Source organism: Gallinula chloropus (genome assembly GCF_964237585.1).
Source record: "Gallinula chloropus genome assembly, chromosome: 8".
NCBI lineage: Eukaryota > Metazoa > Chordata > Aves > Gruiformes > Rallidae > Gallinula > Gallinula chloropus.
Window position 1 is genome coordinate 22,150,670 of NC_140093.1, and position 66,939 is coordinate 22,217,608.

The window sequence follows — 66,939 nt, forward strand, 5'->3', positions numbered from 1 at the left end:
AATAAGCCTTCTCTGAACCATTTAACAAAGTCTCTGCAGCATCCAACCCTTGAATAGGGGAATGGATCCCGAATACCAAAGAGCGCTTTAATTAATTTGTCTAATTAATTGAGGGGAAGGGAAGTTATTTCTTCTCTGCAAATCGTTTCATGTTAGCGGCAGCAAATGTCAGCTGAATTACACGGGTGACGCAGCCCTGGCTCCTGCTGAACAGGAGGTTATCTGGGTGGTGTTTTAGCGGTACATGAAATTCGATGTCCGCGACCATGCGGGGCCAGCCGCCCGCCCGGCTCTATAATTACTCGTGCTGCTTTTGTGGAGTCATTCATTACCAGCCCCTTCTTATCTTGTCATACCTCCGTGTCATTAGCGGTGTTTGAATGCATTAGTGACCAAAGACAGGTTCAGCAGGCGGCGATTAGGGTGGCGGGGCCGCCGAGCCGCCTGAGTGGTGTTTGAAATGGTGGGGTTGTTCTCCTCCTTCCTAGCGGGACGGGAGAGCGAGGCGTCGGCAGCATCAGCAGCCCAGCCCGCGCTGCTCCGGAGGGAGGGAGGGAGGGAGATGCTTCCCTCTTTTATCATGGCACGATCGCTTTCACAATTAACCTCCTATTAACTGGGCTCCGGAGCCGCCGTGTCCATTGAGACGGGACACGCGGTGTCGTGGCTGCAAAGGTTTGTTTATATGAGCAAGGCACTGGGGAAAGAAGCAGCACCCTCCCCATCCCACCCTGCACACCTCCCTGGCTCCTTAAAAGCTGCTTCTGCCCATATATATATATTCCCATATACATATATATAGTCATTTACCTGACAAGAAAGATAGAGCAAATGTCAAAAAAGTCAGGTAAATTACTTATCTCACATATATATATATGTGTGTGAGATATATATATATGGGAATATATATATGGGAATATATATACACACTGCAATGCATCTCTAAGTACAGAGGTGCTCACTGCCTCGCCATACAGGTTTGCAGTATCTACGCAGCCAGTCTTGCTCTGCTGGGACCCCAAGCCTGTCAGGGAAAGGATTAATGGGGCTGAGCCACAGGCCCTGGAAAGCCTCTGCAGGGGGGTTTCCCGCTGCTCCCCAGCTTCCCATCCCCAGCTGTCAGCCTCGTCTGGGGGACATCATCTCATTGCCACCGAGGGCATCAAGTCGTCCTCATATAGAGCATCACCTCATCCTCATCTAGGGCATCACATCATCCTCACCTAGGGCATCACCTCTCTCCTCTGAACCCAGTGCCAGCCCCTGATTCCTCAGGCCCATATGTGCACCTCTAATGCATCTCTAATGCACATATGAACCACATCTCAAATCTTCCCCCAACACCCCCAATATTGATCTTCCAAAGGGGAACCAAGCACTGAAAACCTATTTCCACTCATAACCTATGAATTCAGCTCCTTTATTAAAAAGTCTGCCCGTGTCCTCCCGGGGTCAGGCATTATGGGGGAGATATAAATGTGACCGTCTGCGTTGCAGATGCAATTAATTGCTGGCTAAATTAGTACCACATAGCCACTCGTGCATACAGACATCTAGGTAGGGACAGATATCCCAAGCTCTTAAAATATCTCAGGCATCATAGATGTCCAATAAAGGCAACTTTTATATGCACAAGATTCCTGAACTCAGGCAACACATCTGTTGCACTTTCTCTTCCTGTAAAACAGCAGTGGATTTTATTCTTCTGCAGAAACACACCATTTTTGATGGGAATAAGGGAAAGTTGTGCTGGATGTGGTCGTGCAGATCTACCCTAGTATTCACCTGAGGAGTTGGGCACTTCCAAGAAGGTTTTGGATGACTATGCCACGTGGTGGTAGTTTGTCTGAAGTTGCTGGCATGGCTTCTGTGCCCTGCTGTGTTTCAAAAGCTGGGGTACTACGTCCTTTGATTGCTTTAAATTTATTTGCCCCTAATTTCGTCTTGTGAGCTCTCTTCCTCATCACCTGGTGGTTACTGGGCAGGACAGAAACTAAGCTTTCTCATGTTTTCCTTTGTTTCTTTGCCACATGTGAGGCTGCTCCAGTTTTCTTCCCTTTAGAGCAGTCCCAAGCACTTGCACTCATGGAAATGTTCCCAGGTGCTCTGTCTTTGCTGTCCCTTCCCAGGGCTGTGAAAGAGGGGACAGATCATCTTCCCCCACCCCAGGGTGGAGAAAAAACTGGCACAGCGAATTGCTGGCACTTCTGGCAAGTCCTCAGTATGAATCACAGTGATTGTGGCACAGAACATTCACAACCACTGGAGAAAAAAAAGCCAAATACAGGCACCTGCAGACCATCTTTGTAGCCTCCACCCTGTGCAAGTCTTTGGGCACCGTTTGATAAGAAAAATAGGGGTAAAATGTACCCTGGTTTTACCAGGAAGAGATGTGTTCAGTCACACACACCTTTCTTGGTGAGATAAGTCATTTACCTAGCAAGAAAGATGGAGTAAACGTTATGAGTCCACACCTCCATGTCACATTAAATTGGTGCCACAGAAGAGCTTGGTTAACCCATTGAGGATTGAGGTGTCTGTTGGGATGAAGACCTTCACCAGAAGGATGTGGCTGGGCTGGAGGAGAAGGAAAACCTTCACCATGATGACATTGGTCTGGAGGAGCAGGAAGATCTGCACCAGAAGGACTTGGCTGGGCTGGAGAAGGGAAATGTCACATTGTGAGTGCTGAGTAAATCAGGTGAGAAAGTTCATGAAAGACCAACACCATGACCTCAAGGTAAGCATGGGCCACCAGCCTGGTAGGGCCAAGAGGGGAAGCAAGCAGGATTCCAGGTGGCTCCCCAGGGACAGGTCCAACCATGTTGCAGGTTGCAGGACCTACCTCCATTCAGCTGTGGCAAGTCCCACACAGCTAGGCATCGCTTTCAAGAGATGTAATCATCTCAGACCAGCTGCCCATAGTGGAGGAGAAGGAGGCACAAAGATTTGCACATTGGCAGGAGCCCAGGCAGACCATGCTGTCTGTGCAACCCCATGAGGAGATTCACAGAGTCACAGATTGTAGGGGTTGGAAGGGACCTCCAGAGCCCATGGGGTCCAACCCCCTGCCAAAGCAGGTCCCTAGGACAGGTCACACAGGTCGGTATCCAGACGGGGCTGGAATCTCTCCAGAGAAGGAGAGTCCACACCCCCTGGGCAGCCTGTCCCAGGGCTCCCTCACCCTCACTGGGAAGAAGTTCTCCCCCAGATTGGTGTGGAGCTCCCTGTGCTCCAACTTGAGGCCATCGCCCCTTGCTCTGTCCCCACAGACACTGAGAAGAGGCTGCCCATGTGCCCCTGTGTCCCACCCTTCAGATATTGATAACCATTGATCAGATCCCCTCTCAGTCTTCTTTTCTCTAAGAAAGGAGGAGCATCCAAGAGGCAATTTGCTTTGAAAAGGCATTTCTGGGTTTGTATTTTCTGTGATGAGAAGAATGATGTTCTCCAGCAGCCATGCACACACGTGTGTGTGTGTGGGAGCACGAGAGGGGGGAGGAAAGCAGCCTTGGGGGGGGCTGGATTGGTCTTGTCAAATTTATGGAGGGGATTACATCGCGTGGCTGCCTGTGCACATAGCGCCTTCTTCCCCTGAACTCCAACTCAAATCCCTGCAGTAGGAATCACATGCCCCTTCCTGGCTCCCACTGCAAATGAAATCAAACACTCTGACAATTAGTACAATCGTCATGTCAAGGGAGCAGCCTCCAGATACAGTAAACACACTGTACACCAGGCAAACGTTTGATATATCTGAAAAAATCTTTCCAGTCAAGATATTTTACACTCAGCTGCATTGATTTCCCATCAATTCTTTTATATCAGGGTATGTAATCCCACTCCAGCAAACCCCACAATAAATACCAGGAGTGATCCATCCAAGCAGCACGCAGCAGGCATTTTGCAGTAACTCAGTCCATAGGCTCATCATAAATAAATCAAAACTGAAAACAAAAGCCAGCTCATAAATCCCATGTATAACCTCCACCCTTACGGAGAGGTAACGTACAGGGGGAGAGCAGAGCCGGGCGGCGCGGGGCGATGCTGCCGGGGAAGCCGCACATCTGGCAGCCTGGAGCTCTCCTTGCTTAGCTGAGAATTTGCTTTTCTCCTTTAATTAAATTTTGCAAACGTATTACAGCGTCTCATCTGTCAGGCCTAATACCCAGAGACCACATTAGCCTACGTATTACCTGGTTCCTGTCTCCTGAAAACTTTGATAAGAGCAGGCAGGAATAGCTCGGAAAAGCCGCGTAATCACCCCGCGCCCTAAGCCTGGCTTTATGGGGATGGGCAGGGGGAGCTGCCCAGGAACGGGGGGGCTGGGAATTAAAAACACAGAGTGAGGCTCTGAGGAGTGGCAGGGAGCAAGGGAAGGGGTGGGGAAGGGGAAAGGGATAGGGAAAGGAAAGGGGAAAGGGGAAAAGGGAAAGGAAAGGAAAGGAAAGGAAAGGAAAGGAAAGGAAAGGAAAGGAAAGGAAAGGAAAGGAAAGGAAAGGAAAGGAAAGGAAAGGAAAGGAAAGGAAAGGAAAGGAAAGGAAAGGAAAGGAAAGGAAAGGAAAGGAAAGGAAAGGAAAGGAAAGGAAAGGAAAGGAAAGGAAAGGAAAGGAAAGGAAAGGAAAGGAAAGGAAAGGAAAGGAAAGGAAAGGAGAAAGGGGAAAGGAAAGAAGAAAGGAAAGAGGAAAGAAGAGGAAAGGAAAAAGGAAAGGAAAGACAGGGAAATGCCCACACTGGGGTGAGTGGAGACCAGCAGCTGCTTGGTTTTCATTTTGCTTAGAAAGGGTAATTTATTAATTGGGATTGATACTCAACAAACCCTGCAGGTGAGATGCTGTTGCTGCAGCTGCTGAGCCCCATCCCTGTGGCATCACATCCCTGTCCCCATGCCAGGGATACTGGCTGGCAGCACTCCTCCAGGCTCCCGAGCCAACATGATCCCCATATCTTAGCATGAGGTTTCTTCTGGAGAGGAGCAGAAATACAGGATGAGAGTGAAACTGTCTGCAAAAACAGCTAAGGTATTTCCAGGGAGAAACTTTTCTGACATTGCTCTAGCTTCAATGAATGGCACCCGTGTATCTAAGGGCTGAGCTGGGTCCATGTGTGCCAGCATCAGTGAAGGTCAGGCTTAGGGGACTGAGGGAAGAGTTTCTTTTTTCTGAGAGGATGCTTAACAGGTACTATATCACAATCTCTCACACTTTTGCTAATACTTCACATTCAGGTGTATAAATACACATCAGTAAGATTAGAAGAAACACTGGATTTCATTAGCAGTGGTGGGACCTGATCAACACATCGTGTTTTATCGCAGCTCCTGGAAGGGCTGTTTTGCAGTATGATTAGTACCCCAGCCTCTTCCCTGCTGACGGGCTCATGGCTCATTTCCTTGGGGCTCCCCACCTGACCTGACACCCCGGGGTGTGTGTGCAGTCACACAGCACCCCCACTCCACCAGGAAGGACAATTTCCATTCATTGCTACTTTCAATACAGCAGTAATTTAACTCTGAGTTCTCCACCTGGCTGCCTAATTAGTGCTGCAGTGGTTTATTTTGGCTGGGTCAGTGTAAAGTCCCCATACGTGGTGTTTTGTGTCACCTCCTGTAGTGTTTAAGCCGTTTTAGGTGCATCCCTGTAGCTGATACTGGAGCCCCCAGTTTCCTGCTGCTGTCCCTGGGAGCTGCTTTTTGCAACGGCTTTTTTAGGTGATTTAAAGTTAGTGAGACAAACAGCCTTCCTGCTAAATTTAACAGAAGGGTGCGTACTTAAAATGGGGTTAAAGCAATTTCAAGCAGAGGGATTTCTTCAATCTGCCTGTAGGGAAAATAAAAAATAACTAAAAAAAATCAATCCTGACTTAATTGGAGACCGTAACCAACTTCCACGTTTGGAGGAGCAGTGAGGAGCACAGGATGCACAGGAGGCTGTGGAGCTGGCAGCCTGATAACCTTGTTGCTTATCAAACAATTTAATTTGAATTAGTAAAAGCCCACGTGTCTGTGCCCCGTGCAGCAACTGTGGTGCTGCATGAATTTGGTGGTGGGGGGTGTGTGTGTCTGTGTCTGTGTGTGTATTATTTCAGGGGCTCTGAATACGACCAGCAATGCTTACAACCCCTTGCAAGGCTCCCTAAAACCCCGTGGGAGTGTGGGAGATTATCAGGATGGGATCAGTGCTCGTGCATCTCCTCTGTGCTGTGTTTATTGTGCAGCTGCTGCTGTGGTGCCTGTGGGAAGCAGGTACCAGATCGCTGGTCACCAGATCACAGCCACTCTCAACAAGCATCTTCCCCCAGGCCTAGCTGACACCTCAGGGAGTTTCTGAGCAGGGGGCTGCACCCTGAGCCATATGCCAAGAGCCAGGACCCTGGGCTGGTGATGGAGCCACAAACCCCCTCCAAAGGTCTGCAGCTCCCTCCCCAGCTCCGTGACAAGGGCACGGGCAGGATGGGGAATTACTTTCTCCTCTGCTTTTGGGAAAATCAAATCATTTTCTTTCTCTGTTCTCCAGAACGTGGGAAGTTTCTTGCTAAGTGTTTTATCCACGCCTGCGAGGAGGGAGGCTTAATCCTCTTTGCATCCTCCAGAAGTTACTGCGGCGGGGCGGCAGCAGCGGGGCTGCTGGGCACGGGTGCAGACAGCTGATGGTGGGGTTATTTCTGGTGGGTTTATTTCTGGTGGGTTTATTTCTGGTGGGTTTATTTCCTCAGACAAATAAAGCCAAACAGAGATTACAGGTATATCAGGTGAAAAAACCTAAGTGTGAGAGGCAAAACTTTCCAGCTCATTATATCCACGCTCCCAGACGTTCTGTTTCAGTTTGTGGAGCAAGAAATGGGACAAGGTTTCTCCTTTTCTCTGGAGGAGAGCAGGGCCAGCAGCGCTGCAGCCCGGCTTTTCTCTGGTAATGAGGAGCAGCGGCACCGCGCCGTGTCCATCAAACTGCTGGTTTTGAAATGAAACTCACAATATAAGTGCAAAAAACCAACAGGCCTGGAAAAAGAAGGGAAAAAAAAAAAAAGAAAAGAGAGAATAAAATTGATATTAGTGCTGGAAATTCAACTTTCTGCTTTTCCTCCTATACCAGAATTTAATAAACCCCCGTCCGGTCCCAGCGCCACTGAAAGCCCCAAGCCAGCATCCTCACGGGCGACCAGGCTGCTCAGATGCCACATCAAGTTTTTATTAAACCCAGTTCTAGGGAAAAAAACATTTTTCTGTGAAATGGAGGAACCAAACAGGAGGCACAGAAGCTACAGGCAAAACCCCTCCAGAGATGACTGGCTTTTCTTAACAAGTCACATCCACTTATGTGCAGCACCGAAGGAAAGAGAAGTGAGCTGCACAGACCGGCAGTGGCAGCAGCTGGACCTCAGGAGAAGCATCACTGCCTGGCTGTGGTGGTGGGATCAGGGTAGGGCTGGGAAAAGTCACTGAAAACCAGAGTCTACTCCAATGGGGTGGATGTCAGTGATGCCAAAATTCAGCTTTAAATACAAGCGCCCCCCGCCCCGGCTTCTTCTTCCTCTTTTGGGGAATTCAATTGTGGGGTTTTTTAGTTTGTGATTTCACAGAATCACCAGGTTGGAAAAGCCCTTTAAGATCATCAAGTCCAACCATTCCTGTCCTGTGCTAAACCAGATCCCTGAGCACCTCATCTACCTGTCTGTTAAACACACCCAGGGGTGGGGACTCAGCCCCCTCCCTGGGCAGCCTGTGCCACAGCCCCACAACTCTGCCAGGGAAGAACCTTTCCCTCCCATCTGAGCTGACCCTGCCCTGGGGCAGCTTGAGCCCATTTCCTCTTGTCCCATCTCCTGTCCCCTGGCTGAAGAGACCATCACCCACCTCTCTGCACCCTCCTGTCAGGGCAGGGGAGGTGGGGAGAAGGTCTCCCCTCAGCCTCCTCTTCTCCAGGCTGAACACCCCCAGCTCCCTCAACTGCTCCTCAGAGGATTTGCCCTCCAGCCCCTTCCCCAGCCTGGTTGCCCTTCTCTGGACTCACTCCAGGACCTCAACGTCCTTCTTATGGTGAGGAGCCCACAACTGGACCCAGCACTCGAGGTGCAGCCTCACCAATGCGGGTGTTTATGAGGGTTTGATGAGAGATGCTGCGTTCTCCTGCAGCCAGCAGCAGTCCTGCCAGGATGTGCCAGGCGGAGGGTGAGGGGCTGCTGCTGCAGAATCCCCCTCAGGCCCTGGAGCAGACCTCTGGGAAGAGGAGCCCAGCAGAAGGGTCTCTTTGCAGGATGCAGACGTGCAGCACATCACCCCATGGAGGGCTGGGAGCAGCATCTGCGCTGGCTGTTCAGTTCATCCTGTGTTCACATGTCAGACCGTGAAGGAGCAGAGGATGCTGAAGCCCAGGGGCAGGTTGCACATGCTGTTTGTTCTTCCCCACTGCCAAACACACAGGCACAGTCAGCATTAATACAGTGGCACATCCTCAAAGCGTGGTCCAGATGAGGGACCCCTGGGGGGGTGGGGTTTGGGTTTGGGCTGAGTTAAGGTTCAAGTTTGGTTTGGAGAGGGCTCCAGTTGCATTGGGTTTGGGTGTGGCTGTGGGTTGGGTTTGATTTTGGATTAATGTTGGGTTTGGTTGGGGTTGGGGTAGGATTTGGGTGGGGTTGAGACTAGGTTTGTGTTTTGGGTTGGGGTTTCAGTTGGGTTTTGGGTTGGGTTGGGGTTAGATTTGAGTTTTGGGATGGGGTTGGGGTTAGATTTGGGTTTTGGGATGGGGTTGTGGTTAGGTTTTGAGTTGGTTTCAGGTTTGTATTTGGGTTGGTTTCAGGTTTGGGTTCAGGTTTGGGTTTGGTCCAGGCTTGGTTTTGGGTTTCTGTTCATGTTCATGTTTTGCTTTGAGTTTGGGTCCAGATCCCAGTTTAAGCCTGCATTTGGGAGATGGGTCCAGGGCCCTCCCCAGGCCCCCAGAGCTGCCCTGAGCTACGGAGGATCTGAAGCACACAGCAGCGTTGAGGAGCAGGCTGCACTAGCCGAGGGGCTGCGAATCCAAAATCTTATTAGGATGAAAGGTGTTTGCTATCAGAGCAGAACTTTCCCAGGGCACTTCTGAAGCAGTGCCTGTAGGAAGATGAGTTTTCTAAATGACTTTTCTAACTTCTTTTTTGGCTCACATTGGTAATTGGTTCATTTCCAGGTACTAGCAAGAATGTAAATATGGAATGAATCAACTTTTTCCACATTTTCTTTAGCAGCTCTTTTATGAAGACCAGATTTTCCACAGAGGAAATTAAAAAGTACATAAAACTGAGAAACCATGGTGTTGTTGAGAACAGCATCAGCTTTCAATGTCACTTTATAACTGGCAGCACATACTGTATTCGAATGGCATTAATATAAAGTACAAAGTTTGTTTCAATTAGCTTCGTTTTTCTTTCAGAAAAGGAATTATCATAAATCCTTGAAATAACATTTGTCCAAAGGAGATGTGTATCATTACTTTAGAAATCTTTTATGTCTGTTTTTAAATTACACTTCCTTGTAAAAACGACTCTACACTGATTTAATAAATACACTTGATTTGTGTATATTGCTTAAATTAAAAAAAGACTCTACATAACTCCCATTTCCTGTACAAGACTGTCAAAAGGGGGGTTTCTGCAGTAAATTCAGGGAGAAGGCTCTTGCCATGTTGTTCCATGTATGGGCGTGTGAGCGAAGGAGGAGGAAGGGGCTGCAGCAGCATTTGGTTCCTGTTTCTTTCTGGGCGGAATTCTTTTGAACAACCTCAACAATAATCCTCCTTCGTGGTGTGTCTGTAAACATCTGAGGCCCTGGGAGCCTTGGGGAGGGTGATGGAAGCAGGCAGAATGGATGGTGAGGGTGGATGGGATGCCATCCCAGACCCTCGCTTGGACCCTGGAGGGTCCGTCTGCTTCATCTTGGGACTGGGCTGGAAGAGACCTGCACCATAGGAACATCATATATGTCTGTGTGTATATATATATATACATATACATATATTTTTATTCATGTACACACAATGCACTCTTCCTTCACGCTGCTGCTCATGCACTCTCCTGAACATACCCATGTAATGAACTTGTTTGCACCCCATCCTGTGATGCTCCACATGCAGGTGCTCCCATCACAAGATGCCCTGTGGTCACTCTGGGTGCAGGACCTGTCCTTGCCTGGGGCTGCCTCCTACCCCAGCACCCACCAAAGGGGTGATTGCAAATAGACCCCAGATTCCCCACACCAGAAAAGCCCCAGGGAAGCGCTGGGACAGGAGCTTAGGGCATAAGCCGGGGCGGGGGGGAGGTCAGGGCTCAGCATTGCCACTCCCCTGTTTTATCAAGTCACTTTTGAACATCACAAAGCAAGTGAGTGATACGAAAATCCAGGTAACTCTTGTACACCCATAAAGGCAGCACATTCACAGGGGATGCTCCATAAATGCTCAGTGCCTTGCATGACAGTCAGCCTGCACCTACAAAGGCATCTCATCTCGTGACCGTTTTCACTGAAATCCATGCTAATCCTGGCAGCTTATTTACATTAGTATCTAAAAATATTTGTCCTCTCCTTGCCAGCCTGACACACACCTTGGCTCTCCCTGTCTCAACAACAAAGGTTTCCTGAACCAGACAAGCTGCATGATGGTTAATATGTAGGGCTCATCGTTGCATCACGCAATGCAAATCGCAGGACATGCTGCTTCATCGGCTGAGCCGTGTTTTAATGTCACTGTCACATTAAATATTTGTTGTTTCAAGTCAGCAAATGACGGAGTCATAAAGCGTGGTGATAGCCAGCATCTTAAGTGTTTTTGATGCCTAATGTGGATGGTGATATTGAAAATAAACCACAAGTGTTTAGCGGTAATTATATGCAAGCTATGGCAGCGGGTTTATCCTACACGTGCTGAGCTGTGATCCACAGCTGTAATAACAAGCTGGGGAAATGGATTGCCAGGATGAGTGAGTACAAAGTTGGGAAGGTGGATTAAATTTTGCTTGGCACTGGTTTGGGTCATTCGAGGGCAGTTCTGGGGGTTTTAGGTCTTGTAAAAGGATTAAGGGGCAAAAGGCTCCTAACAGGGAAGGTTAAAAACGCGTCCTCTGAGAATGGTGCCCATCATATCTAAAGTACCTTTCCATGGTCTTGTTGCACATTAAACAAGTACAGGTACTAATTTTCAGTGCTGAGGAGAGAAAACATAAAATGTGTGTGTGTGTGTGTGGTGGGGAGTCGGTCATGCAGTGGTTGTGTTGGTGACAGCACCGGAGGCTCCCCGCTCCTCGCTGTGGCTTCGAAGGGGATGCATGCCGGGCTGATGGAGAGCATGGTTTTAATTAAAATATCACAAAGGTCTGTACACGCAGCTGACAACAGATATAATTTATCTTGGCAGCTTTCCCCACATCAGGAGTGTCATCTTTGGAGTAACAGCAATAACAGTAATAAAAATCATCCCTGACTACAATGTGAGGCAAGTTCTCACCGGTCCCCTGCCCGTGCCAGCTCGCTGGGTCACTGTCAGCTGGTGCCAGGGGCTGTGATCACCCTTTCCTGGGAAGGGAAGGCAGGAAAGGTCATCACTGGGAAAGCTGGAGGAGCAGCGCCCAAACCCAGCAACTTCAGGGTGTGATGAGGTTGGTCCTCACCAGCACAACACAGCTCCAACACAGGGCCAGGCTGGTCCCACTGCTGGGCAGGAGCATTTGGAGATGGAGCTCCCAGCGAGGCTGAACGTGGGGCTGGGGACCAGCCTTGTGGCCCGCCAGGCTGGATCCTCCCCCGGAGTCCACGCTGGGGGACGGGATGCACTGAACAAAGTCATTTTGCACCAGATGGAGAAATCGTTTTGCCGTTGCCAGCAGGTGGACACCGAGAGCAGAGATGGTTTCGGTCACCACACCAACCAACCGAACAATGATGCAGCTGAGTGGCTGTGCTGGATCTGCTCCAAAGCCAGCCTTCCTTCCCTTCCCCAAATTACATTTCCCATCCTGCTTTTACATGCTATTCAAATGAAGTCTTGTCTGCAAAGTGTTGTGTGCACCTTGACAAACCAACAGCAGACAGAGACCCCTCCTCCCAACCAAAACCTGACAGCTCTGAGCTGGCTGTGCTTCTGCCAACGTGCCTGTAGTGATCTCCAAGTGCCCGAATTTGGTTGTGCGACTCGGTTTGGGTTTGAGGAGGAGTGTGAGGTGGTGCAAAGAGCACCCATTTCTTGCTGGGGGACATGTGTGAACCCACCAATGTGTGATCGCCAGGGGGGCTCAAACCAATAATTAGATATGCAAAGTAATTTAGGGTGATTTAGTGAGTGCTTATCGACCCATCGGGTCTGTAGAACACAACCACTGGGTTTTGTTTTCCCTTCCTTTCCTACAGAAGTTAAACACTTCCCTTTGTTAGTGCCTCTGGAATGTTTTAGAATTAAAATGCTGATTGACCTTCCAGATTTCACTTCCTGGGGGAGCAGGGGGATGGACCCCGCGGGGCACACGGGCTGTGTTTCACACCGGCTCTTCCACAAACACCCCAGCGACTCAGGGCTGCGCCAGCTCCAGCCCATCGCCACCTCCTCCCCGCGCAAGCTCCAGCCCCTGATAGCGATTATCATGCAAACCGGCACCTCGCAGCCTCGTTAATGCCTTTCAAACCTGAAGTTCCTTGAAGTTCTGAGGATTTTAAAACACCCATGCCCCATTAGCAGCGCGATTCCCCGCCACACAGATGCACCTTACGTACTTGAACGTGCTGGAAACAACAGCCAGCCCGTGTCGGGAGTGTTTACACGGCTGTTGTGAAAACCGCCGCCGCGCTAATATATGCCTGTTCCTTAAATTCTGTTAGCAGTTGTAAGACAGTCGGATCCCACCCATGGGAGCGTGTGCCCTCATGAAACACAATTACAATGAGAATATCTCATTATCTCATTGGCTTTAGCTTACTCTTCTGTTACCATGGTTTCAAATACACAGAGGAGCCTGAAACTAAGAGCGCTGCTAACAAAGAACATCTCCTTGTACAATGACATCAGATCGTGTTAGACAGAATAGACTTAATTAAATACCCCCTGACATAGGGCAAAATATTGAAGTTGTGGATACTTTTAAAAATGGCATCTCCTGGGTGTTGTGCGTGGCTGGGAAGCTCTGCCAAGGACCAAGCCAAGCCAGTGGTTCCTGATGGTACCGAGGAGCAGCAAACATCCAGACGTAGTTATGGTGATAAAACTGTTTGTAAAATTATCTCCCTCTCTGCCCCAAGCCCTCTCCCACCTCTCCACGCTCCCTCCCCTCCGCCTGACCGTGGCTACTGTCCCGATCTCTGTGTGTGATGCTGGGCGATGCTTTGAGTGATGCTCCATGAAGGGTGTCAGGATGTGGGTACAATCGACCCAGCTGGGCTCTGTGCTGCCCCAGCCCTATGCTCATTTTGACCTTTTCCCCCTCATTTTTGCACCAGCAGCAATTCAGTCCCTGGGGAAAGGCAGAGATGCATGGTGCTCGGACCCCCCGGCCGGCTGGTCCCACCACCCATGTGGCTCAGCTTTGGGTTTCCAGCAGCAGCATTAAAAATTCCACAAATCATTTATTTACCCTGGAGTATATCCCGTGACATAATGTGACAATAATGACATCCCTAGTGGTGTTAATTGATTTTGTCCTAGTAGAGAGGGTAATTTGGCGTCCACGGCAGCCTCTAGATCATGGACTTACTGATTGTCTTCCTAGGTAATATTACTGTTAATGAAGAGAAAACATGCTTTCCTCTTTAAAAGACAGTATGCTAATTATGACAGACAATAGAGAGTCAGGGGTCATTTATTATTTTTAAACAGAGACTTAATGCTAAATGACTGGCACAGAAGTGCAAAGCGACTGTAAATTAATAAGTGCAATTCCAGGCTCATAAAACCCAATGTTGCTATTAAATAAAAAGGAGAGCATTCATGAAATATTCTCACCATCTGAATACTTGAAGGTGTGAATAATTAACAGCCAGAAGTTAACATCCACTAGCTTGTAAAAGGTCTGATTAAAAGCGGTGTTCATCATCCGCTGAACCATCACAGCTCATTGGGTCAACATCTCCTAATTAATGATTTCTTATTAGAGAGATAAAACGTAGTTTCTTGGGATAATTATTTTTTAAAAGGAAGGACTGTTTTGAATGTAATGTGTGGAATAATTAAGCCTCGTTTAATGGGGATGAGGCTGACGGGGTTTCTAAGGGAGGTGTCGGTGTGGGCACTGGTGGCCGCCGCATGACACCGCTGGTCGTTAGCAAGGTCCCCGGGCAGATGGTTCATCTGAGGTCTCCTATTCAGAGCTGACCTTTGCTGAAACCTGACCCAAGAAGTCCTTATGTTCAGCTTTCCTGGAAAATACCCCTGGGCAGCACCCAAGCTAGCAACCAGCTCGAGGCGATGCTGCAGCAGTCCCTTACCTGGGCTCCCTCTTTGGGTCACACAACCCTGGACTGTGGACACCCTTTCTCTTCAGTTCCCAGTTTACATCCCAACTTTCTGATGACAGGATCTGGTGGACGTAACATGGCACGTGTCTTCCACCATGGACCAACATGGGGAGCTGTATAACACTGTGCATTTTTGGAGCAGTGTGGAAAGGTGCTGGTGAGGAGACCTCATCGCGAGGCAGAGGCAGGGATGAACCAAATGGATGGTGAGGAGATGTAAAGGGGAGGTCCTATGGTGTGTAGCCATCCTCTGGTTCCACTTATTTAAGTTGTCATCACAAAATCGTGTCCTTCTAGAGACTCTCTTGGAAACACAATCATGATTGTTAGGTTAGAGCAGGAGGAGAGACGTGGCCATCTAGATTCCAGCAGAAACCGAACGCTTACAGACTTGTCTCTTTTGCTATATGCATGTAATTTCAATTGGTATTAATAAAGTATCAGCTGAATTCAGTGGGAGGGAGCTGACCTTTATTGCTCTTGGTTGGAAAACTTTAAAAAATTCATTATAGGCCATCACTGGAGGTGTCACTCTAACCTTCATCCTACTGTTCCCATCTCATCTTGGCTTCGTTTCATGTGCCGAACCGTAGCTCACCTGGTGCTGCCCGCTCCAGACCTTGCAGAGTCAGGGGTCCAGCTGCCCCACGTTCACAGGGACGTTCACAGGACTGACCTTTTAGCTGAAGTAGTTTGAAAACCAGAACGTCCTTATTTTCTGTTTTAACTTTAGAAGACCTCCCCGGGCACCATTTCACAGCTTTTCTTCATAGGAATGAAGGGCACTTTTTTTGATCCATTTTAGCCTTAATAGCTAAATAAAAAACTTCAAAAAATTATTTAATAATAAATTTGTATATTTATTTATGTCCAGAAACTGGGATTATATTTTTTTTGCCAGCTACAAGATTCACAACAGTGTGAAAAATTGGCACCACTTAAACTTCAGGATCACCACTGAGGTTTTCTCCACTTCTACTCTTGGTGCAGCTACATTAATATAAATAATTAATTAATTTGGTTTTTTTTTCCAAAATAATTTTGTTAGTGGCTTTAGGAATGTGTTTAGTATTTAGGATGTATGTTGAAGGATAGCAGTTGTAACGCTGCGCAACGTACACATATAGAAATAGAAATACCTCATTTTTGTACATATATAGATATAGAAATACCTAATATTTTTTTTAAATGAAGAAAATATCCCTGGAAGGGTGAAGATGGTACCCCATAAATTATAAGCATCGGCCCCTGGGTTAGTGTGAGCTGTGCCAGTCTGCATGCTGAAGAAATACTGGTTTAGTGGATTGAAATAGTGTTGAAGAAATACTGGTTTAGTGGATTGAAAGTCCTCATGGGCTGGGTAAATAGGACCTTCATAGAAAGGGATGACTACGTCCTATTTAACTCCCTCCCAGGGTTATAGGGCAATTGTAATCCTATAAATACCTAACTTGGGGAGATAGATTGAGACTGGTGCCGACAATTCTGCTCCACCCCTGAAAGGGGAAACATCTCCAGGGTTGTAAAGGTGCTGTGGGGGGCAACCAAAAAGAGCCTCTGTTTTGGGACATGAATTATGAAGGAAGCTGGAGACACCCACGTCTGGTTAATCTAACAAAAGGGAGAGTAAAAGGGTAACCTCTGAGAGATACACGGTGTCCTGGAAGGGAGGGAATTAATGTGGATGAGATGTCAAAGGCAGTTAATAATTTAAAAAGCACAGGTAATGGGCTGGCAGGATTTTCTGGAGATAGATCAGCCGATATGGGCACAGCAGGAGCGGCCTGGGGTTAACATGGCTTTGCTTCCTCTTTTGATTGGAAGCAGTGCTGGGAGTGGAGATGGATGCCCAACACCAGTGCTCCCAGGCCTGTATCATGTCCGTTCTTCCCAGTGCCAGGGGTTTTCCCCATCATCTCCATTGATGCACGTGGCTTGGTGGCTTCACTCGACGTGTCGGCTCTGAGGGAGGTCATTGCTGAGAGACAGAAATAGCACCACTCTGCCAAATGCCCAATGAGCTGGTGTCCATTGGGTTGGGAAAGCAAATGGGAGCGGGGTGAGCTGCTGCATGTGTGGCCACGGAAGCCTGGACACTGTGACCTCGAGGAGATCCACCTTGCTGGACCAGGAGAGGAAAGCCAAGAGAACTTCACCAGGGGAGCATGAGTATTTCTGATTTTCACAGTACCTTCAAACCAGCCGGTGTCACCCACGATACTGCAACAAGATCTCAGTGGAAAATTAATTGTGACAGACCTGGTAACTCAGGTCTGAACCCTCCAGGGCAAGGGGGCTGCTGGTTTTATCGTGGTCGTGGTGCCACATAAACAACAACAAAGAACTCTGAGGACAGCACAGTCCCTGAGGTTTGGGGGTTTTGTTTTTAATTTGCTTGTTAAACATGGATTTCTAAGCGATGACCTGCATTAAAAGCATCTCCTGGTGCTCATTTGCATTTAAAGAAGAGCAGTTCAAGCTCTTAAAACTCCAAAATCTGCATGAAGTGGGGGCCAAAGAACCAATATTTACACTAGGTCCATTTTGGTGACTAAACGGCATTTTAGCCCTTGTTATAATGAGGGAGCACTGCTCACACTGCTGGGCTGTTTTTGACTTGCTCTAATGATCCAGAGGTGTGGCTATGCTTTAATGATACGCTTTAATAATTTATCAATAGAGTTTGTAAGTGCTAATTTGCACTTTTAGGTGCATATTCTCCTTTTGAAGCTGCCGTACAACCCCCCATTAATGTTAATAGGGATTGTGCTCACATTAAAAGGAGATTATACCCCTTAGGTGTTTAACATCTGACTTCTCTAGGTCTTAAATTGCATCGCTGAATGTCACTTCTTTCATTTGGGAGGATGGCTTTTTTGTTGTGCCGTCACCACAGGAGTGCAAAGGCAACGACGAGGTGGGGGAAAAACAACTTGGGAAGTAGTAAGTCAGTGCACCAGCCTTGACTTCTTAGTCTCAGGCTTAAATCTAATGCCAGCTCAAGGTGAAGTGAGGCTGGTGGTAGATCAGATCCATTTAGGAGTTGGCCACCAAAGGGGATGGGATAATTCGCCATGGTCGCCATGTGGCCACGGGAGCTACCGAGATGTATGCAGGAGGGCAATGCGGGCTCAGGAAAAAGTGAAAGCACAATAAATCTGGGCTCCTCAACATAAGAAGGACATGGAGGTCCTGGAGCGAGTCCAGAGAAGGGCAACCAGGCTGGGGAAGGGGCTGGAGGGCAAATCCTCTGAGGAGCAGCTGAGGGAGCTGGGGGTGTTCAGCCTGGAGAAGAGGAGGCTGAGCGGAGACCTTCTCCCCACCTCCCCTGCCCTGACAGGAGGGTGCAGAGAGGTGGGCGATGGTCTCTTCAGCCAGGGGACAGGAGATGGGACAAGGGGCAATGGGCTCAAGCTGTGCCAGGGCAGGGTCAGCTCAGATGGGAGGGAAAAGCTCTTCCCTGGCAGAGTTGTGGGGCTGTGGCACAGCTGCCCAGGGAGGGGGCTGAGTCACCCCCCTGGGTGTGTTTAACAGAGGGGAGATGAGGTGCTCAGGGATATGCTTTAGCACAGGACAGGAATGGTTGGACTTGATGATCTTAAAGGGCTTTTCCAACCTGGTGATTCTGTGAAATACTCCAGAAGACTGATTTCCTCCACTGACTAAGTGTTTAAGAGAGACTCTAATCACTTCTGGGGGCAATCTTTGTGATAGCATCAAATGCCAGCATTTATGAATTGATGTCTAATTAAGGGGAAGTAAGTGAAGGTCTGTATTTATCTCCTGACTTAACAAATCACTTAAGCAGAAATCTAAATCCTATTTACCTCTGAAATTAATTCAGTTTGGCTACGCATCTAAAGGCAGAAGCAGCAAGTTTTCACCTTTACTAAGCTCACAGCAGCTAATAACAGGGATTTGGGAAGAGAATGCGAGAAACAGAGAGTTATTTGGGTGGAAGAATCCTTGGGGTCCCTTCCAACCCAGACCATTCTATGATTCTAAGAGTGAGATGGTCTGATTTGCACAGGGATGCGTTCGCAGATGCACAGAGGAGCATGCAGTCCATAAGGAAGAGGATTCATTAGTGACTCTACCCATCTTCCCCAGAAATACATAGTCAGAGCTGGTCCTGGCTCGGCTGCTAGCCTTCATCACCCTGACACAGCCTGGAGGTGAATTCTTCATCCCTTTGGTGGATTTCTGTGAGGGAGTGGATGATACTCCAAAGCAGGTTTGGGGCGAGCAGGGTGACTGCTCACCCATCACATTGTGAGGGGAGGGCTCAGCAGAGCACTCTGGCTGCAGAGTTCTCCTGCCATGTCCCCATCAGCACCCTCCTTTGGGTTGCTCCATTTGCCAGGACTTTTTTTCCCCAGAAAGCTGATGGGTGGGCAATTGGGCATTCCTAGGACAGCACATTTGACGGGTGTGTTACTTCCTATCCTGCCAGGATTGAATCCAGAGCTTCACACCCTGTGAGGGCAGAGTCAAGGCAAAAAAGCCAAGTGTTTCTGCTCTAGATGTGATGCTTTGTTTTGGCACTGGTGATCTGGGTACTGCTAACAAGCTTCACAAACAAGCTACAAGGCCAAGCCTTTCTTGGGCTAGGTTTTGTGTAGGGCCCTACTTTATGAGCAGCATCAGTCACCTCCAGCCCCTGGGGCTGCTCAGCAGGGCTCTCATGGACCCAGCACTATTTCATGCCCACCAAGTCACACCCTTTAGGATGCAAATGTAAATATGTCTGCATTTAGATTAGTGTGGGTGAAGAAAATACTGGCAGCATATTTGGTTCTTGACTAGCACCACCCATGAGGCAGGAGAGCATGGAAAGTGCAGGAGTTCTCCTCTAGCATGGAAAAAGCAGGTGGAAGGTCTGAATATGTTGCTTTGGGTCTAGGAGAACATGGACTGTAACAAACCTAAGAGGATCTATCAAATGCTGGAAACAGCTTGATAAACAGAGCAGTTGAGAGGTGGGACCATGGTTGGTGGAGCCTGTGTAGCTGGGCAAGCAGATGCAAAAGGATGAGGTTTGGTGATGCTTGAGAGTCTTGCAGCTTGAAGTTATCAGCATCTGTCTTTGAGTGTTGAACTTTTGGAAGGAAAGGATGGACAGAGGAGCCTTTTACCTGTCCGAGACGTGACAGATGGGAAAAATATCCTTTATCACAGGAAGAGACTTAATTCTGCCCAAAAAGCAGAGAGTAATGAACTGATTGTCTTGCTTCTGGATCAGGTACCATGTTTCCTGGTGCACAGCAGATGCTGCCAGTCCTGAAAGCCATTTCTTTGGCCAAGTGTCATTTCCCTTCAAGAGCTTGTTGAGAAGAGGGTGAGATGACAAACCTGAACTTGCAGACCGAGGGGGCCAGTGGCTGTTTGATGGCTGCTGTTTTGCTGACCCCATGTGTGGTTGCAGCAGGAAAAACACCTATCTCCTACAGTGAGCAATGCCCAAGTCATGGAGTGACCAACCTCTACCTCTCCAACCCCAGAAACCTCCCAGTGCACTGCAGGGACGCAGCAGGGGTGGCTGGCTGTGGAGTGGGTCTTGCGATGGAGTGGGATGATTGTCTACGACACGGGTGCTTGGTATTCATCTGCATAAACTTTCTACACTCGTCTACACACCGGCTGAAAAACATAATGAATGCCTTACATGTTAATCATGAGAGAGACGGAGCAGTCGGAATGTGCTGGCTGATGAATTATGCATTTTGCCCCACCTGGGAGTTAATATTTACCATATCTTGCTGAAATCCATTAGGAAGAACAAACATTGTATTTACCCGACAAGCTGCAAACCCATTCATTTGCATCGCTGCCTGTGAGGAGAAGGCACAAGGCCACTGCTGGGGTGAGCTGGGCTCCAAACTGTGTCGTGCCCCTGTGCAAGCCCCTCCAGGAATGGAGCTGTGCTCTGGTCACAGGCACATGGCACTGGTCTCCTCAGTGGCACGCAGGTGGGAAAGCCCCACTGTGGGATCTCTGGGAGATAACTGGAACTGTGGGGGGAGGGGGCTGAGCTGCTGCACCAGCACGGCAGGGCTGAGACTTGTGCCCGTGCACCTTGAGTGTGGATGAGACCCGTGCCCATGAGTGTGGATGAGACCCATTCCCATGCACCCCAAGTGTGGATGAGACCTGTGCCCACACACCCTGAGCAGGACTGAGACCCTTCTGCAGGTGGGGGGAGACAGAAGGTACCTGGGATGCAAAAGGAGATAATGAGAAAATCTTGGTCTTTAAATCCTGGGATGTGGAAGCCCCATGGGGATGGGCTCAGCCCTGTCTGGTTTGTGATTTTTTTTTTGTAGGGGCTGGTAGGGGCCAAGTCTAGGCTCACACTATCCCAGGAGACACGGTCCCCCATGACCATCCTTTGGAGGGGACTCTCAGCCCCCTCAGGGAGCCCCCCAGCACCTCCCAGCAGGATGCCTGGGGTCCTGTGATGTGGGTGTGCAGGTCACTTCACTGCGTAGAGATGCTCAGGGCATGGACATTCCCTGGTAGGGATTCAGCTCTCCACAAGCTTGAGGTTGTGTTTATTTTCACTCTGCCTCACCAGATGCCTCTGCTGAGTTTGCTCAAGTTGCTTTAGGGAGAAGGAGCAGACATATGGTGGTGAGGAGCCTCACCCAGGCTGCTTCCTAAGGGATGGAAACCAAGCAGTGTGTTTTTAAAACCAACTCTTGACAGTGTTTGCTGCAAAGCCCATGGGTAGAGCAGTGCAGAGGAACAAGCACACTCCTACTAGAGTATCCCCAGCACCCTCAGCACCCCAGTATCTCAAACATCCCCAACACCCCCAGCATCTCCAACATGCCCAGCACCCCCAGCATCTCCTGAACCCCCAGCACTCCCAGCACTCCCAGCATGCCCAGCATCCCCAGCACCTCCAGCACGCCCAGCACCCCAGTGTCCCCAGCACCCAAGGTGGCCGATGCCTGTGGCTGGGTGGGGGGAAGCCTGGGCTGGGAGCCCTCACCCTGCTTGCAGAGCCTCCTGCACAAGCAAAGGACCAGTTTGAGAGGGAAGGGAAAGCAGAGACATCGTATTTTTAAAGAAATCGATGAGGAGAGGCAGAGGAAGGAGAGGACCAAGCTTCTAAGGAGCAGAGCATATTTCATCTCTGCTCCCCATCCCAGTCCCTCCAGGACCCACGCCGGCTGTGGCATCCGACAAGCCGGCGGTTTCAATCGCAGCCGCGCCGCCTCTGCCGGCACCGCGTTTGAAGGTGCCACGGGAGAACGGGGCTCTCTGTGAAGCCCAGAGTTTCAAGAAAATAGTCTGTTCCCTGCCCCTGTTCAGAGACGAGCTCTTGAAAGCCTTCAGAAACTCCACCGAAACAGCATCGCTCCCCTTCCCGGGAGTGCTGGCGTCCCGCCGCACCACAGCGGCTCTCACCTGCCTGGTTTCGTGCTTCAGCAGAGGAACACAACTGTTGTGGGGAGGCTCAGGAGCCTGTCAGAGCACTTAAATAAACCTTTCCCTGTTTTCTTCCTATTTAAATGATGAAGAAGAAGAAAACAAAAAGAACTTCTTTCCTTTTTTCTGACAACGTGCTCCAAGCGATCGCAGCGTTTCCTGCAGAGAGGAAGCGCCAGCGTCCCCCGGGGTCTCCTCCTGCCTGTGAGTGAGGCAAACCCTGGGCAGACCCCAGGAAGGTCCAGGCTGGGTTTTTCCCATGTGCTGGCTAGGCAGGTTGGACGGGAGGGAAGAAATACTTGAGGAGCTGCCCTGACCCACGGCCGGCCCTGGCAAGGGTCAGCACCCACACTGCGCTTGCACCGTGGGGTAATAAGGCAGTTATCCAGTTTCATCAGTCGCCTAGCAGCACTGAATCTGATTCTCTTCCTCTTCCCTTCCCTTCCCTTCCCTTCCCTTCCCTTCCCTTCCCTTCCCTTCCCTTCCCTTCCCTTCCCTTCCCTTCCCTTCCCTTCCCTTCCCTTCCCTTCCCTTCCCTTCCCTTCCCTTCCCTTCCCTTCCCTTCCCTTCCCTTCCCTTCCCTTCCCTTCCCTTCCCTTCCCTTCCCGTGAACCAACCCCTTCATTCCACATCAATACGATGCCCAGAGCCCTGAAAGTATCCACACACAGATCTCAGCAAAGGGCTATGTTTAAAGGCTGGAGAAGCTTGGCTGACAGAATCAGGGGTGCTCAGGATCCCAGGGAGGCTCTGTGGTCATGGGACAAAGGAAGCAAGGAGGAAAACTCCTTTCCATATACCAGGGATGCTCCATAACTGGAGTGGGCTCTATATCCACTGTTATAGTCAAGATACCCCCTAATACTGATCCTCACAGGGCTGGGTCTTGTGGAGATTCGAAACTGGGGAAGAAATCAGAGGGGAAAATACCTGCACAGCATCACTGAGCAGAGAACAGCGTTTCCAAAGCCCACCCAAAGCATCAGCTGGTGGGTTTGTTTTACTGGCACAGCCCAGCTTGGGGGAGTTTATATTTTTTTTCTCATTTTCTTTGCTTGTAATCAAGAGGGAGTACCTTGAGCTTCTTTCCCCAGGCTGGGAGCACTGACTGGGGGTTGCTGCATCCCCTGCATCCTGTGGCTGGTGTCACACTGAACTCAAAGTTCCAGGACTGTGGCCACCAGAAACGGGCTGGGAACCGGTATTTGGAGCTGCTCAGTATTCAGTGGCACGCCTTTCCTAATGCACGTGGATTTAATTCATTTCCCATTGATCCCCTAATTACAAAATTTGTTTAAAGCTGTTATATTATCTCCTCATTTGACACAATATGGCACAATTTTGTTATAGTATTGAAAAACCAAATAAGACAACTGCAGTTGGTAGCATTTCAAAGAAACACTCCCTTTAAGATGAAATCAATCCTGTTTCAAGTTTATTCCCCTGCTTTATGATCGAGGCTCTAGGGGTGTATTTTGCTGAAAAAAGTGTCTTTTTGATTTTTCAGAAATTCTTTAGATTAATATGCAGCTGTCATTGCAAGGCAAATCCAGACCCGCTTTCATGTGCCTCCTCTCTCCCCAGGCTGCAACGAGTGCCTATCCCTGCCAGGGAAGCAGCCGCCACGCCGGCAGGCAGCACCAGGCACGGCCACCCCGGATGCTGCTCTCCCCTCACCCTCTGCACCCAGTTCCCTCTTCCCACCCATTTGTAAAGCGGGCTGAGAGCAGGACCCCCCCATAACAGCACAGAGAGAGTTTGGGTCCTTTGTGCTTCCCTCCCTGTGCCTTTGGAGAAGTTGTTTGACTTGCAGATCGTGTTGAATAAACTTTCCAAGGGGATATTTTTTAAGTAAATAGGCCCTGAAGGCTGTAAGTGAAGCTTAAATATTTATATTGATATTTAACTGCTTGCTCTTGTGGCTGGGAACACACATCCACCCCCCTGTTTGTGGGAATGAGCTCCCGTGCATCAAGCTGCCTGCCTGGGCTGTGGTGAGCAGGGAGGAATACCAAAGGGAGCTCAGATGTGGTGCTGGGTGTCAGCAGGGTGGCCAGGAGTTCATGGGGATTCCCTGCGTGCCCTTCTGCCACTGCAGCATCCGTTGCCAGTGGGTGGGGAAGGGTTTGTGCAGCCAAAATGGGGTTTTGTTGGTGGAGATGGGAACTCTGATCCAGTGCGGCGGTGCAGCGGTGACGCTTGTTTGCTTGAGATGCTACTACTGGATGCTACTGCTGTGTCGGTGTGGTTGAAGGATGGATTTGGCTTCCTTTAGTCGTGGGAAAGGAAAAGTCATTTCCTGGGTAGCTCTGTTACAGCACATTGTCATCCCGAACCCAACAGGAAGGGCAAGCCCAGCTGGGAGGTGGGAGAGGGGCTGCAGGCCGGAGCTCTGCCCGCACGGCATTCGCAGCAGCTGGGGGGGCACCCCGAGTACCCCCACAACTGTCAGACTCCTGGGAACCTGTCTTAGGACTTTTAAATTTCTGCCAAAAGAGCGTTTATCACCTTGTTGGTGTCCAACGTGGCCCTGTGTGCTGGTTTAGAGCCACATCTCCTCTCCCACCCCAGCGAGGCCTGTGCCGCTGCCCCCAGTGTGCGTGTGGCAGAGGCACCCACCCCATACAAAAAGCATAATAATAAATAAAAAGAGCAGGACCCATAAAACCCTACAAAATGTGGTCCTGGAGCATCGTAGAGATTGTTTTCAGAAAGTTCATACAGAGCAGAGTCATTCTCATTAAATGCTCTTTGGCTTCTCCAAGGTTCGGCCTACCCACGGCCGCCCTGCCTGCTCAGTGACCAGACACAGCGCACGTGGGGCTCACGGCATTTCATTACTCCTTAACGATGTTCATATGCAAATGAGGGCCAAGCATCCCTGCCTACCCATGATGGCAGCACAGTCAGCTCAGGGAACCCCACACCACAGGGGACCAGGGTGCTGTATGGAGCGATGTACCCAATCCCCCTGCGTGGATTTCCATACGATCTCACCAGAGATTGATAAAAAAATATTCTTTGGAAGAGCTTTTGAGTATTTTATTTTTTTATCTAACCTGGGATAGCCCAGACCAGGCACTTCCACCCTTTCTAAGAACGAGAGATGCTGCTGGGGAATAACACATTAAGAGCTGAGGCGCTACCCACACGTGCTGCACTAAGGCTTCTTCTGTGCTTGTTGAATAATTCCATTGATTCCACCACTTCAACATCACATCTGTGTTTGAACTGCTCTCTCAGAAGCCTTCTGCCACAGCTGGAGCTGTGGGATGAGTTGAACCAAGCCCATACGAACACGGAGAGCACAGGCGTGGGAGCGCTGCATGCAGAGGCGCTCATCTCTCCCTAACACTTGGCTCTTCATTCCGTGGTGCTCTCTTTGATTTCCCTTTTTCTGTGTTTTCATTTTCCTTCAGGGCAGCCATGCAGAGCTCGGCTGGGATGGGGTTTGTATCAAGTACTGGGGGTCCAAGTTCAGCAAAACCCATCAGTGGGAGCAAACATCAGCAGTCGAGCACTCAGAATTCCACACAGAAAATGCTTCCAGCAGAATCCCTGAACCCGGATCCTCAGAACCATTTCTCTTGTAGCTGCTTCTACCCTGAGTCCACAGCACCATGTTCCCAGGAGTGGCAAAAATAAAGTTAAACCCTCTCCCAAATGCATCTCTATCCCAAGGAAAACCCATGTACCCATACCCCAACCTCTGGCTGCAGATATGGAGGGAACCCACAGCATTCAGCATCACCAGCATGAGGACAAGCAACCATTCCCAGAGATGCTGGAAACAACATATTACAGACCCAAAATTCCCCCTTTTTTTTTTTTTTTTTTTTAAAGCATCAAATGCCTTTTCCTTTCCTGGACAATGTCACAGCAGATTTCTTCATAGAAGTTACACATACAAGGAGTCAGTGTGTGCACCCCCCAGCTTTCCATGTTTCCTACCTAGGAAGAGTTGTTTTATTGTTTTATACAAGTGGCCGGAAGGGGAAAGGGTGAGAAGAGCTTGCCCAGGTGGTCAGATGCCCACCTGCAGTAGTTAAGCTCAGCCTAACTGATGCATACCAATTTCTTGAGAAAAAGATATCAAAATGTCTGTTTTCTGTCTGACATCACACTTTGCACTTCGGAGACCACAGCTTCATGTCCCAGAGCCAGAGGTTTCCAGAACTCTTCTTCTTCCTCCATGTGTTTAATTAACTGTGGTCTTATTATTTTTAATTATCTATGACAAAATTTGACTGGTGCTCTTCTGTCAGCAATGCTGTCTAAAGATTTCATAATTACTCTGAAGAAGACAAACCTTGGTTCCAGCAGCAGCCATGAGCAGCCGTGTGCCGTGGCCCCACTCCTCTGGCTCTCAGCTGCATAACGCCATGTTGCTCTGCATCACATCCCCATTTTCAGTAAGAAAACTGCAATTTGCAGTAAATGCCTCTTTGGAGTGCTCCTCAGTGTGTGGTTCCTTTCTGAAACATGGGGAGGATGCTGGCCAAGAGGCAGCGAAGCTTCCCAGCCAGGGAGAAAGCCTTGGCAAACTCAGTTCTTGCTGAACTAATCTGGGGTGTGGGCACTGATGGAGATCTGATCGTGTAATTGTGGAGGCACGAGTGGTGTTTCAGTGTTCATGTGCTGATGGGCTGTGTTTCCAGCAGCCTGAGAGCAGGTTTTGTTTGCTGCTGGGGCACACTGGTGATGTACACATGTTTTGGATGAAGGGGAGTCACGTGCGCCTCATGCTTACAACACTTGACATCACTCTGGATTATACATCTGTCATGTCAGTTCTGAGGTCACTGTGCATTGCACCGCATCACAAGGATGACAGAGCAGGGGACACCATGCTGGTGCCAGCAAATGATGTCGTTTCTCCTGTATTCCTCTGTGAAGATCACAGGTTCTAATCGCTGCATCCAGTATTCCGTGTAGAACCACCCCCATTTGTTGCAGACAATAGGTACTGTGTCATTTAATTAATGTAGACTGAAGAGGGATGCTCAAGCATTCACTGACAACTTTCCCTTTGGGATGGGAAATGGAAAACCTTCATTCTGCACAGCAGCCAGAGCCAGGAGAGCTCCTGGAGAGATGCTCTGCGCCGAGAAGACAACTGCCCTGCACCCCGTTTTACCCCCCCAGATATGTAATGAATTTATAAAGCGGATCTAAAGCATCCATGAAAGGTGCAGCATGGTTCAGGTCATGGGGCTGACCCACAGAAGAAACTCCAGTGGCTGGAGGGAGCCACGGGCTTGAGCAGCCCAGCCTGGATGAAGGGGGAAGCAGCACCAGGGGTACTGATTCTTTTTCGTGGTGCTTGGATGTTTTAGGGTTTGTTTTGTTCCTGAGTCGAGTCTAACAGGGAAGCACAGAGGCACATCTCTAACAGGGAAGCAGAGAGGCACATCTCTAACAGGGAAGCAGAGAGGCACACCTCCAACGATGCTGTCTGTGGTGCTGCCCCGGCGCCTGCCTGGAGTGGTGATGCCGCCTTTCAGCATTCCTCTCCCTGCAGAACCCATTGCTGTATTATGGAGATTTCTGCAGACCTTAGGCCATGAGTATTGAACAGCCCTCACCTCTCACAGCTTCTCATTGACCCACAGTGCAATACAGGCTTTTTTTTGAACATAAAAGCATCATTGACAACCCCTATATTACTCCAAGAGATTGTTTACCCATGTGCTACAGGAGATTCTTAAAGTTACTGCTAATTAGAAGCGCGTTACCGAGGCCAAGGCTCAGCTTAGAAAGGTATTGTGGGTCCTTGCCCGTTGCTTCCCTTGCAGAGGATCTCTTCTTCATCATGATCTCACTGTGTCCAAAGAGCCCTGGGCTAGCAGGGATGGTTACTTCCCTGCTCCACATGAAGGGGATGTCGCCACCAGCAGACCCCGAGCTGTGTCTGCAAACCTTTGGAGCATCTCCAGTTATTCCACACGCATTTATAGCTCTGTGAGTTTGAAGGCTGAGTGAGCTGGGGCTGTTCAGCCTGGAGAAGAGAAGCCTGAGAGGGGATCTGATCAATGGTTATCAATAGCTGAAGGGTGGGACACAGGGGGACATGGCCAGCCTCTTCTCAGTGTGTGGGGACAGGACAAGGGGCAATGGCCTCAAGTTGGAGCACAGGGAGTTCCCCACCAATCTGGGGAAGAACTTCTTCCCAGTGAGGGTGAGGGAGCCCTGGGACAGGCTGCCCAGGGGGTGTGGAGTCTCCTTCTCTGGAGAGATTCCAGCCCCGTCTGGACACCGACCTGTGTGACCTGTCCTAGGGACCCTGCTTCGGCAGGGGGGTTGGACCTGATGAGCTCTGGAGGTCCCTCCAACCCCTACAATCTGTGATTCTGTGATTTCCAGCAGACATTAAGTGAACTATTTTAATCACCAGCAGTAGAGCTCCTCGCTCCAAAGCAGTTTGTCTCCTTGGGAGAGCTGATGGGCACTGGAGGAGCAGGTCAGGCTCCGTGATGTTCCTCAGTAAATTAGCTGTGCAAAAGTCTTTCACCGCCGGCTTTAGCAGCTGGAGTATTTAAATATAACCACACAGATTGCTCTAGATGTAATAAAAGATTCTCATGTCTATTGCTGGGTTCGATAGCAGTGGTTTGCCTCTCAAATGTATTGCAGTTCATTCTGTGTTCAGCAATACAGTAATAGCTTAAATTGTGCATTGAGGTCAAGGACAGACATTGATCTGTTCAAACAAATACTGCTGTTAATTAGAGGGGGGCTTGCACTGAGATACCTGGCCTGTGTGGGACACTTCAGCCAGCCCTGAAGACCTGGCAGTGGCATTTACTCTCCCAGTGACTGCTGATGAGGGGTTGGTCCCTGCAAGGTGAACCTGGGTAATGAGAAAGGGGGGGTGGGTGTCCCTGAGGAGCCCCCCTACCTGAGATCCAGCCTGCTCAGAGCAGCCTGCCACGCTCCCCACTTCTTTTACCCCCATGATGGGAAGCAGCTGATGTTTCCCAGAAATCCAGCTCTTCCCATTTGTTAGTGTTTTGCTATTGACACTAAGCCATGCAAAGGAAGCCCTGCCGTGTCCACAGGGGATGTGTCACCCTGTGAGTGCAGAGCATGGGAGGGAGCTCATGGAAATCAACCACCACTGCATTCACCAACACGTCCATGTCAGGAGATGCTCAAACTCTTTGGTCAGAATCCCAGCTCATGTGTGTCCTCTCCAGTCATCCAACTACACTGCTGTTGCCAGCGGGACTCCGGGCTGGGGCTGCCCTGTGCCACTGGCTCTGTGCAGGCAAGGGATGGCTCCTTCCCCAGAGCTGTGGCCAACCAAGAACAACAACCTCATGGACAGCCTTGAGGATGACAACCTCACAGACAGCCTCAAGGATGACAACCCCATGGACAGCCTCGAGGACTAGAACCCCATGGACAGCCTTGAGGACAAATTCTGTCTCAGCGCCTTGCCTCCACTCGCGATCAATCCTCTTCCCACACCTCTTCCTCCTTTCTAGAGCCATTGCCCAGCCAATTCCTTTTGAGCAAAGAAGATGTTACAGTCTCCTGGGCCATTTCCCATGTCTATAACATTTTATTACTTGGGCAATGTGGCCAAAGCACTCATCTCCTTCCCAAGACCTCAAATACAACAGAACATCCTCGCTCCCAAGGGCACACTCATTTCCTTGCTACCACCAATCACCTTAATGAAATCAATGAGTTTATACAAGTACTACCAAGCTGTCAAGAAAAGTTTTTCAGTATTTGAGCTGTGATTTTACTAAAACTCTTCGAGCAAAACCAAATAACTTAAATAGATCTGGGGAAATAAGAGAGTCATGGACAAGAGGCAGTGGCAAGTCCTGCAGCATCAGAGTGGCTGCGAAGACCAGGACACAGTGGATGTCTTGGCACGGTCTGCCCTTTACCTAAAGGTGTTCACCTAGGAGCAACAGGGTCCTGAAAGGTTTTGCTACTCCCAGCATCTCTTGCAGACAGTTTGCTCCAACGCACATGCTGCTCTTCCCCAGCCCTCCCTTGCCCAAATGCACTTGTGAAAACAAAACCATGCCCAACCAGGATGTCTCCATGCTTTCCTGTGTGGTTACAGGGGTGCTACATGGGGGCGGGGGTGTGTGTGTACCCGGGGAGTCAGGCAGCCAGTGTACAAAGGCTGAATGTAGCTCCAAGTGAAAAACCTGAGAGGAACGCAAAGCAAAGGCAGGATAAACCCAACCACGCCGCGGAGAAGTTGCGGAGGTTATCCATCACTGTCAGGGCTCTCTGTGCAGTACGAGCCACCAGAGCAATTCAGAGGACCAGCAGCTACGGCTGCTCCTGTATCTTAAAGATATCCTTTTCAGAAGGCATCAGTAACAACAACAGAAAGTCCCTCTCTTTAGAGGGCTCATTGCTTTGAATACTTGCTGGGGTTGGTGACAGAGCTTTTACATAGAGATAAAAAGAATTCAGAGCTTCCCCGTGATGTCATACCAAAAATCACATTAGTGGAGAGTTGAGTGAGAATATCGATGTTTCATATGTCCCCATCACATACCTGCTAAAAAGAAGATGGAATAAAGAGGGCTTAGAATAAAACCTGTCTCCAGCTCTGTGCTCGGGGCATCTTCCCACAGCGTCGGCAGCCGCCAGTATGGTGTGATGTTCGTCATCAGTTACATCGGGCTCCAAAACCCAGCTAAAAGAATTTGTCTGCTGTAGGCAGGGAGATGGAGCTGATACGTGTTGGCACAGGGAAGATGAGGAGGAAAAACCTGTTCTAAAGCTTAATACACCTGGAATGCACATTATGGTCAATTGTGCAATCGGAGCTGGCACCAAAGACCTGCAGACCTTGGCATGTTGCAGAGCCCCTGCCCAGCCCCTTCAGCTTGTACCATTCCTGAACTGGGTGCAGGGCACGCTGCAGGTCTGGGGCACACACCAGTGCTGTGGGCTCAGTGTGGCATGGTGTGCATCAAATGAACATCTCAGGTTCCACTGGTACAAGGTGGAGCTGAACCAGACCACGCTTTCTGGGCAGCCGGCATGGTGCTGGCTGGCTGCAGGATGCTCTGCCAGCTGGAAAGGTGTCGGGCAGGGACAGTGGCAGAGGAAAGCGCCCGTGGTTCTTGCACTGGGCAGCAAGATTGGTGTTTCAGCAGCTCCTAGATGGGTATTTTGGTGCCCAGGCAGCACTGTAGGGATCTGTGCTTGCCTTTGCCTGCCTGCCTGCTCTGCCACCGTGACGTACCCATGTGGCACCAGGAAAAGGCAGCAAATAGACAGGGGAGAGTTTCACACATGAGAAACCCACAGGTCTCAAGGCCAACAGTATCTTTCTTGGGGGGAACTTTCCTAAGAGCAGCAGCAGCTCAATATCAAAGAGTTTTATTGCAAACATTTGCCCTAGACAAGCCATGGCTCCTGTCCCGGTGCTGGCCAGCTCATCTGCTCCAATGCTGCACTATGCAGAAGTTACTACAGCTTCTAAGGCACAAAGGGGTGAAAGATGAAGGTTGTTTTCCTTTGCAGAGACTTTGCCCTGGACAGGAGTGCTGCCCACTCCCCCCAGCGCTGCTGGTCGGCCCACGGCAGGTCCCCCCCACAGTCCCACCAGGAAAAGGCAAAGGACATCATCCACCAGGAGACAGGGTGAAGCATCCACATCTGCGCAGGGAGAGGATGCAATGAATAACAAATGAGACTTGATTATATAACATAATCCTACTTTCAGTGTAAAAAAGGATTACTCTGTGTGTAATAATAAATCACAACTTTACGTTTCTCCAGCATGGAGCCAGGTCTGAACTGCAACATCTGGAGCTCAGGCTGAGCCTGCCAGCTTTTGGGGATACTTCGACCCCAAGCTTCACCTCCAGCGGAGGAGATGAGAAACTTGAGCCTTATCGTCATGGAAGGGCTGGGAAGATGCAGGAGGAGGATGTCTCCAGTCTGTGGCAATACACTGTCCTTGCAAGCAGGGCAGGTGTGGTGGGAACAACTTTTTTAAGTGAAGCTAAGAAGCCCTGAGCTGGTTAATTTGAACAGGATCCCTACTCCCATTGCAGCAGTGTGTGAAGGTGCCAGTCAGTGACCTGTGCAGGGCCAGCATTGGTTGTCGCCCTGGGGAGCAGCATCTCTCAGCAGCCAGGGCTGGGGGAAGCTCCCTGCTTTCCTTCACAGGGCAGGTGTCAGATCCATGAGGAGCAAGGGCAAGGGGTGGGATTTGGTCCCAGGGCATGAGCAGGCTCTGGCCAAGCCCATCAGGGCAGCCAAGCATGGAATGGCACCGTGGCCATCCTGCTGCTGCGGAGCAACACCCTGCCCTGGCAGGTCACTTCTCCCAGATGAAAATGGTGTCCTCAGGAAAATTTGGGTAAAGAGGGCTTAAAAACCCTGCTGCATTTTGGTGCTGTTCCTTTATTGATGAGCAGTAATTACAATAATTCTGCAGATGTTGCCACCCCAGACCTGAGAGGCCAGCCGGTTATCCAGCACAAGGGTCCCTCTCCTTACCCCTCACTGCTGGGGAATGCACCCACCCACCAGGTAAATACCAGTCTGGCGTACACCTCACCCGTGCCACATCACCTCTGGCACCTGTGGGACTGAAGCACAACCTGGTGTGATACAGGGCGAGCTGCCGGCTCCGTGCGCCTTGGTCAGCGTGTCCCAGCTGATGGGCAGGGTGACTGGCTGTTCCCACCCAGGAGATGCTGGGAAAAGCACCCGGGGGGTCTCCAGCCAGGTCAGATCATACTTTGAAGTGTCGTGTGGTTTTCAAGCGACCCATCTACATGTTCTGGCCACAATGGGGGAGAAGAGGCTGTTTGCCAAAAAAACCTCCGGTGCCCTGTGCACGGCCTGCAACCGGCACAGCTAGAGGAAACAGGGATGGAGGTTTGGGCTCACTCAAAAAGTGAGGAGCTGCCAAGAAGTGATGCAAAGGATGGGGTCAGAGGCAGTGCCTCAGCCTGGCTCTCCCAGCTCGGTGACTTTCACTCCAGGTTTACATCCTGGGAGCAAAGGCAAGGTCAGCCGGGGCGCTTGCAGGCACCTTGCGAGGATGCTCTGCAGGATCCCCCCTGGGGCTGGGGGATGCTGCCCCTCCGCGCCTCACAGCGTTTGGGGTTTCACAGCTTGGCAGCGCTGGAACAGCAACTGCTCCATCTGCTGGGAACGGCTCCGCCGGGGTCCGGACTGTGGGCTTGTGGCTCCATCCCACCAGCATCCTCCAGACGCCCATCACCTGCTTGAGGCACCAGACCCTGGACCTGGTGGCAAGGCTGGAGGGGGAAATGTAGGTAAAGGCCACGTGGAAAAGATGGACCGAGGATGCAGCTTTCATCCTGGCACTGCACTCACACGCTGCAAAGGGATTAGGACTAAATAATAAATTCATTTTTAAATAGCACAAGAAATCAGCACCACTGATGGTATCCAAACTGCTGCCAAAAGCACACACTAAAAATGAAGCATTTTTCCCTCTCAACTTCTGTTGAACCTCAGGGACATGATGAAACCCCCCAAAATAGGGCTAGGGGCCTTTTGGAGTCTCACCCCCCATATCACTGGGAGAAGACATTTTGCAACTGGGGAGGATGGATGATGCAGAAGAGTTCTTGGGCACGTTGGAATAGGAATTGCTCAGTGTTCAAACCAGCTTCTGGGTAATAGTGTGTCCTGCTCTGGAGCAGCCGTGGGGCCGGTCCCTTCCCCTTCCCCTGTTGCCACCCCACAGCCAGGCCATATTCAGGGTGCTCTGGTGACATGTGGCTATGGGGATATTGAGCACCCACTCCTCTGTGCCTTCAATTGCAAAGGGCTTTTTAGAATTGATTACCAGTCTGGCTCAAGTTACTGTGTGGTCCTGTAAATAGAGAAGGAAGATGGGCATTTTATGATGTCTGACTTCGCTATGATGTTTTTTTTATTAAGTGAACTATAATGGCAATATTGGGTTTTCAGCTCTGGCTTGCTGCTTTCCCAACAGTCACCAGTAAATCAAAGTTGCAAGAAAAAAAGCCACCAGTCCCTTCACGCTGGCAGGGCCAATGGCAGGCTGCTGGACAGGGGATTTTGGCTCATTTCTAGGCACTCAGCAGCTTCCCTGCTGATGGATCGACACTTGAGGCTTTCAGATCAACGAAAGAGCAGAGGGCAGCATTTCCAGTGGAGAGATGCCCATATCTTAACACAAGGACTGCCTGTTGTAGTGAGAGGATTTGCTGAGATGCAGAGGAGCTGGGCTTAGAAAGCAAGGAGGTTCCCCTCTTCTTCCAGCATCTCTAAAGGAGGAAAGGGTTAGATGAGATATTAGGGGGAAGTTCTTTCCAGAGAGAGTGGTGAGGGGCTGGAACAGGCTGCCCAGAGAGGGGGTGGGTGCCCCATCCCTGGGGGTGTTCAAGGCCAGGTTGGATGGGGCCCTGGGCAACCTTGTGTAGCTCCAGGCCTGGAGGTTGGTGTCCCTGCCTGTGGCAGGGGGTTGGAGCTCTGTGATCTTTGGGGTCCCTTCCAACCCAGACCAGTCTGGGATTCTATGATCAAATCAAACGAGCTCTGTAAGCCCAACATTGTATAAAACACTCATCTTGACCGTTACAAAAACCCAGCCCTTCTGTTCACAAACTTCCCAAAGACCAAATCATTACACAATCAATAAAGTATTAACAAGAAGTTTACTCCTTGAGGTAATTTTATTCGCTTTCTTCGGGCACACACAGCATTGCAGAATTCCACAATCGCAAGGCTTGGTCTCCTTAGCTCCTAATTTCCCTTACCACCCCCCTATGGTACTTATCTAACCTAGAAGCTTGCCAAGAAAAGGTTGTACTAAACCTTTACACAGGGTGTATGGTAACTCGCAGGGATTCTGTTCCTTTGGACACAGGAACTGATGTATAAACCATTTAACTCCTAGGGACAAAGCATGCAGCGATGCTCTGCAGTGGGCTACACACCAGGCTCCCACCAAGACCCTGGTTCTGCATCAAATATGGACCATCTGCACCAAAGTTAATTAATTAAAGAGTGTTTAAATCTTACATACAGTGCAATTGGCCCAGCAGCCTGTAAGCACAGATAGGGTGGGAGGCTGGGGGTAACCTCAGCTGCCCAGTAACATGATTCACATCTTCATCCCACAATATCACAGAGTCAGAAGGTTGGAAAAGACCTTTAAGATCCTCAAGTCCAACCATTCCCATCCTAAGCTAAACCATGTACCCAAGTACCTCATCTACCCTTTTTTTAAACACACCCAGGGGTGGGGACTCAGCCCCCTCCCTGGGCAGCCTGTGCCACAGCCCCATAACTTTTCCCTCCCATCTGAGCTGACCCTGCCCTGGCACAGCTTGAGGCCATTGCCCCTTGTCCCATCTCCTCTCCCCTGGCTGCAGAGACCATCGCCCACCTCTCTGCACCCTCCTGGCAGGTCAGTGGAGGTGGGGATAATAAGCAGCCATCCCATCATACGCATCGTGTCATGACATCAAATAAATACTGCTACATCAGGCACTGCTGTGAGCCCATAGCACGTTTCGGGGATAAAAAGAGCTAAAATGGGGAAAGAATCAAGGAAAGAAAATTCTGGCAGTGAGTGTTAAGTGTACAATTGCCATGGCATTTGTAAGTAACAACAGTAAATAAATGATAGAATAAATAATAAGAAATAGGTAATAACTTTGGTCCCTAAGCAGCTGCCACCTTAACTGTTGGGCAAAGTCATCCAAGGGCAAAATCCAAGGAAAAGATGAGCCAAAGCCACCCCGATGCTACTCAGGCTCCTCGCTCACCAGCAACGGCTCCACTTCCAGCGCCACCAAAGCGCCTGGTCTCCCCTCGCTGCGACGGTACAGCAGGAACTGCAGAGTCACCTGTTATTTCTGGGTAAGGAAGTAATTAACTGGGGTAACAGAGGCAGCATTTGCAGCGCTCGCTTTCAATTAAACCCAAAATAAGCTGTGCAGAGTAAAAGCAGCCATCCATTTAGCCCTGGCACGGGCTCTGGATACCACAGGCCGCAGAGGGAAGCTTCAAACTCCCTGCATCCAATGCACGTACTGCAGTGTGAGTATTATCCACTTATTTAAGCCCAACTGTGGAATTGTCTACATTAGCTTATAACCTTTTCTGAATCCTGCTTAACACTCGTTTTCCATCCTTTTTTACAGCAAAAATTTTAATCCTATTTTACTTGCAACACTAGAGAGAACATACAGAGACATTCTAACTCAGAACTTCAGATCCCCTTGGTTATACAGCTCCAACCCTCAGGAAAACATCCTTTACCACCTCTTCCTCTGGCTTGCAGCAGTTTTAAGCGTGAAGGCAGAGAAGGACCTGGGGGTGCAGGCTGAATATGAACCAGCAGTGTGCCCAGGCACCCAGGAAGGCCAATGGCATCCTGGCTTGTGTCAGAAAGAGTGTGGCCAGTAGGTCTGGGGAGGGTATTGTGCCCCTGTGCTGGGCATTGGTGAGGCTGCACCTCGAGTGCTGGGTCCAGTTCTGGGCTCCTCACCATAAAAAGGACATGGAGGTCCTGGAGCGAGTCCAGAGAAGGGCAACCAGGCTGGGGAAGGGGCTGGAGGGCAAATCCTGTGAGGAGCAGCTGAGGGAGCTGGGGGTTTTCAGCCTGGAGAAGACGAGGCTGAGGGGAGACCTTATCACTGCCTACACTGACCTGACAGGAGAAGTCACACAGAGAGAATTCTATCAGGGACACTTTGGATCAGGTAAAATAACTTGCTGGGAGACAACGTTGTGAGAAGTGTGAGGCTAATGTATGCAATTACTCATAAAAATAAGGTGGGGGGGAAAGCAACAAAACCCCAACTTTCTGTGAGGCCTGGATGAACAGAAACTCTCAGCATCTTAGGGAGTGCCCCAAGAACCACCCCACCTCCCAAAGCTTTCCAGCATCCCACCTGTGAGAGCTCCAGCTCCAGATTAGACAGCATTTCCTCTGAGAGCAGGCCAGCACTCCTGCTCCAGTCCTTCTGTAGCGTTACATGGGGGAAGCTTTTTCCTCAGAGCTTCACAAATCCATTTTATACCACACACAGCTACCACTTCAGTTCCCTTTTTCTTTTTTCCAGAGGCCTTCCCACACCCACAGCCGAGCACCTCCTCGAGTCTTTAACAGTTGCTCCAGTGGAAAAAAAAAAAGATCCTGTGAATTGGGAATTAAATTTGCTTAAATGAACCTGTGGGCTCAGGACAAGTGGGGCTGTAGCACTGTGTATTATCACGCTCAGCCACCAAGCCGGGAACAGCAACGGAGCTTTTAAGGAAGAGTAAGTTATAAACACGAGTTCCTTATCAAACAGCATTTCCAGATGATGGTTTTGTAGCATATGTACTCAGCTGCTCCTATTTTTTAAATAAACACTAAACTGCCAAGACTACTTAATACAGAAACCAGCTTGCTGCTCAGGTCTGACTTTCTGGGGGAAGCTTTAAGGCCTAAGGATGCAGGCAGCCCAAAGTGGAGGAGACAGAGTAAAGAGACCAAACAGTTCTCAGAGCAGTTTCTGAGCCACTGAGCTGAAGTATCAAACTTCTTTCACTAAATTAAACAATTTAATGATAGATCTAAAAAATTAATGAGTTTTGAGAGAAAAGCAGGCATTTACAGGAGCACAGGGAAGTTTGGTGAGGCAACTCTCCTGGCTCCGTTGTCAGGTCAGGCCTAGATCCTTTGCTGAGTATAGAGTGTGATGTCTTGGAGAAGCAGATAATGGATTCCAAGTGGTTGCCCTGCAGATCACAAAAGGTGCATGAGAAGAACCTGTGCACAACAGCCTGGCTCCTGCTGGATGTCCTTTGGCTATCTAGGAACAACCTGGCCACAGGTAATGAAAGGACTCACAGGTGGAGGATGGGAACATGGTTCTCTGACAATGGGGTGATGTCAAATAAAATGAAATAAACCCCCCCTACCAACAGAAATCTGGGTAAAGGGTTTTGAACCAAACACAAGGCAGAGCTGTTTGGTTTTGGTGGGAGCAGGGGAGGAAGGGAGTGGGGTGAAAGAGTGGAGAAGGGTTATGGGAAAGGACAAAGTGTTCTGGAAAAGCTCAGGCTGGATGCAGCCTCTTCGAACTGGTGATGGCTGCTGAGAAAGGTCTATGGGCAGAACTGGTAATCAACTGATTTAGTATTTAAAAATAGCATTGCATCCCTGTGTACAGGTGAAACAGGAAATAATCCTGCACACTGAGTAAAGGCCTAGTACAGCCCAACACAGGACCGTAAACCCGGCAAACCTGAACTTCATGTCTGACCCACCAGCTGCCTCTGAGTCCATCCAAACCTGGTTCCTCAAGAAACTACAAACCCCTTACTCCACTCCTCCAACCCCTCTTTCTCTCCCCTCCTCTCCTCCAAACCCTCTTCCCCTCCTCTCCTCCAAACCCCCTTCTCCTCCTCTTCTCCAAACCCCCTTCCTCTCCTCTCCTGTGGAGCTGCAGTTGGAAGGAAACATTTCCCACACAAGCAAATCATGTCCAATTTCTAATCCAAACATGTAATGCTATGAAACTCCCCTTACAAGGCAAAGGAGGACAACTCTCACTTTACAAACAATCACAGGCTTCCGTTATTTATCAACACTAACTGGCTTATTGTACAACCAAAGAACTTTAACTGGAGACCCTGAGGAAAGAGGATGACTGTGTTATCCTGTTAAGCCAAGCTGAAACAGCTCCAGTGTAATCCTGCACTAAGTAAGGCTGGAGTTGCTGCTCCAGCTCCAATCAGGAGACCATTTGTTTCTAAAAATAGTCAGTGCCAGCCATGTCAGATGGAAGCAAGAGAATACTGCAGCAGACACAGAGTAAGTGAACTCTTCATGCTGGCTTGGACCTTGAGAAATGAGAGTTTGTTTCTGCCTAATGAAACTCCAGACACTAGCAGGAGCAAAGTCTACTACAACTAGGCAATTTCTGCAGCTACTCCTCTGAACAGAGTACTGCCTGTTACACCAGTGATCAACTATGAAACACCTCCCTTTTAGAAATCATAGAATGGCATGGGTTGGAAGGGACCCCAAGGATCACAGAGCTCCAATCCAGCTGCCACAGGCAGGGACACCAACCTCCAGGCCTGGAGCTACACAAGGTTGCCCAGGGCCCCATCCAACCTGGCCTTCAACACCCCCAGGGCACCCACCCCCTCTCTGGGCAGCCTGTTCCAGCCCCTCACCACTCTCTCTGTAAAAAACTTCCCCCTAATGCCCAGTTTAGACCTTCCTTCCTTAAGTTTTAAACCACCCCCTTGTCCTGCCAGTCTCTGCCCTCTGATTCCCCTCCTGTTTCTCTGCTCCCTTCAGGGACTGGAAGGCTGCAATGAGGTCCCCCCACAGCCTTCTCTTCTCCAGGCTGAATCAACCCAGAAATCACGACTTTTTGGTTTAATTCCTCTGTTTTCCAAAACCCAGGCGATCCTGTTCTTCCTTTTCTGGGCTAACATGACATCTCTGTTAGATTTTTTTTTTTTTTTATTTTCTTGCTTGGCAAGAGACAGTAATGAAACTCTCCTTTAAAAAGCAATGACTTCCTTACCTTCAGGGCTTCTCAAAGCAGGAGGTCTGCTTTTGTTTCCTCTTGATTACAAATACTTCATACATTTTCAGCTAACACTATATACTTGACTAGATTCCTATGAGCTCCTCAACCTGATTTGGAAGCATCTGTTTTCAATATAATTTGAACTGGAGTACTATTAGTAAGATTGGATTCAGACTCCAATCAAGGCAGGACCCAGAAATGAATGTCATGTGCACACTGGCACTGCGATCCCAGGCAGGGCTCAGGGAGGGGGGGAGGTTTGTGGCCAATATAAAAGTTCCTTTCCAGAGTACATCACAGAAATACACATGTAACATACTGTAAGGGTCATCAAGATCAAGTTCTAGGGTTTTTTTTTTTGGTAAATAAATACTGGCTGGTTTATGTTTCCAGCTGGGGGTGGAAGGAGGAGTCACTGCTTCGTTCGTGGATCAGAAGGGCCAAGAGCCCAAACCAGCCATGTGGACTAGTGACTCCATTCCCACAGTGCAGGCTGCTTTCCCACTTAAATCACCGTGGCCAGAGACACAAGAAGCACAGATGGCTTCTCTGGATGACAGTGTAATTTAACAGCCCATCCAAAGGCCAGGGTCAGCTGTCCCATCATGAGTCTAATTGGAGCGGCTTATGAAATGACTTTAATCAGAAAGACAAGACTGATGCCTGGGAATCATAACTTCTGGAAGTGTTCCAGGTAAATCTGGTAAAGAACTTCCTTTTAGTATGGAACGGATTAACACAACATGCTTCAGCATGGTCCTGAAATCACTCTTCATTTTATCCTCTCCTATGGCTTGAGTTCGTGGAGCTCAGTACCAAGACACAGAGCTAAAATTCTTACTTCGGGGGAAAAAACCCAGAAAAATCTCCTCTTTAGATTCTTTTAAGTGAAAATACAAGCTGTAGTAACAGCACAGGTGACTATAAACCTACAGAACCACCAGTTCAGCATTCACTGGGCTTTTAAAGCCAAAGCACAGTGTTACTCCAAACATTTTGCTCTTCATTTCTTGAACACAGAATGCTGCTGATGCTCAATCTAGAGAGAGCACCAACAACAACAACTAGCATACTGTGGGCATCTTGTGTACAACACCTGAATATATAAAAAAAAACCCCAAAACCAATGTTGTTTTACATTTGCTCAGGAGTTTTAAGAAAACTGGCACGCTGATCTAGATAACCATGTAGTTGTCAGCCCTTAGCTCGCCTCCACGAGCACAGCCACTCCTTTTCAGAGACACTCAATGTCCCAATGCATCTGCCTTTGCCCCAGACTGCACAGGCAGCTGCAGCACTGCTTTAAGTGCTCTTTGCCAAAACTAAGTTTGCCAAAACCTCCTCACTTGCCTCTGAATTTCATGCAATCTTGCAATAACAATTCAACCAAATTCTCAAAGCTGCAATTCTCTATTTTCATTTAAAAATGAGCAGGTTTGAGGGGGTGTTTGGGAATTTTTTATCTAGTTTTCTCATTTATCAGACAGCAAAAAGCTTTAGTCTGATAAAAAAAATTTATCAGACAAAGAAAAAAAGCAGCACAACGTGACACCCCCCAACTTTTAGAAGGCTGCATATTGCTTACAAGGTATAAATTAACCTGTGCAATGCAGCTTTAACGGAGACATTTTCTATAAACCTGTTATTCTTATCAAGAAATACTGTAAAAAGGATATAATGTTCAGAAAGAAGGTATTTGTGATCAGACTAGAATTATAGAGAAAGCTTTGGATGAAAATCATCCACTTCATTTCTGACTTAGTTATTAACAAGCCTCCCCTGAGAAACTCTACCTGTAACAGGAAAAGGATACAAAAATGTCTAGAAACAGAACTCCAAAGCTGCCAATGAGCCATGGAAGATGGTGCAAGAAGTAGAGGCCCTGGACGGATTTGGCAGCTGGCATCTTGAGAACAAGGCTCAGTCCATATGTACAGTTTCCCATCATGGCCAAGGCAAATAGCAGGTACGAGGTGCCTTCCGTCGACCTTCTTCGGAACTAAACACAAAGATGTTGACACAGACACAAAGAAACGTTAAAACATGGATTGCAGTAGGGTGTCATAGGTCATTTCAGCATTCTGTGCTGTAAAACACCCAAAGACTTCCCATCATTCTTGTCCATCTCCTCCTGGACTCCCTGAGCTTTGTATTTTTAGCACAAATCACCAAAAAACTACAGAAATCTCCCCAGCTCTTCGAAGCAGCTCTGGTTAATGTCAGTTTTATTTAAGTGCAAAGCAGCAAGGATGATCTGCTTCAAAGTGATACCTTGTTCTTATGGATTCTTAAAGCCCTGGTCAGACACCACCTGGAGTGTTGTGTCCAGTTCTGGGCTCCCTGAGATAAACAGACAGGGATCTCCTGGAGAGAGTCCAGAGGAGGCTACGGAAATGATTAGGGGCCTGGAGCATCTCCCCTACCAGGAAAGGCTGAGTGAGCTGGGGCTGTTCAGCCTGGAGAGAAGAAGCCTGAGAGGGGATCTAATCAATGGTTATCAATAGCTGAAGGGTGGGACACGGGGACATGGGCAGCCTCTTCTCAGTGTCTGTGGGGACAGGACAAGGGGCGATGGCCTCAAGTTGGAGCACAGGGAGTTCCCCACCAATCTGGGGAAGAACTTCTTCCCAGTGAGGGTGAGGGACCCCTGGGACAGGCTGCCCAGGGGGTGTGGAGTCTCGTTCTCTGGAGAGATTCCAGCCCTGTCTCGATGCCGACCTGTGTGACCTGTCCTAGGGACCCTGCTTTGGCAGGGGGTTGGACCTGATGAGCTCTGGAGGTCCCTTCCAACCCCTACAACTCTGTGAGTCTGTGATTATCTGTCACTCCACCAGTCTTTATGAAAGTAGGTGGTATCCCAGCTGTGAAGGAAAAGGTAGAGGGGAAATATAAACAGGCTTGGAAATTGATCAATTAAAATGCACATATATAATTGATAATGTAAAACCTTCAGGTCTTTTGTTGTGGTTTTGGGTTTGTTTGGGGTTTTTTTAATATATCAGTAGTGAAGTGGCTGTGGGGGCAGGAGAAGTCGGTAATGGCAGCTTTGTGAAGAGGGGCTAAAATTCTAAACTAATTTTCCTCTACCTTCTGATCCCACAGTTGGCTACCTAAGGTAGAATAGTTTGAAGAAAAAGAAGGGGAGATACCGCTTGTTCATGACAACAAATCACACAAAGCAGGCTCCTGCTCCTATCTGATAAATCCAACTGTAAACTCCTCCTCTTCCTCAGTCAATCAATCCTCTTCCATCAATTAAAGATTTCAAATTTCCTTAAAATTCTCCCCATCTTCCTCAAAATGGGGAAAAAGCCCCTTTGTTTTTTCTTTACCATTTTAGTCACAAAAGCAAAGTCAGGTTTCAAGCTCAGGAGGGCTCCCTGTTAGGGAGAATCCGACATCTAAAGCAACAGAGAGAACTGGGTACAACTTCACTTCTCCAAAAACCTACTTACATTTTTATACAGCTGAGGAAATCTACTTCCCAAGTAAAACACACAGGATATATAGCCACAAACGAAGCCTGACATTTCAACCAGATCAAGAGAGGTCTGAAAAAGAAAGGTAGAGGTATTTTGGCAAGAATGTTTTCAGGCATTTCAGAGGATTATATTCAGAGTCCAGTGGATGATTTTCTGGACAGAACTCCTTTCAAAGCAGCTCAGTGCTGTCTCTAAATGACCAAAGAGGGGTAGAAAGGTTCTAAATTGTTATCTCACAACAATGCACACTGCTGCGTCACAGCCACGACCGAGATCAGACCTGGTGCCAGGCTTTAGGATATGACACTAATATCAATCCAGTCCTCCTGCTAAAAAAGTCTGGGCACAATAATTCAACCCAAAACCATGAACTGTATCTAGGGCCACTAAAAAATAAATGAATCATCCTGTCTGGAGAAAGCAAAATACTCATTTTTCCCAGTTTAAGAGTTGTTAGTTTTCTCACTCCGGCTGTGTTTTGAAAATAAGCTGCTTCCCTGCTGGGCAATGTTGCTGGATTACAATGATTTTACTGGCATTAGTATGAAGGCCATCAAAATTGCTAGAATAGCCTGTGAACTTTCCTGCTGCAATGACAGCAGCAGCAGGTCCAATTGTAATTTTCCACTGGTATCGATCTGGCTGGGGACTGTGGTCTCTACACAGGCACCTGCAGCATTCAACACAAGGAGAAACACAACACGTACACGTGTGATTCGGCAGAGCAGCACATCCTAATGACCCATGGGACAGAAGAAGCCCAAAACACAGGCAGCTTCTAAGAGAAGCAATTTTACAAGTTCTTTATTTTGGGATGTATGGTCTACAGTCAAAACCATCCCCGTAGTGCTGCATTTATGGTTTCCAGATCATTGTTAAAACGTCATCCGGGTTTCTTTAAAGTTCAGGGGACTCAACCTTTTCAAGGCACTTTCAGGTGGGTTATTTATGATTTTTTTAGGAATGGGAGCAGATAAAAACTTACATTACTCCTTTCCATTACTGTACTCCGGTCGTGGCTTCTTACTAACAGCTGGCAGAGTAAAATAACACACAGGGCTACACACACCATGATCCAGGCTATACAGACATTCTTCAGGCTTGTGCTGCCTAGAATGACACACAGACAAATGAGCTGGAAAATAACATTGGCTGAGGATTTAAGGCAACTTTTCACTTGCAATGTAAGTATGTGAATTGAAAGGTAAAATTTCATATATTGTTTTCTATGGTAGTTCACCTTTCTTCTGGGCGCTGTGCCCACCCTTGCTCACTATTATAGTTGTGCTCTGTCCTTGTGCAACAACAGAGGGGAGCAGTGCAGGAACAGGAGGGACCCCTCAGATGTGCACTGCTATCAAGAGGGAAAGTTTCCATGCTCAGTTCATCCCTTACATTAGCTCCTAACAGTTTACTATGAAATAACAGCTGGCAAGCAGAAAACTGAGAAGTAGAATAGAATGTAAGAGTTTCTTTCAACACATCTTGATTAAAAATTGCAAAAGCAAGGAGATCTGAAATCTAAATTAACAAAAGTATCTTCAAGATCAATGTAAGTGCAATCAAAGCACTGCACTGAACTGGTGTCTCTGTCCTGGTGAGCGAGGTACCGAGCCTTACAGAGACGCCACACCCAGAGACACAGGCTCCATCCAGCAAGTCTCCACAGACACCTACAAGACAATCTGGAGACTGCAGACAAGCCTACAGACACCCAGAGCTACGCTATCTCCTGTGGCTGGTCAAGCCCTGCAGCCACTATCAGCAGTGGAACAAAGTGCTGTGCAGCATTCCAGAGCCTGGCCTGAAGACCTGTGCACACCCCAAATAACACAGACCTAGTAGTGCTGAGCAACTTGCCTGGAGTGGGGTGGCTGCTCCGGAACTGGGTGCTGGAAAGCCCTCTCTCACAGCTCTAATCACAGCAGCATCCCTCCCTCCCTCCTCAGCCACACAAACCAGTGAGCTGAAACAGGCTGGAGCAGACAAAAGCCCCCGTTTGTTTTCAAGGGTAGGCAGCAGGAAGGAAATATCTTCAGCACCAACCTATCTCCAGGTTTATCACGGGTTCCATACTGAATGAATCTGCTTTATCCCTCTTTAGTCTGCTGGGCAGGCATCTGGTTCACTTCAGCTCTTTGTTACCTCTGGATTTTCTTTTGATACTTTTTTTTTTTCTCCTTTTTAAAGATTGATGAGTTAATGTTTTTGATTTGATACAACATGAACAGAGCTTTCTGTCTTCCACTGCAGTCAAAACAGCAGCCCTTTGGTAGGCTGAATACTACAACCCCTGCCAGGGTTTTATGAAGCCCCCCTTAATTCCCCTTGAATATGCTTTTTAACCATACATATTGCAAGAGAACATAGGAAGATGTCGAGATATTTTATGCTATAAGCAAATAAAGTCCGTTTTCAATCATCATGGAGGGAACTAAATGAACCACACAAAGATAATGTGTGTTTCCAACTTAAACATGTATTTAGATAGCTCTAAGGAGATAGTAAAACCATGGTGTAAGTTAAAATATGTAACGAGACTCCATGAAGCTACTGTGTTTTGTATGTCTCTATAAACTAAAAGTGTTACATGGAAAATATGTATAGATATGTGGGTAAAAAAATGAGAGAAAGGCAGAGAAGAGAAAAGGAAGGATTGTCACAAGAGCCTGGAGAAACTGGAAGCAATAAACCTAACAACTTCAACCAGAATCTGCACGCTCTTTTTTGATCCCTCTGAAAAACAAAATAACTTAAAAGCTGTAGAAAATATCAAAGTAAAAAGGGGAAAATGTTTTAATTGATGAAAAACCTCACATTTTGTCATCTTCTGATTCTTGAGCTTATAGTAGATGAACTGTGAAATCATAATTATGTCCATGTTAACGTAGAAAATGGCAGTGACCATCTGAAAGAGAAGAGAGATTTGCTTGTTCAGCATCCAGCAGCTGGGAATACCTCAACAGCAGGGAAGTAATGCTTCATAATGGTAATGTGAGTGACAAATATCATCTCCAGCTTGTGAAGACTTCTGCAGGTGGTTGACACAAACCTCGTGCTTTTTTCATTTAGAGTCAGAAGTAAAAACCTCAGACAAGAAAGTTTCAGACACAACTGCTGAAAAGGACTGTTCTTTCAGGGGAACCCTCCCCTTAATGAAGAGGATGTGTTTTCAAATCAGCCATTAACAGATTTTTCTTCAAAAGACCAACAAAAACCCCAAGAAGAAATTTAAAGAGCAGCTGCCCCCAAACACCTCCATCTATCACAAGCTAAAAACACAACTTCCAGCCCCTTCCAGCTCTCCAAGATTAATTCGAAGCTGCAGCTCAAATGAAAATTCCCCACTACATCCATCACTAACACCCAGTAAGTCTCTCTGACTGTTAATTACAAGTGTTAGAACACGTAACAGCATCGATGTAAATATCTGGAAAAGTAGAAGGACATTGGGGTCCTAGAGTGAGTCCAGAGAAGGGCAACCAGACTGGGGAAGGGGCTGGAGGGCAAATCCTCTGAGGAGCAGCTGAGGGAGCTGGGGGTGTTCAGCCTGGAGAAGAGGAAGCTGAGGGGAGACCTTCTCCCCACCTCCACTGACCTGACAGGAGGGTGCAGAGAGGTGGGTGATAGTCTCTTCAGCCAGGGGACAGGAGATGGGACAAGGGGAAATGGGCTCAAGCTGTGCCAGGGCAGGGTCAGCTCAGATGGGAGGGAAAAGTTCTTCCCTGGCAGAATTGTGGGGCTATGGAACAGGCTGCCCAGGGAGGGGGCACCCCCGGGTGTGTTTAACAGAGGGGAGATGAGGTGCTCAGGGATATGGTTTAGCACAGGACAGGAATGGTTGGACTCAATGATCTTAAAGGGCTTTTCCAACCTTGTGACTCTGTGAAATCCCAAGTTTTTTACAGTGAACAGAATATAAAGCTATTTTCTTTCCCAGTATGTGCTTTGCAGTGAAACATGAGGTTATCCTAGAGTTTAAAGAGACAGTTTGAAAAGCATAAAGCAAAATGTAGGGATTCTGACAGGTTACCTGAATTGGCAGCTGGTTTGTTAAATAGCAGCCTATGAAATTTGTAACATCTCCAGCTATCCAGCACAGCAGAAAGCCCAGTGACAGCGCTTGATCCACTCTTCCATTCTGACAGGCAACGTGAATTTGACTGGCACAAATTGCAGAAGTAATTGTGAAACAGTGTAAGCAAAAGCTGTTTAACAAGCTCAGAAGTACATTGTTCAAGAACTTGAATAAAGAAAGGTTAAAGCTATCACAGGGAACGCTCTGCTTAGCTTTTGAAGAAGAGTTCAGTACTGCTACAGCTCACCCTGTCTTGCTCTAATGTAAAAGACTCAAATCACAACCTCCTTACTGCTTCCATGTGGTCATTTTTGGGGCCTGCACTGAAATGCCATTTCCCAGACACCAGAACTATGCTGTAAGCATTTTATATTCACCTGCTGTAAGTACCAGCCTTGAAAATACTGAACTAAGAACAACACTGCCCTTCAACATGGAAGGGCCAAGAGGGAAGGAAGCTTCTAAAAGAGCTGATATGCTCTTACAACTACTTAATTAACTGATACAACTACACTTGTGCCTCTGAACTGGAGATGTGTTACTCAGATTTGCACTGGGGACCACCGAGCAATCCCAAACCTGAGCCCAACAAGACATATCTTGATGAATTCCACGCTCACCAACATGACAGCTTGAATGTAAAACCCCCTTTCAACTCACATTTCTCAAGCTCCACAGCTTACCAAGAGCAGTTTTGTTTTGCTTGGTTTCCACAGCCCTTTTCCTAGCTCAGTAAGTTATACCCTCCTTACAGGGACAGACTTTGAAGTCGATTCCACTTTGTTTCAGGCATTTTCACCTGCTGGGAGTGTTTCTACTTTTCCTTCCTCATCTCCTACCAACGTGTCTGAAACCTGAACCCTGTGCCAGCGACCAAAGGGGAAGTGATTTAGCACTACCCAAGTGCTAACTCATGTGCCACTTTCTGACCTCTCCTCAATCCAAATTTCCCTGGCAGGAGCCAGCAGGACAGTACTGGTAGGTGACATAGCATGTGGTTTAAATAAACACCAAGCCAGCCTCTGCAGCAAGCGTGCCTGAGCGTGCACACACATCTCAGGGCAGAGGAGATAAGAGAGAAGAGGTGATTTATTCTCATTTGCTCTAAGTGGCAGAGATTAGTGTCAAGGCAGTACAACAGAACAGTACATCAAGCTCATTTGTCAACCACCAAATATTGTTGCAAACACGAACAACATGCTTCTCTGGCATATTATATCTGTATTATGCAGATAGAGAAACATATCCAAGATAAAATAAAATTTAAAAAGAGGGAAAGAAAAAAAAAAAAAGAGGCAGCTTTTGCAAAAGGGCTCCAGGCAAGATTACTCATGTTGGAATCTGAGGACTGCTTAAGACTTTAAACTTACGGTAGTGCAGCAAACAGAAAGCAGACAATGGAAATCAGCCCTGTGACAACGCTCCAGTACTCCCACGCATTCTCCACACATTCTTCCAGGAGATGCCAAATCCATGGTGTTCCATTTATGCACAATCTCCTATTCTCTATTGGGGAGATATTGAAAGCATGTGTATACAGCTGAGAAGCCATCGTTCCTGGACCGAGATTCAATTTCAGAAGTTTATTTCTGCCTCCTTTCTTTACCCCATGCAAATCCACAAATCCTTTTACCAGTGCTGAATATCCTCTGTGAAAAGCCCTCTGCATCCAGACGGATGCTTGATATCCCAGTTCTTTCCAATCACATAAAGGAACCTGCCAAATTCAAGGAAACAAACACAGCCAGTGTGAATAAGACATTAAGCACACAATGCTTGCTTAGATTTACTGCTTACAGGAGAGAAGTTAGACTTCCAAGAAAGAAAAACACTGATTAGCTCTTGACAAACATGCAAGGCTCCACATTTATATCACAGTAGCATTTTAAACTAGGGGTGTATTAGGCAGAGACTGCAGCTACACTGAGGTGCCAGCAATCTGCTGCAGGGTAAAGCAAACCAATCCATTTATAAGACCAGAACTCTGATCTTTACATCCAACGTTACAGAATCATAGAATGGCATGGGTTGGAAGGGACCCCAAGGATCACAGAGCTCCAACACCCTGCCACAGGCAGGGACACCAACCTCCAGGCTTGGATCTACACAAGGTTGCCCAGGGCCCCATCGAACCTGGCCTTGAACACCCCCAGGGATGGGGCACCCACCCCCTCTCTGGGCAGCCCGTTCCATCCCCTCACCACTCTCTCTGGAAAGAACTTCCCCCTAAGATCTAATTTAAACCTTTTCTCCTTTAGATTTAATCCATCCCCCTTGTCCTGCCATTACCTACCCTTTTAAAAAGTTATGCCAATGAAGTAACAGCCCTTTCTTTAAGGCTCCTAGCCCTGACTGAACACTCAGATTTATGAAACACAGCATTGCTTTCTATGCCACTGATTTCAGGATCAAGTTATGAAAAAGGAGTCACTTAGGATTTAGATTCTGGAAGAGCTCTAAGGTCTACTCCATCTAGACAGACCATCAGACGATCTAGAGGTTCAACATAGTGTCAGACAGTTTGTGTTCAATACTCCAGAGTAAAGACAAAAAGTGTAAGAAACTTGCAGAAGGCAACTGTAAGGCATTCCTGCCCCAAAAATCCCCAAAATGAAACACAATGGTACAATACAGCTTAAATTTAGAACCAAGGGAGGGTTGGGTTGGACCCTTCAAAATATTTTCTTGCAGCCAGTTGCAATAACTCTGCGTGGTTTTTGCTCCTGCAGAAATATCCATCCCATTTTACATTTTAATATTTACAATTTCCTACAAAATTGAAAAAAAAGTTTGAACAAAAAGGCTGAATTGTCTATTACTCTTCCTCTCCTGACAGAAACCAGATGACTCCCCACTCGTTCTGATGAAAATTTAAGTCCTGTGAAGGTTAATAATTCCTCATGCAGAGGAGTCTTAAATCAACTAGCTATTAAAGAAAAAAGCCAGAGCAAATATACTGTTTGAAAAAAGAAAACCCCACCACCCTACAAAATAAGCACTTTACTAGTAGGTTCACCTGTTTAGTATTTAAAGCCAGATGTAGAATCAGTAATAGGAAAGATGGTGAAAATTTTTAGGGCCATCTGGAAGGTCTCAGATGCACAGCAAACCCAGAAAAGGGGAAGCTGGAATACTGAGGCCTGAGAGCATCCCTCTAGAAGTGAATAAAGTTATTTACTATCTCTCAGACAACAATCCCCAGAGGCCTGATGCTTGTGGGGGGGATTTTTGATGTTCTTCACTCCACACACGTTGGGGCCAGGGCTTGGAAGGGCTGGTAACACACCATGGCTGCAAGGGAACTGCTTGGAGCCACCCTCATTTTGCATCCAAGTACTTCTGAATCTGAATAGTTTGTTTTCACAGAGCATCACTCACTGTAAAGTCAGGACTCCTCCTTTGCTACTCCTCCAGAAACCTGTTTTTTTTCTTTTCATGAGGCTTCAGGTATCTGTGGTGTTAGCAAGTTTTCTGTGGAAACTGGCTGCTTCTCAAGAGAACTGTCATCACTGGACTCAGCCTATTAAATGATAAAAAAGAACACAGATCCACGCAGTGAGAATTTACCATAGCATGTTAGACATATTCAGCTAATACTGGTGAAGTTACCAGACTTCATAGCTATCTTTGAAAAGAATTTTTAAAGTTTAGAAAAAACCCAAAAACCCCAAAGAAAAGAGTTTTGAGTAAGGTTTCAAGTAAGCTTTCCCATTCTGGTACTCTGCAGCCAAACATGGTTTTACCACCCAGCGCAAAGGGAGAAGCATGGAAGTGCACATACTATTTCAGCAGCTTTTAGGCTTGAACTTTAAAGCATCTATAAACATTATAGCCAAAACCTTGTACATTTATTAAGCCTCATCCCAAAATGCCTATACAAAGACAAGCAAAACACATCAGATGCTAAAAAGAAAACCCTTAAAAAATTAAAAATTGAACATGGTGTTTTAAAACCATGTCTGAACAATTAGGTTTAGTGTGGTATTTAAGACCATGCATGGACATTCTACCTGCTGCTGGACCCACACATGCAAAAGTTCTCCTGTAAGATCAAGGACTATGTGGTAGCAAGTCTAAACACAGCAATCCAGACCCAGCCACCTGATCTAATGCCTCACCCTGCTCCAAAACCCTGCAGCTATTAGGGAAAACCAAACAGTTTAAGAAGTGGTAGGAATCAGACAGGCTGCTTACACTTCCCAGATGACTGCAGACCTGAGCTCTGGCCCCCTGCCACACGTAACACACTTAAAGCATCTGGGTATCCCTGGGTTGCTGTTACTTAACATCCACGCAGGGCAGCGCCGTTCCCACTGCCCCTCCCTGTGACTGTGTTTTTAACCTTACAAGAATTGGTATTTTTCTTAACTCCCCAGCAAAAATACTCTGTCCCAATAAGAGCCTGACCACCAAACCCAGCAATCCCACCAGTGCCAGAAGAACCAGATGCCAATAACAAAACACAAGGCCACAAAACCTGAACTGAACTCCTCCTGCTGCTGCCAGGAAGGTAAAAGGCGACGATGAGGTCAGTGAGCTCCATCTATTCTCTCACCTGGACTGGCTGTGCAATATTACTTCACCAAATAAGTAATTCTTCACTGTATTTTCAGCTCAAAAGACTAATGGTGTTTGAGTGAGACCAACACAGATGCTTCCCTCCCCCAGCACACATGGAGGTTTGCATCTTTCCTCACCATTTAAATATAAACCTTTTCTTTTGTTGCATTAAATGCCTTGCCCCTGAAAACGGGATGTGGAGAATGCCATGTTTCCTGTCATTCTATAGTACTTGCTGCCAACGAGGAGAGAGGAAAATATTAAAAGGTGATTTATGTACCTGTAACTATTCCTGGCCTGTAATCCCACATTCTTTCCTAAGATTACTGCTCAAATATCTGTTAGAAAATGACTACATTTTCACAGAACACTTAACTTGGGACCTTGTATCTTTCTGCAAAGGCTTAGTGCTCCCCTAGCTAGAAATAAAACTTATGGTACAAGACAATTAGTAGTGATGGATCAGTGGCTTGAGACTGACTTTGAAACCCACTTTTCTAATCCTTTTTTTTTTTGGAGTAAAAACGTGCAAAGAGGAATAGTGAATGGTTTGAAAGTGAAACCCACTTCATTAAGGACAGCTTCCCAGCACAGGAGAGGGAAAGCAAACCTGGGAGCCCTGCCACTGCCTCTCTGCCTTCCCAACTGCCAAGCTGCTGCGGACATCCCGGCGTGCTGCTGGATGTCAAGGAACCCGACACTGCTGTGATGTGTAAGGATGTGGGACAGGCGCCTCTGGCAGGTCTGCCAAGTTCTCTAAACAGCAGCTAGTAACAGCTCGAAACCCGAAAGGCTGTCCGGCTGTACAGCAGTCATATCTTAGTGACTCCTGGGGGAAAGGGGAAAGAAGCGGAGGGAAGCCGTGGGGTGATTCAGGGCTGCCTCGCACACTCCCCATCCCAGCCCGGGCGCTGCATTGACTCAAGCTGTGCCCTGCACGCAGCTCTCACGCATCCCCACGGGAGCGCTGCCGCTCAGCTCGCAGCCCGACACAAAGCGCGACCAAACGACACCCAGCAGCCAAGCCCCGTCCTCCAGCCTCGCCCATTACAAGCCCCAAGCGTTGGGTCGCGCCTTTCCTCGGCAGAGAGAGCCCAAAGGCCCGGCCAGCACCGTGCCACGGCTGCCCGCAGCCCCCGGCCGCGCTACTCGGTCACCGGGGGAGACGCGGGGTAGGCAGCGGTTGCGGGAAGAGCCGCTAAGAGCGGGCGGCGGCTCTCCGACCCCACAGGAGCAGCCAGCTGGGCACGCAGGGGGTCGGCCCCGGCGGGCCCGTGCGGGGAGGCGAAGACACGCACCCGAGCGGGCAGGCACCGACCTGGCGAGGGCTGCTGCTGCTCCGGGGATCCGGCCAGGCCCGGCGCCGCGCAGCTCTCCCCGCGCCGCCGCCGCTGCTGCCGCCGCCACCGGAGGGCGATTTCGCCGCACGGCAGAGCCCGCGGACAGCGAGGGGCTGGCGGTCCCACACGGCCCCCGCCACACGCCGGGGGAGCCCCGCGGTCGCAGGGAGACCGCAGCACCCCCAGCCCCGCGGGGAAAGGGGTGCGCGGTGCAGCACCCACCCCCCAACACCCACTCCGGCGGCTACCCGGTCCGCGGTGGGGAGACGGGAGGGAGCGAGGGCCACAATGCCCGCCCGGCCCCGCCGCCCCTCCCCTTCCCTTCCCTTCCCCCGGCAGGGCCGCGCCGTGCCCGGCCCGGCGTCTCCATGAGCCGCTACAGCGGCGGGGCGGCGGCGCCCTCTGCGGGCGGGCGGCGCTCACGGCCGGGGCTCCCCTCAGCCCGGCCGGGCCAGCCCTGCCCACGGCTGCGTCTCCTCCCGAGAGCCGCGGCCGAGCTCGGCCCGAGGAAGGGGCACAGAGGCTCGCACAGCGCTACTAAGCCGAGGCGGGAGGAGGCAGCGGAGTCCCGGGGAGCGCACCCCCACAGCGCGCTGCCCTCACAACGCTCGGCCGTCTTTCTCGGCGCTCCCAGGAGGAAGCCGTGGCCAGCTGGCACGGCCCGGTGCAGACGAAGGGGCTTGGAGCGCTTGCGCTGACAAGATGCAAAGAGCTGTGGTGTGTTTAAAACCCAGGCAGCCACAGCAGCGGTGCTGCCCCTCTGCTTATACATCACCCTCAGGCTGTGGAGTGCGTGTAACAGAACAGCACTGGGGGAGAGAAGAAGTCGGAGAGGCTCCCACCTGCTCGGTTACCAGAGGGTTGATGCCGATATGCCCCTTGCGAGCCCAGCCTACGCACTGGGTGCCTGTGAAACACCATGGAGACCTTCCCTTGGCAGTGCTGGTGCCTGCTGGAGCCTTGGCAGCTCCTAAACACCACCTTTGAGTTTGATTTGTAATGTCAGCAAGTGATCCACGATACAAAGAAGCCTAATGAACAAGAAGCCTAAAGAACCCTGGGGTCTTTGTAGGATAGGTGCTTTTGGACATGAATATTTCAAAATATTTTGATAGGGAAGAGTGTTGTATAATTCACTGAATTTTTAATGTAATTTTACTTCTTATTCTCACACAGGTTCATCATTCCTGTAGTTACTGCAGCCTGGCTAATTAACTAACACAGGGTTGGGAGAATGATTAAAGGAAGGCTCTGGGTATCTGCATTGTTCTAGTTTAATTGCTGCTCAAGCCATGATTCAGTGTTGGTTTTGGCAGCTGAGCAGCGTTTGTCTGGCGCTGTGAAATTCCCTGTTTGTGTCCATGAGACTCATCCACTGTTGATGGGCAAAAAGCACACAGTTTTGTAAAACTTCTGCTGGCATAGAGACTTGTGGAAGGAATAGGTTTTGTTACGAGCCTTGCAGTGTGCCGAGGTGCTGGCGATGCCCGTTGGTGCAGTGCCTGCTAGCTGGAGGCAGAAGTGGGGCTGGTGGCTGGGGTGGAGAAGAAGAGGCTGGAAGGAGCCCCCCACGCTGCACGAGGGGCTGTACCTGCAGCAGGACTCCTCTGTTACACCTCCCCAGAGCCTGCAGAAAAGCCCCCAAGGTGTAAGTAACCTGCCTGGTACCTAACCCAGGACTGGATATGAACCTGAAGCATGCAAACACTCTTTGTAACAGTGATGGAACCTGCCAGGTGTGTGTGCTCTGCAGGCACTGAGCCACTGATGGCCCTGACCAGCTTCACCTGGGCCTCCACCCACAGCTGCCCAGAGCCCCATCTCAGCAAGCACATCATCATTTGCATCCATCTATCCACCCCTCCCTGCGTCCTGGCTGGACTTTGGACCTGTGTTGTATCCTGTCTTTGGATTTGTCTCCTTTTACTCCTGAGTGTAAGGAGGACTTGGTTCATCACTTGGCTCTCCTGGGAGCGTTAGTAGCTGGTGTTACCTGCACCCAGCTCTGCTGGCTGCATTCAGCCCCTGACCTGAGCAGGGAGGTTTGAGTATTGTTTAAGACCCCACACATCCACTGCATGAAGGTAAGTATGTTGATGATTAGGTATAATTTGTTTACCTCAGATAAGATAATACATTTAAAAATTCATAGCACTGATCATAAGAAAATAGGAGTAAAGTAGCAATTTACACGTGGAAAAACACTGTAAAGATGCCTCCAAAATTCACTCCAGGGACTAGAAAACAGGAGCAGGTTGAGATTAATCAGTGTATCCAGGCTGGTTGCTGTCTCTGTGCCTGGAATGAACGCAGCTTCTATGTCATGAGCTGCATTTTATGACGTCTGCTTAAAAAAAAATTCAAAGAAATTGAATAAAGAGAGGATAATGTGGTGAAAGACAGCCAATTATTTCATAAATGTAAACCATGTTAAGAAGTGGTGTACAGCATTACATATTTATGGATACAATTTTGTTCTGCTGTCACATAACAAAATGAATAATGCATTAGCCCCAGAACTTGTCATTAAGTGAATTTCTTTGTTGCTTTGCCACTAAAATAAAAAAAAAAATCCTTGGTCTGTACATAAGCATGGCATTAACCCTTTCCTGGGAGCATAATGTTGGGTGGTGAAGGTACTATTTGACTGCAGGTTTGAAGTAGATTTTATAATTTTAAGATGAAATAATGCTAATGAGCTGAGATTTGAAGGAATTTGGGAAGGATTTAGAGGGTTTTTTTTTAATTACTGGGAAAATACTAATGGAATTGATACTGGATATTATTCAGACAAGAAAATGCTGTTCCTTTTTACCCTCTCTGTTGTCAGAAGGTTATTATGGTACCCAATAGGCAATATCTTATTTGCAAGAATTAATGGGAATGTGAAATTGTAGAGAATTTAAGCATCAGAAAATGTCCAGGAAGAATGCTGCCAGTTCTGTTTGATGGGTTTTAATTCTAGAACCCCATTCCAGTTTATCTTCTAAGCCCCTGTGGGTTACAATACCACGCTTAGATCTGATTGGTCTTGAGGTTGAGTCCAGTTGTGACAGCAAGACTTTTCCTCTAGCACCTGCTTGTATTGTTCTAAAGCTGAGCCCCAAAAGTAGCCAAAGCAAGCTCTTTAAAACAACTTGTGTGAAAGCTGAACTGGTTTCTACAGGAGTTTATGGACACAGAGGACTTCCAGTGGCTTGTGAGCCAGAGCTGTGCCTTGCAGCAGAGGCAGGCAGCAGCGTGTCGGCTGCCTTAGGCAGAGCCTTGAAGGAAGGGGAGCTTCCCTTCTGCTCCACGCTGGCAGAACTGTTCTGGAGTGCTGGCTCCAGTGCTGGGGACCCTGGTGTGAGAGAGATGGGGACGTGCTGGAGTCAGTCCAGCACAGAGCTGTGAAGGTGACGAGGGGGTGGGAGCATCTGATCAAGGACAGCTGAGGCTGCTTATCCTGGAGAAAAGAAGATTCCAGAAGATGTTATCAGCGTACATAAATACCTGACGGGGAGCAGTGAAGCAAGGCTCTTCTGAGCAGCATCCAGCAACAGGACAGAAAGCCTCAGGCAAAAGTAGAAATGCAGCCAATTCCAGTTAAATCTGAGGAAAATCTTTCTTACTGTGAGGCAGGTTGGCCAGAGGGACTGTGCACTCACCATCCTTGGAGGTGTTCAGAGCCTGGCTGGACTCTGGCTGTCCCTGCTTTGAGCAGGGGTTGGGCTAGATGGTCACTGGAGGTGACTAGTTTGAATGGGTTTCAGTCTTCTCCCCTGTGTCAGCTTTTGTAAGTTCTTGTCCTTCCAAGAAGAGAGAGTGACTATATTTAGGGTTTGATGAGGAAGACTAAAGGACCAATCTACCTCGATGATTAGGAGAAAATCCCCTTTCTGGCTAAAGTCAGTTAGGTTGGATATGGGAATTTCAGTTCTCAGCCTAAGCTCTTGTCTTGCTCCATGAGTCCTGCTGAGGAAAAAAAGAAAACCCTAATGCAGTTAGGTGATGTGTGTTGGTGCTGAGCCTTCCAGGTGTTTTGCGGAGTTCTCCATGTGGATGTATGTGATGAGTTTGCACCTTTCAAAAGTAAGATTAAACTTACCTGAAATACCATTTATCTCAGAATGTGTTAATCAGATTTTTTCCCCCTATTTTCTCCCTTTTCTCTCTAATGTAGTTGACTGAAAAATCGAATCAGTTTACTGTGAAGTTGGACTTGAAAGGGGAGCACTAAATTTTCTGTCAGATTTTAATGCAATGTGTACACCTCACTGTCTCATGAATTCAGACCTGCTGGGGGAAAACCAGGAACCACCTTTGGGACACAGAGGGGTTGGATGTTGACTTATATTGCAGAGACTCTTGGTTTAAACTTTTTAGTTTGAGAGAGGCAAATGATTTCTGTGCCAATAAGTTTTGAATGTTCAGGGAGTTGGTTTCATACCAGAGCCCCTGCTCTTGGGTGGGTGCCCTGTGTTACTGTCAGATGCTGGCAAAGGTTACTGGTAGTGGGGAGGACTGGATTGGGTGGGTGGGGTAATTTGGGGGGAGTGCTGAGGACCTGTTGAGGAGAACAGTCCTGCAAGACCAGCTCTATCTAGACAGCTGTGCCTGTAATCCTATATAAACTTGAGTTTGCCTGGATAATGGAAGCGGGAATGTTGGTTTTGGTATAGAGAGGCATCCATGAGGCAGAAGAGGATGGCTGAGAAATGCGATGGGGCTGATGAAGCATGCTGGATAATAAACCAAAGTGGTCCTTCTGACCATGCCACGAGAGTCAAAGCTGCTTTTGTGGCCAGGGAGGTTTCTGCTGTGTGCCACCTCCCTGGGCCAGAGCATCCTGGTAATGCTTTGGTGCCAATCAAGGCCTGTGGGCATCAGCAGCTACCTACTGCTCTCAGATGGCTGGAGTGCCCTGGGGAGACTGGCTGAGAAATTCCAGAAGAGTCCAGAGGAGATTAAACAAGAATCCCAAAACCTCCACAAAACCAGCAAGAAAATGAGAGAAGCTGAAAGTCATTTGCTCAAAGAGGAGGAGATGTTTGAGGAAGCAAAGACTCATGAAGCCAAACACCAAACAAAACAGTGATCTGTTGTCCTTGGTTTCTAAGAGTGGGAAAAAGCCTTTGGCTGCTGCCTGATTCCTAATTATGAAGTGTTGAAAAGCCTTGCTTAGGGATGCAAGATCAGACCAGACATCAGCTCTGCCTGGGCCTGACAGCTCTTGCCTCAGCATGAGGAGGTAGGCTCAGTCATCTCTTGAGGATTTTTCCAGTCTTGCATGTCTATGGTTTCACACTCACTTACACAGAGACTTTCCTCTACAAGTCTCACAAACAAAAATTTGTCCTGGAAAGGTATTTGCAGAGCCATATTAGTGGTGGTATTAATTTAAATAACTCATCCCATGAGGTGCTGCTCCTTTTCCTTATCCCTGCTGACCGCTTTCCTTAAGCCTGGAAGTAACTAAACTACCTGCCACCACTTAGCTCTGATTATTACTGAAATTCTTTACTGAGTTTCCTGGAGAAGTACTGTTCCTCTAGTTTGTTTTTTCAAAGCATTGTGCTCATCTGTGAGGTTTAGTGTTAACCATGGTAAGCTTATTAAGCATCTGAGCAGATGTTTTGGTGTGTTTTAAATGCTGGCTCTTACTGTGGCGTCTCTCCTAGCCAAGAGAACCTGCTCACAAGAAGAAAGGCATGAGCACGTTGTGTTGGGTGTACTGCTGCTCTTGTTTGTGAGTTAGCATAAATGCCTGTATTAATTTTAAATGTGGGGCTGTGGAACGGATTATCTGGTTTCATTAGCAGCTTCAGAGGGTAAGTGTTTAATATTAATAATCACTGTTAGCCTATAGACTTAATTAGGATGAGAAACAGCTGGATGCTGTGCAGAAGGGGTCTTGGCTCCAGACGCTGTGTGTGTCTGCAGCAAGCATGCCCTGACTGCCGAGCTCTTAACTCAGGGCAGCTGGAAGCAGCACGTCCTCGTGGTTAGTTATCAATGCTGCTTTTCCTTCCTGCTTCTAGGACCCTTTTAAAGGCTTCTGGCTCTTAACCAGAAGTGTGAGCACCTACTGGAACAGCCCCTTGGGGTGAGGCAGATTTTCTTCTGCATGGGAGTAGCTGCCTTTGCTCTCCTAGGGTAAGTTTGCTTGACTTTTGCTCTCAGGGACAGAATGCAAGGGTTACTTGGGTTGTTACCCACAGTTAAATTCACTTGTCCTGGCTGCCTTTTAAAAAGAGCAGCTTTTGCTTAAGCCAAATGCAGATTTCAACCTGTTCTGGTGTTACAAAGTAGGAAAAAGCAATCTAAGAAATGAAAACCAGCACAGAACTGGTAAAGGACTCCTCACCTTGCAGAGCTTGTAACTCCAGCAGCACAAATCCAGCAGCTGATGCTCTGCTTGGTACAGGACTGAAGAACTCTGTAAGTTATGCAGCTCAGTTAGCACAGTCCATCAACTATGCAGCCCAATTAAGGGAAGCCCTGTGTGTGGGCAACAGTGAATGGAAACAGAGGCCTGGAGTAATAAAATACTCAGTTTGGCTGGGAAATGATGCAGGTGGTTAACAAAATTATCTGAGATGTAAAATGTGAACGGGGCGTGTGTGCCTGTGTGTGTGAGATGGGATGGGGTGTGTTTGCAGCTTGCCCAGCACAGAAGGGAGGCTGTGGAGCCCCTGAACTACAGACTGATGGACCTGCAGTGCCCCTTGTTTGCCACCTATGAGTATTTTGGCTGTAAAGAAATGAGTATACAAACTTCTTTCTATTTCTGATCTACTTTATCAACAAGATAGCACCTAAATGCGCAGCAGCTGTTGCCTTTTGTGATGCAGATGAGCCTTTTGGAGCAGTGCAGCTGATAATGAGCTCTGTGTATTGTTACAAGATAGGGCTGCCAGGCAATAAACCACCTACCAACCTGACTAACCGACAGCTACAGTGCTGAGGCAGGGTCTAACTCCTCTGAGACCAGGGGTCAGATCCTATAGTTTTTTGAATTCGTTTGGGGAGAACCTCTTTTAATTTCCACAGGAGCTTTGCCTTTGCCTGGTACACAGGATTTGGCCTTTAGAAATAAACAGCTATTCCAAAAGTGTCAAACAAGATCGCTGAGCTCTGCTGGGTAATTAAAGTGGAGTATAAGCAATGTTTAGTATGAACAAATTAAAGTAGTTAGAAAATAGCTTTTAGCATTAGTAATTAATATGGAATTTGATAGAAATATTTGGCTGACATGTAACTTTTTATATTTATTTGGCAGGACAGTTTACAATCCTGAATAATCCACTTAGTGTGTAAAACTGTGTGAGTACACTGAATACTGGGCTGCTGCCAGTCAGATGTGTGGCCTGGAAATGCTTCTTGTTGCCTGCTCCATATAGAAACTAAAGATTACTCCATAAATGTCCATGTTGTTATCACTTCTTTGTCTGGAACAGCAGGTGGGCATAAGGTAACTTCGGGAAATACCCCCTGGGATGACAAAAAGACTATAGATCCTTGTAATGGCACTAAAAGCCTCTCTGTTAACTTCAGTGGGCTTCTCAGAGGCACTGTTATTTCTGGAGTGAAATGTTTCATCCTCACAGGAATGGAAACACCAGGATATGTTATCTAAAGGGGGAAACCCCCCAAATTTGGTGTCTCCTGTAATCATTGCATCCAGTTCCTGGGCAAACTCCCTAATGTGTGTTAAGTGATGTAGCTGATAATTAGTGAACTGTGTGGCACGTGATAAAGGACCATGAACATGGTATTTGCATCCTCACTGGTTGCATCAGAATTCTGCCAGGTTCTAAGAACAGGAGTAGATGAGGGGAGTGTTCATTGGTGTCCTGCTCTGGGAGAGTTTGAGAGGCTGAGTGCATAGAGGGCAGCGATGGCTGGTGCCCCATCCTGTGCCAAATCTGCCCTCTGATGGGGGCTGCACAGCCCAGCATTTGCCCCTCCGAACTCGTTTGTCTCAACACAGACTTTAACTGCAAAATAGGGTAATTATTAGTCAAACATATAAATCATTTGGAGGTATGATCTCGGATTTCTATACCACTCTGCTTGGGTTTCCAAGGCTGACTCTTGGCATGCAGCAGGTTTTTGGCATCCAGGCAGACTGCAGGGACATAAACCTGTTTTTTCCATTAACCTTTTATGCTCCTAGGGTGAGAGGGGTTGGGTTTTTATGAATACCCTAAATTAAAGAGACTCCAGCCTGCCTGTGAAGTTAATAGAGCTATCAAAAAACCCCACTGTCATTACACAACAGTTGTTAATTATTTACAAGCAAACTTCTGCAAGAACAGTATTGTAGCTGTCAGCATTGTTGTTATTAAAATTAAAAGGCTCTGTCTGGGTGGAAGATAACATGACTTGTTTAGGCTAAATGCAATGAATATGGAATATTCTGTTTCTCTCCACCAATTAGCTGGAGAGAGAACAATAGCATGCCTCTTTCCCAACGAGATGTTTATTTTAAGAAGTCTAATAAAATAAATATTTTCAGGGCTTTGTTTAAAGAGGCCATAAATTCATTATAGCCATTACAATAAGTTAAACCCAAGGGGTTTTTTTTCTAGGATGGGAAAAAAGTCATAAAGTAACTTCTCCTTTTTCAGAGAGTGAAATGTGTGTGAAAATCTTTGTGCCTCCTTATCACAATATATTGTTGTGCTGCCTTGTCACAGCTTACTGTTTACCATGTGCACTATTGCTTTGGAGTCATGAGTGCTCTTTGCTGTCTCATTTCTCTTTCCAAGTGTGTCCTGGTCCAGTGGTAATTTCTTGCTTCTCTGTGTAGTTGACTGTGATTTTTACAGCTTCTATAAACAGCAAGAGGGAAGTCAGAGACATCCTAAGGCACCCAGGCTGGATGGCTTGGGTCAGTCTTCCTGCTCTTTTCACGTGCTGTCTTGTATTAAGCTGAGGTTTCATTGTCTTAGTGACATTCCTAATGTACAGCAATGAATCCATCAGTGAAAAAGCAGTTCTGAATGGAGGTATGAGTGTGTCAGGGATGTAAAGGGTGATGCCAGCATGGCAAAGCTCTGCATGGAGCCTATAGATGGGAAGGGATTGAAGTGCCTGGCTTGGAAAGGGCCACGCTGCTGCCTTTCTCCACGGTAATGGAGAAAGTCGTCTTTTCAAAGCTTGTTTGGGTCTTTCTCACCTGATCCTGGCTTTACTGCTCTGTGCTCCCCAGCCTGCTGTCTGTCTTGCTTTTCTTTCTGACTGGACCAATAACTGGGTATGGAGCACGTTGGTTTCAGAGCAGGGTATTCTGGGTGGGCACCCTTTTCAGCTGGTCACCTTGTGATGTGAAAAGAACAAGTCTGACAACAGCCAGTGCTGGTCTCATCCTTTCAGGATAGTTACCAGAAGAGCTTTTCCACACAGATCTGATGAGGGTGTCATGAGCTTCAACTGCAGTTGTGTTTGAGTACAAAACCAGTTCGGGGTTCTACTTTTCCTTCCACCTGGAAAAGAAAGACTCAGGGGCTGGGGGAAGCATCACTTGTGGTTGCTAGTAGAAGTCAAAAGTGGGCTTGTGGTGAGTGAAGGAATTGTCCTCTTAGTTCCTACTGTACAATGACTTAAGTAGTTATTGGAAGCCAGAGTGAAATCCAACACCCTTGTTTATGCTCTCCTAGTTTGAAACTTTTTTTCACAACCCTTTGTTTAGGAAACAATGTATAGAGTAGGAATATTTATTTTCTGCTAACAGATTAAATGGTTTTTACAGCCTTGTACAGGTAGGGGAGAAACAAGCTCTGTTCTTTGTGTGCCTTTTATTTCAAAACCAGCAATGACTCTTAATATTGTTAAGAGTATCTGCTCACCTGCTATTAAGTTTGTGTTTGGTCATAGAGGTCATGGTGGAATGAGCAGGAGAAGAAAACCCAGATATTTGGAGAACTTGCCATCAAAATTGAGGCCATGTGACTTAAGGTGCATTCTATGGAGCAGATTTGTTAAAACTGTATAATTTGTAAATCCCAAAAGCCCCAACATGAATGATATGAACATGCCTTCTTGTTATCTTTGGGCAAACAGGCTCTCTTTTCTTCCAGCAGCTGGCTAAGAGTGCTTGACCTTATGCTTTGCTGTGCTGAGAGTTGGTTCGTTTGATATCTCTTTGGCTGTTATTAGAAGAATGTCAGTGGTGGGACACTCCCTGAGTGGGTTTTCTCCAAGGCTGCCCCAGGGAAGGAGGACACAGCCAGTATCAGTTCTACCAAGATGCTCCTCTTAGACTTTGGTTGTGGTTGATTTGTTGGGAACATGGAATTTGTTCCTCAAAGGTGAAGGTTGGTATTCTCAACTCCTCAAACTAGGTTTGGTCAAGTGTAGAGACATGCTTCATGTGGAAGGGAAGCTTGTGTGCAGAATACTGCCAAAGTGATTTACAAGCCATTTCTCTGCCAAGGTGGAGGTGCTGAGGTAGGTCCTGGCACTGGTTCCACCTGAGCAGTTAAGCTCTCAAAGGGCTGTCTGAGGCTCTGCAAATTGGTGAGATGCAGTGGGTGATCCAAAAGGATGCATTTCCTCTGGTGTCCTGCTCTTCCCCGAGTTGTCCTTTGGCTAATGTTACTCCCAAGACACCAAACAGGTCCAGCCTTCTCACCACCTTCTGAGAAGAGGCCCCATAAGTAATGTTAACATTTGCAATTTCCTCATTACTCTTAAGCAAGTTATTAATTAACTGAATGTAACCACTGGCTGTTGATAAATCCTTTTAACTAATACAAATTCCATATCAAGCTTGGAGCGTTTTCACTCAAGCTGCTGCTGAAGTTAAGCTTTGTGAAGAATTAGTTCTGAGCTGGTTTGGAGTGCTGGAGTTGGGGAGAATGGAGAGAAGATATTTGTTTGCTTGATTCCACATGACAACTCCAGGGTAACTGCATAGGCTCTACGGTTGGTTTGACAAGGCTGTGCAGCGAGCCAGCAGCCTCACATACCAGAGACAGGGGGATGGAAGGGGGACTGACAACTCTAATGGATTTGATCTGGATTTCTCTGAAGAGCCACAGTTTGCCTTCAATTATTAATGTTTTTCAGAGGTTTCTCTTCTGAGAGGTAGGAATAACTCACTTAAATATGTGTTCATGTAACATTGTCAATAATGAATAAATTATTGCATGGAGAGAAGTTGAGTAGCAAATCCAAATATTAAATAATGGAAGAGGGGTTTGGGGGTGTAGGAAATGTAGTCTTTAATAGTGCAAATGTTACAGTTTTTTCTGTGGATGGAGGAGCTGTGGTAACTATATGTACAAATCTGTTAGTGATGCTTGTGAAAGGTGTTGTAAGCTTGAAGTGGCACAGGAAAAAAAGCAGTGCCTGTGTGTCGGGGTGTTTGACAGGGTGTCTGTTAATCCCACAGGGCTCTCGGCTCATCCTGGGGCTCAGATGTGTTTCAATTCCCACCCTGTGCTCAGGGGCGCTTTTGTGCCCCGGGCTGAAGAACTATTGCCAAGGGGAACTTAGAAAATGCAGGCTAGGGAAGCTGCTGGCCCTGCTGAAACACATGCTGAAGAGGGGCTGGAGTGGATTGCCAGGAACCTGGCAGGAACCTTGGGATGGCCAGTGGTCACTGAGGGGCTATTTCAGACACATATATAGAGAGATATAAAAATTCTGCCTTTGAGGGGCAGTGGCTTTGAATTTATTTACTGTTCTATCCCAGTTTTCACTTTGAGTGGCATTCTTAGAGACCCTCTCCTGTAGTCTCTCATGCTCTCTTCCACATAGACTTTCACTCCTTTTAGGCAGATATACCTATTTCTACATCTTGTAAAATATTTATCAAGTTCTTATCCTGTAGCATCACTGTAGCCCTGAAAATTTGTCACTGATAGGTGACAAATAAGTCTATCTTATTGATAAGTTGCTCTTTAAGCAACACCTGAACATGCCCAGCGCTTGACAGCATCATTGTGACAGTGTGTTGGATTTGTTATACAGAGCAATTTATTCCCTATTATCACTGTGGTGTTTATTTTAGCATAATATTTTAATATTGTGAAGATATTTAGAAATTAAATTCATACCAATTAATTATTTTACCATCAGTAAGACCTGTCTTACTGATGGTAAAACAATGCCAGGCCCTGTGAGGTGTGATGTTCTGGCACCGGTGTGCGCTAAACAGCAGTTGGGTGTGATGAACTTGGCACTGGTGAGGCTGCACCTCGAGTGCTGGGTCCAGTTCTGGGCTCCTCACCATAAGAAGGACACTGAGGTCCTGGAGCGAGTCCAGAGAAGGGCAGCCAGGCTGGGGAAGGGGCTGGAGGGCAAATCCTCTGAGGAGCAGCTGAGGGAGCTGGGGCTGTTCAGCCTGGAGAAGAGGAGGCTGAGGGGAGACCTTCTCCCCACTTCCACTGACCTGCCAGGAGGGTGCAGGGAGGTGGACGATGGTCTCTCCAGCCAGGGGACAGGAGGTGGGACAAGGGGCAATGGGCTCAAGCTGTGCCAGGGTCAGGGTCAGCTCAGATGGGTGGGAAAAGCTCTTCCCTGGCAGAGTTGTGGGGCTGTGGCACAGCTGCCCAGGGAGAGGGCTGAGTCCCCACCCCTGGGTGTGTTTAACAGATGGGTAGATGAGGTGCTCAGGGATATGGTTTAGCTTAGGATGGAAGTAGTTGGACTTGATGATCTTGAAGTTCTTTTCCAACCTTGTGATTCTGTGAACCTTTGTGACTTCTTATATACTGAAAATAACATGGGTTATCAAGTAGATACAGAGAGAGAGAGAGATAAGAATTTGGTCAAGCTAACAGGTTCATAAGCACGTTGTTACTGCTCTATATCGACTGGGCTCTGCATGGATCATTCAGCCAAAATTACCTTGGAGATCTGTGAAATCTTGTTCAGTTAAAGCAGCATCTGACCTATTAAACCTCTTGGTCAAGCCAGTTTAGGAGAATATTTACATGTTGGTTTACGCATCTAGGAAGAGCTCAGAACTTACTTCAAGTGGAGCATAGTGGTGTAGCCCTGGGGTTCTGGTAGAGGAGGTGGCTCTTCAACAGGCTGTGTAATTCCTCTGGCTATTTTGCAGTAGATTCCAGGAAGACTGCTCCTTTCTTGTGCAGAAGAACTGGATGTTCAGAGCAAGTCAGCTCCCAGGACTGCAGCAAGGTGTTTCACTGGCAAAATCATTCTTAACCCTAGCCTAATTAGTAGACTTCATAATTTATTGTTTCATCCTCTGGTCCAGCTCAGAATCCATGGGATCTCTAGACAACATGAAGTGTGGAAACCTGTAGTGACAGGGAGAAAATGGGGAGGCTTGTAGGAAACAATGGTTGTCTTGTGGGAAGAGTTTAAATGTATGCAGGTGATCCCATGGGAACTGCTGTAGTCTATTCGCCCTGGGTGAAAATGATGCTCTTTCAATATAATCCTTCTCTTTCAGTGAAAAATGTGAGAACTTTATTTAAGAGTTGTGAAAGTGAAAGGCATATACTCACTAAAATAAAGCAAACATAAAAATAAAATCAAATTATTAGTGTAATACAGAGGGGAAGAATTTTCCAAAATATCTTGCAATACCCTGTCCATAAATCACATATGTGAATGTTCTTGGGAACCTTTCAAGCTGAAAATAACCAGGAAAAGTATCCAGGCTTTCTTTTTTCCCCCTGGTTGGGCACATGTGTGGAAGGAAGTATCCATCAGTCTTGGAGATATTACAGACTTCTGTAACTTAGACATAATTTTTCTAATTCCCCCAAAACCATGATTTTTTTTTTTTCCTGTGAGACGGGGGAGAAGGATTTCAAGAGAAGGGAATACTATTGTATGCACAGAGTATAAGTTTGCTTTGAAGGTGATTCTGATCTTCCTCCTATTCATGGAAAAGTAAAATAAAAAGAAATATGCAGTTGTTGAAAACATTTTTCCCCACCCCCGGGGTGAATGGAGCTCCAAACCTTGCTGTGTTCAAACCAGGCACAGTGGACAGCATCACCAGCTCTGGGGGGTTAGTAGAGCTGCTGCCCTGTTAGGTTTTTATGGGACCACGTCCTAAATATTAACCCCT

The 66,939-nt window shown here is 47.9% G+C and overlaps 1 protein-coding gene across 1 annotated transcript; it reads right to left on the reverse strand.

The window, feature by feature from the left end:
* Positions 1–35,598: 35,598 nt before the first annotated feature.
* LOC311194197 (lysosomal amino acid transporter 1 homolog) lies at positions 35,599–48,553 on the reverse strand (the record flags this gene model as incomplete). Its single annotated transcript, XM_084267224.1, has 7 exons — positions 35,599–35,748; positions 41,255–41,440; positions 42,897–42,992; positions 43,909–44,033; positions 45,741–45,831; positions 46,957–47,086; positions 48,372–48,553. The coding sequence occupies 7 exons, from the start codon at positions 48,551–48,553 to the stop codon at positions 35,647–35,649; spliced, it is 912 nt and encodes a 303-aa protein (XP_084123350.1). The 3' UTR covers positions 35,599–35,646.
* Positions 48,554–66,939: the final 18,386 nt, after the last annotated feature.